General features: G+C 41.4%; 1 protein-coding gene across 7 annotated transcripts; it reads left to right on the top strand.

Moving 5' to 3' along the window:
- The first annotated feature begins 37,815 nt into the window (after positions 1 to 37,815).
- Positions 37,816 to 67,194, top strand: LOC147455344 (putative pectate lyase 18). Of its 7 annotated transcripts, XM_086514148.1 has the most exons (7): positions 37,816 to 38,356; positions 38,431 to 38,798; positions 38,874 to 39,549; positions 40,171 to 40,274; positions 40,360 to 40,498; positions 43,927 to 44,138; positions 66,212 to 66,495. In XM_086514148.1, exons 2-7 carry the CDS (start codon positions 38,533 to 38,535, stop codon positions 66,420 to 66,422), a joined length of 1,608 nt encoding a protein of 535 aa, XP_086370274.1. In that variant the 5' UTR covers positions 37,816 to 38,356; positions 38,431 to 38,532; the 3' UTR covers positions 66,423 to 66,495. The 7 variants fall into 7 exon arrangements, with proteins under 7 accessions (XP_086370274.1, XP_086370273.1, XP_086370275.1 ...); XM_086514147.1 differs by having other exon boundaries at positions 37,816 to 38,798; XM_086514149.1 differs by lacking the exon at positions 66,212 to 66,495 and adding an exon at positions 64,383 to 64,644 and having other exon boundaries at positions 37,817 to 38,798.
- Positions 67,195 to 72,089: the final 4,895 nt, after the last annotated feature.

Here is a 72,089-nt window from a genome sequence, read left to right as displayed (position 1 = left end):
AAAATTCTAAAAAGCTTTATTTGAATCCTTAGGTACTCAGCTATGTTTCAGTACATCCTATCACCCTCAGACAGACGGCCAGACAGAAAGAGTGAATCAAGTTATTGGAGACATCCTTAGAGCCTATTGTAGTAGAGAACCTTGGAAATGGATCCAATTTCTTCCTCTGGTGGAATTCGCCTACAACTCATCCTTTCAGATGTCACCATTTAATGCTCTTTATGGGCATGAATGTATATTACCCCTAAACTTTTATGACCCTACTACAAGAGTAGAAGCTTCAAAGCAAATGTTGGAGGAGATGGATGCCCAAACCAAAGCCATAAGACAAAACATTCAAGCAGCCAAGGACCACCAAAAACAATATGCTGATCAAAAACGGTCTGATCAGGTTTTCAAACAAGGGGATAAAGTATTCCTAAGGGTACGGCCAAAGAGGAGCACTTTATCCTTGGGAAAATACAAAAAACTAAGCCCTAGATATTGTGGACCTTATGAAGTGATTAAAGTAATCAGTGATCAAGCTTACAAACTAAAATTGCCTGAGCATCTCAATGTTCATAATGTATTCCATATCAGTCTTCTAAAACCCTACATCCCAAATCCAAATCACACTCTAGATGACGAACAGATTGTGATGCAAAAGCAGGGAATTCTTGAACTCCAACCAGATTGTATTCTCGACACTAGGGAAAGGAGTCTAAGAAACAGAGTTATCAGAGAACATTTAGTAAAATGGAAGGACTACCCCACTGAAGACGCCACCTGGGAGGATGAAGTATCACTTCGCAAAGATTTTTCCCAATTTCGGTTGAGATGAGGACATCAATTCCTTAAGTTGGGGTGATTGTAAGATTTCCAGTTTCCGAAACCTTAAAAATTGTACAAAGCTTGTAAAATTAACTTGAAAATCACTGTTGAAGGATTCAATCATGGCTGATATTGGTATTTTTGGAATCATAAGCAAAGCTTTACTATGGTTAGTAATTTTCAGAATCAGAATCCGATAAAAACTAAAAAAGTTACAGGCCATGGAAGGTTACATTAGGAATTCAATTAGTTAATAAAAATTGGATGGTTTCAGTAATAATTATTAATAAAGACTTTCTTATCCTAAGGTTCTAGAATTAGCTGATATTCCAATTTTCATCATTAGAAATCAATAAAATCAACAAAAATCGATTCTGGAATATATGGGGGCAGTGTGGAGCTGGGTGGAACTTACCACAGATTGATATAGTAGCAATTGGCGCCATCTTTAAGCCGGGGGCTTGCTTGGGGTGTCAAAACCTGCAAGGAACAGCCCGGGGCCCAAAAAAACTATAAAAAGATCCCCTTTCTTTCATAAAAATTTAGACTCGAAGCCTTGACACACTCTCTCTCATCTAGAGAGACCGCTACGTAGAAATCACTAGAGATTAAGCTCTAGTTGATTAAATTAAATGGTAATTATTCTAATCCTTCTTAATTAGCAAGACTAGATTAATCTATTTTCTGAATAAATTAAATATTAGACTTATGTATACTCATAAATCCTCTCTTAATTAAATATTCTCTGCTGATTACTATAATTAAGATTGGGAACATTAAGCTAATTAATTATTATATCATATTAGGATTGAAATTATCCAAATTAACCATAAATTAATGAGAAATATATTAATTAAGTTTATATTAAGTTGAGATAATTATCACAGCTGCATTAGATAGTCATTAAGATAGGAAAATTATCTTATAATTTTTTGAGTAATTTTCATAATTAATTAGAGAGAATTACACTATTTTCTAGAGAAAATTAAAGGGGAAAAATAATCAAATTGATTCAAAATGTTTTTAGTTATTTATCAAAGGTTAATTACATGTTAGGAAACCCGTGATAATTATGTCAAGCTCAGATAATTAATTTACCTAATTACTTTAGCAGAATTACTCTGTATTTAGGACAAATTAAAAGACGGAAATTAGTAAATTGATTCAAAATGCTTTGAGTTATTTATCAAAGTTTAATTACATGTTAGGGAACTTATGATAATTATGTCAAGCTCAGATAATTAATTTACCTAATTACTTTAGCAGAATTACTTTAGCAGAATTACTCTGCTTTTAGGACAGATAAAAAGGGAGAAACTAGCAAATTACCTCAGCATAAATGGTTGGTATAACAAATTACTATCAATAAAATTCTGCCTGAATTAGACCATAAGTATAGGAGGGAAAGGTTATAAATCAGATTTATGAAAATTCCTAAAGATAGAAAATATTCAATTGCAATTTAGGGTAAGTAATCCATTAGCCGATAGAAATTTATAATTTACTAAGGATAAAAATGAATATAGATTAAGGATAAACCTAGTTAAAGGGCTTCCCAAATTAAATGGTAATTATGGGAAATTACTTATAGCATAAAGAAGTTACAGGAGGAATATCTCATCAAATTAACTATCAAGGATACCTACTTACTCCAAAAATCCTTATTTTTGGGTTAAAAAAAGGAAAAAATAAGATTATTCAATTAAACTTCTAATCGATTAAGTCTTTTTATAAGGCTGTCGACATGGCTCCAAAGAGAACCAGGGGAAATCCTCTTACCGAGGAAGAGGATGTTAGCAAAAAAGAAACAAAGCCACTAATGACCATGAGGCTAGGCCTAGCCATAGGTCAATGGAGGAAAGTCTACGGGCTCCCGCCCAACAGCACATGGACGAGCAGTCCCACGCGGATTTCTATTTTGTTCACTTCAAATCTTTTAAAGTTCATTTTTAAGTTAGCATTGCATATGTAAGGTTAGGAAGGATAAACTGGCTGTAAACGGAAGGTAACTTCCACGAAACCAATGAGCAATGATTGTAAGTAGGAAAGAAATGATTGGGTTATGACTGATTGACCTAGAAAAGAAATGTTTGACCATCCTTAAGACAGCTTGTCTCAAGACACCTCTGATTCCTTGGAAATATTTTACTCCAGGTAATGAGTAATGATGGCGATACCATCATGGATGAGTCGATTTCCTCAGCACGCGTAGAGTCTTTACCCCGTGCTTGTTTGTGTTTGTAGATATTACTTTCAAGTTTATCCTACAGGAACCGCCCGGTTGTATGGGCAGCCGGTTGGCGTATGGGCGCCCGCACTTTGGGTGATGGCTTTTTCCACCCCGGTTTTTATAAATAAGGAATGGGTGTCATTTTTTCACCCCTGTATAGGTGGTCTTGAGACAAGCCAGTACTCGTCAGAGATACTTCAAAATGATAGTACCTTGTTTTAAGTCTAAAGATGTTTGTTTGCTGAAAGAATGTCTTCAATACTCTTTTCAAAGGTTGTCTTAATGAAATGCATTTGTGAAAGTTAAAAGGAATCATTGTTTTAGTTGTGAAAAGCATGTGGTAGTAATTAAACAACACAGAAATCATGTGTGAGTGCGGGGTGGTAAGTGAGGATTGACTAAGGTTGTCAATCATGGACGGGCGGACCTGATTAGTTAGGTAACTATCCATTTCCGCGCACTAAAATGTTTAGAAACTTCGTCACTTGGAAGACGAATCCACCAACGGCTGTGCCCTCACATATGTTAGGGGGAAAAAAGCGTTGTCTAAGGAGACCATAATCTGAATGATGAAGCTATAGGGCCGGAAATGTTTTTTTGTAGTTCCGTTTCCACTGCGAGACAGGACTAGGTCTCTTTCTAGGGCTATAAACCTAAACCATTGTCAATGGTAAGGGTGAATTCCCTGGAATTTTTCTTGTTTAAAGACTCTCACTTAGTAGGCCATAGACCTGTCAATGGTACCATCCCGTTTTTGGTGTCGGCGGGATTGGGGACCTTACATACAATGATTATGAATGTTATTTCAATATATATACTCCTCACAATGTAAACTACCTCTCATTCTCTAGCCTTGCCTGATCTCCGCACACCTCGGTCCAGAGGTGTACGTAGATCAGGATCACTGGGTCAAAATCTCGTCTTTATCGGTCAAATCCTATATGGGTAGACAATGCATGTAGCGGGAAAAACCCCTTTACCTCTTTTAGTTCCATAGTTTCTTCTAAAGGGAGAGAGAGAGATACAGAGAGTTTCTGTCCTTTTCACACAATTGGTCAGCCAAGCTAACTCTTTCACGTCGACTTTCTCCATCTACTCTCTCTCTCTCTCTCTCTCTCTCTCTCTATCCATCTCCGTAGCTATCTCTCACTACAACATAACCCAAAGTTATCGACGCCCGTGCCTTTCGACGCTCATATCGATGTACTTACCGTCCGTCGATATACGCGTCGATACCTGCGTCGATATGACTGTGGATATTCGTGTCGAAAGACTAATTTTCCCACGCGTATATCGACGCAGGTATCGACGCATATATCGACACAGGTATCGACGGAAGTAATTTGGGGGAAAAAAAGCCGAACTCGCTCGAAGGGGCCATTTTCACCCTCAACGCACGCATTCTCAAATCTTGGCCGAAACCTGCTGCGAGGTATTATAGCACTCTTCCCCCCGCTAACCTCTCTCTCTCTCTCTCTCTCTCTCTCCCCACATCGTGTGTGTGTGTGTGTGTGTGTGTAGGAAAGAGATAGAGAGAGAGAGAGTGGTGTGTGTGTGTGTGTGTATATGTAGGAAAGAGAGAGAGAGTGGTGTGTGTGTGTGTGTTTGTGTAGGAGAGAGAGAGAGAGAGAGAGAGAGAGAGAGAAAGAGAGAAGTGTGTGTGCGTGTAGGAAATTAAAGAGAGAGATAGAGAGCAGTGTGTGTGTGTGTGTGTGTGTAGGAAAGAGAGAGAGAGAAGTGAGAGATAGAGAGCGGTGTGTGTGTGTGTGTAGGAAAGAGAGAGAAAGAGAGAAGTGTGTGTGTGTGTAAGAAATTAAAGAGAGAGAGAGAGAGAGAGAGAGAGAGAGAGAGAGAGAGAGAGAGAGAGAAGTGTGTGTACGTGTAGGAAATTAAAGAGAGAGAAAAATGTGCGTAGGAAATTAAAACGAGAGAGAGAGAGATAGAGAGAGAGAGAGAGAGAGTTATGGTTTGCGTAAAAAATTAAAATAAAGAAAGAAATGAAATGAAATGTTATGTTAACTCTTCAAAAGGCCAAAGTGACCTATGAGACCAGAAAGTTACAATGTGGTAGACTGATACTAGGTTAGAATAACAAAATGACAAAATAACATATTATGGAATCCTAAACTGTTGGGTGTGGACTAAGCAGCTAAAATAGCTAGCTGAAACCATCCGTAGTTCATTAGGTAGTCTTAAACCAATGTCAATAGCGTGTATGGCAAGCCATAGGTCAATGGGTTTGAATTAACGTCAAATACACAAGCCGTAGGTCAAATCCGGTTGCATTTTTTTACGAAAAAACCCAAACGGACTTCGGAAATGGCTTCTATGCCTACTAAAACCATCCGTAGATGATTAGGTAGTCTTTAGGCAATGTCAAGAGCGCGTATAGCAAGCCGTAGGTCAAACGGATAGAAGAAACGCCAAATACACAAGCTACAGAAAAGCGCAAACGGACTTCAAAATAGGCTTCTATGCCTTCTGAAACCATCCGTAGACAATTAGTTAGTCTTTAGGAAATATCAAGAGCACGTATGGCAAGCCGTAGGTCAAACGGATAAAAGAAAAGCCAAATACACAAGCCGTAAGTCAAATCTGGTTGCGTTTTTCTACGAAAAAACGCAAACGGACTTCGAAAATGGCTTCTATGCCTACTGAAACCATCCGTAGACGATTAGGTAGTCTTTAGGCAATGTCAAGAGCGCGTATGGAAAGCCATAGGTCAAACGGATAGAAAAAACACCAAATACACAAGCAATAGGTCAAATTCGATTGCGTTTTTCTACGGAAAAACGAAAACGGACTTCGAAAATGGCTTCTATGTCTTTTGAAACCATCCGTAGATGATTAGGTAGTCTTTAGCCAATGTCAAGAGCACGTATGAAAACCCGTAGGTCAAACGGATAGAAGAAACGTCAAATACACAAGCCGTAAGTCAAATCCGGTTGCGTTTTTCTACGAAAAAATGCAAACGGACTTCGAAAATGGCTTCTATGCCTACTAAAACCATCCGTAGACGATTAGGTAGTCTTTAGCCAATGTCAAGAGTGCGTACGACAAGCCGTAGGTCAAACGGATAGAAGAAACGCCAAATACACAAGCCGTAGGTCAAATCTGGTTGCGTTTTTCTACGTAAAAATGCAAATGGACTTCGGAAATGGCTTCTATGTCTTCTGAAACCATCCGTAGATGATTAGGTAGTCTTTAGGTAATGTCAAGAGCGCGTATGGCAAGCCGTAGGTCAAACGGATAGAAGAAACGCCAAATACACAAGCCGTAGGTCAAATCCGGTTGTGTTTTTCTACGGAAAAACGCAAACGGACTTCGAAAATGGCTTCTATCCATACCGAAACCATCCGTAGTTCATTAAGTAGTCTTAAATCAATGTCAAGAGCATGTATGGAAAGCCGTAGGTCAATGGGTTTGAATTAATGTTAACTACACAGGCCGTAGGTCAAATCCGGTTGCGTTTTTCTACGAAAAAATGCAAACGGACTTCGGAAATGGCTTCTTTGCCTACTGAAATCATCCATAGACGATTAGGTAGTCTTTAGGCAATGTCAAGAGCACGTATGGCAAGCCGTAGGTCAAACGGATAGAAGAAACACCAAATACACAAGTCGTAGGTCAAATCCGATTGCGTTTCTCTACGAAAAAACGCAAACGGACTTCGGAAATGGCTTCTATGCCTCATGAAACCATCCGTAGATGATTAGGTAGTCTTTAGGCAATGTCAAGAGCGCATATGGAAAGCCTTAGGTCAAACGGATAGAAGAAACGCCAAATACACAAGCCGTAGATCAAATCCGGTTGCGTTTTTCTACGGAAAAACACAAACGAACTTCGGAAATGGCTTCTATCCATACCAAAACCATCCGTAGTTCATTAAGTAGTTTTAAATCAATTTCAAGAGCATTTATGGCAAGCCGTAAGTCAATGGGTTTGAATTAACGTCAGCTACACAAGCCGTAGGTCAAATCCGGTTGCGTTTTTCTACGAAAAAACGCAAACGGACTTCACAAATGGCTTCTATGCCTACTGAAACCATCCGTAGACAATTAGGTAGTCTTTAGGAAATTTCAAGAGCGCGTATGGCAAGCCGTACGTCAAACGGGTAGAAGAAACGCCAAATACACAAGCCATAAGTCAAATCCGGTTGCGTTTTTCTACGGAAAAACGCAAACGGACTTCGGAAATGGCTTCTATGCCTTCTGAAACCATCCGTAGACGATTAGGTAGTCTTTAAGCAAAGTCAAGAGCATGTATAGCAAGCCGTAGGTCAAACAAATAGAAGAAACGCCAAATACACAAGCCGTAGGTCAAATCCGGTTGCGTTTTTCTACGGAAAAACGCAAACAGACTTCGGAAATGGCTTCTATCCATACCGAAACCATCCGTAGTTCATTAAGTAGTCTTAAAGCAATGTCAAGAGCATGTATGGCAAGCCGTAGGTCAATGGGTTTGAATTACTTTCAACTACACAAGCCGTAGGTCAAATCCGGTTGAGTTTTTCTACAAAAAAACACAAACGGACTTCAGAAATGGCTTCTATGCATACTGAAACCATCCATAGACGATTAGGTAGTCCTTAGACAAACGGATAGAAGAAACGCCAAATACACAAGCCGTACACTACAAGAGGTTGTGTGCTCTTGTGACGCTGTTAGCGACGGAAATACACTGGGTTTTTATAACCCCCGGTGTCGCTAAAACCGTCGCTAATAGCGTCGCTACGAGAGCGTCGCTATATGCGTCGCTATATAGCGACGGTCATAGCGACGGTTATAGCGACGTTTACACAGAAGTCTATAGCGACACTCATAGCGACGCTACAGAGCCATAAATATCGACGGTTATAGCGATGCCCGAGAGAAATTTTTTTTGGTGACAGGGCATTGAATGCCCTGCCACCCATCAACCATATTGTACTTGATTCACTTTTAAAAAAAAGTGCAAGGGTAGATAATAGACCTAAAATAGTCACCCACAAGACGCATTGTTTGCAAAATTGACAATTGTACACATCATAGGCAAAATGAATTGATTCGCAAATGTAATAATGACAATTGTACAACATCATAGGCATAAAGAATTGATTGGCAAAAGGAACTGCGGTGACAAATGTAATAATATACATGGTTCAAAAAAACGTATAAAATCCATCTCATGATACATAAGCTATGAGAAACCCTAAACTAATGCTATCTAGCTACGGCTAAACTGACGTCGTCTAGTCAGACGTCTCATCGCGTCCAAGCGGCGTATCTGTCGGATTCTACAAAAAAAGACAATAAGACAGCTTTCAGTAAGTATAAACATATAACGACATTTATAAAACAATACAAAAAATAAAAAAGAGTAAACCTTAATACTAACCATGCCGCCGCGAGAACTGAGAATGTCCATCAGGGCGTTTAAGCCCTTCCTGCCTGCGTACTCGTGCTCGTACGGTGCGGGATCACGTCCTGTCATCGACCACTGTCAAAACATACAAAGAATTCATTATGTTAGAATTAAAAAACTCATAAACCCTAAACTATCGAACATAAAGAGCAATGCGAAAACACTTACAAAATCGGCCTCAAATGATGCCCATCCACCGCTCCCCAAGTGGTGCGAGCTCCCTGCCTCTACTCGCGCTCTGGCTGCATCCTTTTGTTGCTTCCACTTATCGGGATTCTCGCGCGCTGCTTTCTTCGCATTCTTCCAATCTTCTTTGGCCAGCCAATCTGGCCTGTTCCACCCATGCTTGATTGCTTTTTGCACTTCAGAACGCTTGTGTTTGCAGTATTCGCGCATTCGAATCTTCATCAGGTCTTCATTGAAGCGTTGATCCCGTGTTGGAACGGGAAACTCATCATGAAGTATGCTGATGACTCTGTTTTTTAAATCACTTGGTACTTCACTCCATTTGTTTAGTATGTAGTGTCTAAACAGCTGAGAGCAAAGACCACGCATGCGCGAGATCACCTTCTTGCCGTCATCATCCATGATGATGCCGCCGCTGAAGTCGACGGAGTAAGGCAAGCCCTCTAGCCGGTGACGCGTGAACCTGGGTGTCCCGGTAGGGGTCTCTAGCGGCATGTCGATGGGGGTACGGATGTCAGGTGTCTCCACCGGCGTCTGGGCCCCGAAGCGAGGAGTGTCGAGTGGGGTGGCTCCTGGCGGAGTAGGTAGAGGTGTGTAGCTGCTAGGAACAGTCAGCCGTGCAAAACCTGGCGTAGATGGCGATGTTGTGGCTGGTGTGGGGGCGGGCAAAGAAGGGGAGGGTAAAGAGCCTCGTTGAACACGAGGCAGTGTGGAGGCATCGGTGGCGGAATCCCCACAACAACCGCCACCGCCACCACTAGAGCGCCGGTGTCTAGACGAGTGTGAAGCTCGTCTCGTCGACGCCGAAGCTTCGGAGCGCGCTGAATGCTCCGAAATAGAGGGAGATGCGGATGGAGTAGGAACGCGCAATGATGCGCCAGAGCGAGGACGTTCCACGTACCACTGTCTCTGCTGCGGCGACAAAGAAGAAAGAAACTCCTCATCATCCATACCTGCATTAAACACACGAATATTTAAACTTAATATTGAATGAATAGAGTAGACAATGACGCAAAGACCATTAGATACAATGATGTAATGATGCATATAAATACAATGACGCAATGAATTGAGTGATAGAAGAGGCAGGTCGAAAACTCAGAATTTTCAATCAAAAGATGTGAGCGCGAGTAGAAAAGAGCGTTATACACCATGGAAGGTACTTAGAGAGCCAGAGCTTTTACAACACGGAGCAAAATTGTTCAAATACAATATTTGTGGCTTTAAGAGATCTCTCTCTCATCCTCGCATAACTCAGCATAACTTTCTATATCTATATAGAGCTCTCCGTTTAAACACATATCCTCTGTTTCATTTTGTAGCTCCTCTGCATGCACCCCATATAGAGTAGTAGCATCTTGATGCTCGTCTGGCACCACCGCAGCGGCTTCTGATTGAGCATCTTCTCTGATCTCCTCCATTGATGCCGTTGTGATTGGCACATGGTAGCCTTCATACGTCCTTGCACTACGAGGGGCTACCTCTATGACGTACCACCAGTTTGATGTAGACTTTGTAGGATGAAATATTACCTGCCAGAGCCACATAACTTACATGAGAGCTTTCAAGCACATAACTTGTAAAAGGGGGATGTTAACTATTTACATACTTACTTGTTCACAATGCTCGGGTAGTACGAAAGTGTCTCTTAGGTCAGTCCATTTCTTGGTAGAATCCACCTCAAGAAAACCAGACTCTCCTCTATGCACAGTAGCGTTGCGACCCTCCATGATTATCTTGAACCATTGCACGTCGAACAAGTCGACAAAAAATCTTCTGTAATCGACAAAAAATCCTCTGTAATCGATCCTCAAAATCAATTTTTGTCCCGTGGAGATCTACTCAATATCTTTCAGAATCACATTTCGAACACTTCTCCATGTCTATGTATTCCCCTCTGAAAAGAATGCAGCCATTAGGACAAGCGTGGATAGAATTGTAATCCATCCCCAAGTTTCGCAAATTCTTTCTTGCTTCATCTCGGGAATCTGGCATCACATTGTCAGCTGGATGTATGTGCTCTTTAAGCAATCTACACAACATAAAAATACGATACAGTCGTGTAAAAATCTATCAGATCATTATACATTTAGAGTTTTATTAAAGTAAACTAATTGTAATAGATCACCTGAAAAGCGTTGTGACGCTAGTGTCACTCCATCCAAACTTTGCCTGCATGTTGAGAAGAACAAGGAGTGCTTTCAATATAGACATACGTGCTCCATTATACAATGGCGTATCGGCTTCACTTTTCATATCATCATAGATAAGCCTTTCTGAATCCATGATCGTCTCGATCATTTCATCAATCTCGGGCTCTAACATTGCCTCGTTGGGAATGTGCTCTGCATGATCATCCCCCGAGCTGTCAGAGGCTACATCTTGTGGCCTCACATATGCTGCTTGACCAAAGCGCCTGCGAACACGTCTATTGGGTTGCAAGATTGCTGCTTGTTGGCCAGTGTCAGAGTCCGACGAGTTATAATTGGCAACAACTCGATCTATAATAGATGGATCGAACTCGCCAAATTCGCGAACGTGCTGCAAAGAAACACGTCTTGTCCGTCGCACAGCATGCTTGCATTGATTACAAGGACATAAGACCCTCGTTGAGAGATAGGTGTTTCGGTTGGACGGTCCCACATCCTCGTCACTACTCATAATGAGGATAAAAATCTTATAACCTGGACAACAAATTTAATATTCTATTGGAATTCTTCGTCTTATCTCTCTCTCTCTCTCTCTCTCTCTCTCTCTCTCTCTCTCTCTCTCTCTCTCTTTACCTCACATTCTCTAGTCATGTCCAATCCCCGCACACCTCGGTCTAGAGGTGCACGGAGATCAGAACCACCGGGTTATAATCTCGTCTTTATTGGTCAATACCTATATTTGTGGGTACAAGAAATCTACAGACCCACGTCTACATGATATTGCATGTAGTGGACAAAACCCCTTTGCCTCTTCTCTAGTTGTAGCACTTCACAGCATCTTAACATCTTTTCACAGTAGATCTTTTCACTGTTCGTCTAACTCTAAACCCCAAACCGTAAGTAATTCTTGCGTGGACTCGATCTAACGTAAATAAGCGTAAATCTAAATAAACGTAAATCTAACTAAAAATAAACCTAAATCTAATTTAACGTAAGTCTACATCTAACCTAATCTTTAACGTCTTTTGGGATAGTTTCCTACGACGTTAAAACTCTCTTCTTATTTTGTGTGTATGTGTGTGTGTGTGTGTGTGTGTGTGTGTGTGTGTGTGTGTGTGTGTGTGTGGGTAAACCTAAATAAACCTAAGTCTAATCTAATATAACATAAATCTAAATCTAACGTAAATTATGTTATATTAAAAACAAAGAACTAAACTAACAGGGATTATAAGAACCTTAAAACTGATTTAACACATAATTTTTCACATAACTCGGCAAGAGTTGGCATTCTCATCACTAAAGATGTGAGAGTTAACTTCCGGCGGTGACGCTGCCTCATCTCCATCCACATCTGACGACAGCAATTGGCCCTTTAGACCGTTCTTGCTCTTGTTACTAACTTTGAAGTTACTGTTGAATGACTAGAGGTTGTCTAGATGGTCATTGTGTCAGGGATGTAGTGACTCTTGCCGCCCTGAAGATCCACCTTCTTCCCTATCTTATGAAGACATTTCACCAGTACTTTTGGATCGACGGAGCCCACCATGAGTGAAGGCAGCAATACCCTATATTCCATTGAGGGCTTTCTTCACCCGCTTCATGCAGGCATCGCAGTCTATGGAGACCTAAATCTAATCTAATATAACGTAAATCTAAATCTAGCGTAAATAAACGTAAATCTAATTAAAAATAAACCTAAATCTAATCTAATTTAACTTAAATAAACCTAAATCTAATTTAATGTAAGTCTACATCTAACCTAATCTTTAACGTCTTTTAGGATAGTTTCCTACGACGTTATAACTCTCTTCTTCTTGTGTGTGTGCGCGTGTGTGGATGTGTGTGCCAATAAAAAGAGATAAATGGTATTACCTTTCTATCACCCATGCCAAGTATGATAGATTGATTATGCCATTTCCCTCTTGAATAATAGGTCTTGAGTTCAACTCCTCGGCGGCTAGATCTTTAGGTCTTTTAATTTTAATTAGTTTCCTACGACGTTAAATTATTTTCTCTCTCTTTCTCTCTCAATGTGTGTGTGTTTTTTTGTTTATGCATGTTTTCTCTCTCTTTTCCTCTCTCAATGTGTGCGTTTTTTGTTTATGCATGTTCTCTCTCTCTTTTCCTCTCTCAATGTGTGCGTTTTTTGTTTATGCATGCTCTCTCTCTCTTTTCCTCTTTCAATGTGTGTGTGCATTCTTTGTTTATGTATGTGTGTGTGCGTTTTTGTTTATGTTTGTACTCTCTCTCTCTCTCTCTCTCTCTCTCTTAAAAACACTATGTGTGTGTGAGAGAGAGAGAGAGAGAGAGGGAGAGAGAAAGAGGGGAAGGGAACATGAGAGTGAGGAGAGGGAAGGAGCATACCTGGCTCTCCTTCCTCTCCTCGTGTATGTGTGTGTGTGTGTGTGTGGAGAAGAAAGAGAGAGAGAGAGAGAGAGAGAGAGAGAGAGAGAGGGAGAGCGTTACCTGCTCCTTGCTTGAGGGCGCCGAAAAACTCAGATCTGAGATCTGAGTTTTTGGGCGCTCTCTGTTATTTTTTTAGCCCAGTCGGCGTCGCTATGAGCGTCGCAAATTTCTTTGTAAATTAGCGACGCTCATAGCGACGCCGGGAAAATTTTTTTTTAGCGTCGCTGTGTGAGCGTCGCTAATATGAATAGCCTCTTGTAGTGGTAGGTCAAATACGGTTGCGTTTCTCTACGAAAAAACGCAAACGGACTTCGGAAATCGCTTCTATACCTTCTGAAATCATCCGTAGATGATTAGGTAGTCTTAAAGCAATTTCAAGAGCGTGTATGGCAAGCCCTAGGTCAAGGGGTTTGAATTAACATCAACTACACAAGCCGTAGGTAGCCGTAGGATGTTGAAGAAACTATGGAACTAAAAAAGGCAAAGGGGTTTTGTCCGCTACATGCATTGCCATGTACACCTGGGAGTGCACGTATGTGTCTACCCATATAGGATTTGACCAATAAAGACGAGATTTTGACCCGGTGGTCCTGATCTCCGTATACCTTTGGACCGAGGTGTACGGAGATTGGGCAAGACTAGAGAATGCGAGATAGTTTACATTGTGAGGAGTATATATATTAAAACAACATTCATATTCATTGTAGATGGCAACGTCATCAACTAAAATGGAGAAAAAGATTGCATGCTCGTGCACGCTCTGCAAGTATCAAATCTTGCGCAAGCGTAGGATATGTAATGAGCATGTGCACAAGTATGGAGAGTTTGCTAAAGAAACCGTATAGAATCTACGATACGACTCTTACGGAACGGGCATTGATTTTCGCGATATAGCACCTACATCTGAGAGAGAGATAAAAAGGATTATGGGTGAAGGTCCGACCAATATAGAGCCAAGGATGGAAGCAGAAAAGGACTTACAGACAGAAGACGACGGCATGGAGGAGATGTTGGATGCCTTCTTCCAGACAAGCGAGGAGAAAGCTAACAAAGCATCACCGAAAGCCGTGCGCCTATCTCCTGAAGACATGTTGAGGAAGTTGGCACGTCAACCAATTTATGAAGGCACCAAAATATCGACGCTTCGTACTTGTCTAGCGTTTTTGAATCTTCAGTCAGTGTATGGGTGGTCAGATGCAAGCGTCACTGCTTTGTTTAGGTACGTAATTTATAAAAGGCATTTTTCTATTGCAACAGTGACGTGCTTGGAGAGCTTTTTAATTTAATGTGGCTTAAACAGGTTGTTGCAGGAGCAACTTCTCCCGGCTGGCAATGAAATGCTCCCCTCCAGGCCAGACGCAAAGCAACTATTGACCTCAGTTGGCTTGGACTACAACAAGATTCATGCATGTCCAAATGATTGCATTCTTTTTCGCAATGAATTCGCAGATTGTTTGTCGTGTCCTAAGTGCGGAGAAATGCGCTATAAACAAGATACAATTGGCGAGACAGTGTCAGCTAAAGTGTTGCGGCATTTCCCTATTATTCCTAGGATAAAAAGCATGTTTTGTTGTGGTTCCATTGCAAAGTTGATGCGGTGGAATTCTACGAATAGATCCACTTACGCAACATTTAGGGTGTGTGCTAATTCAAAGGCCTGGAGGCACATTGAAGATACCTGGCCACATTTTAACAGTGAACCATGCAATTTGTGTTTGGGCATGGCAATGGATGGAATCAATCCATTTGGCTTGAGAAGCTCGTCATGGAGCACTTGGCCTGTGTGCCTTATCAATTACAACCTCCCGCCGTGGCTTGCCATCAAGAAGGGTCATTTGATATTAAGCTTGATTGTACCTAGTAAGTTCAAGGCAAAAAACATGGATGTTTATCTAGCTCCACTAGTTGACGAGCTCTAGGAGTTATTGCATGGGATCGACATAGCAGATGCGGTTGAACCACTAGGAGAACAGCATGCAAGGATCCATGGACTTCTTATGTGGACTATGTATGATTGGCCAAGATACGGAGAAGCTTCTGGTAATGTTCTTGATTTACAAAATTTTCGCTATTCGCAAGCACTTTGCCTTGGCCTGATTCATGCTTTAATATATGCAGGGCTAACAACTTCGGGATACAATGCATGTCCAATTTGCGGGCAGTCCTTGGATGTGCGCTATTCTACCTCTCTTCGAAAGACAATTTATCAAGGCAACCACCGTTATCTTCCAGATGGCCATCACTTGCGCGAAGGTCAGCTTGGTCGCATCGAATGTCGTCCTATGCATGTACAAGAGTGGCGTCGACGATGGGAGCAACATGAGGGGCAACTTGTTCCAAGAATGAAACGTTTGTCCATTCTCCATACGTTGCCGTACTGGGGTGATCTACTAATTAACCATTTGTTGGATCCAATGCATATATTCAAGAATGTGGGAGAGCTCCTCTAGAAGACAATCATGGGAATGAAAGACAATCAAGCTTCACGATGTCGTGCAACTCCGCTGCCATGATGAGAAAAGAGCAGATAAATTCAATCTTAGCTTCTTTTAAGACTACACATTTAATGGTCAGTGATCAGGGCTTGTTAACAGGCCAAGTTTAATGATTAATGTATGCCAGATGTGGCTTAAAAGGGCCAACTGATGCCTTAATGATGCCAAAAATGATTATGCTTGATGTTAGCACAGATGGAAGATTATGATGTAAAACTGTAGTGCTTGAAGTGCTCTACCGTCCTGTCTTTACGGCTCGTCGATTGAAGCTACGGTGAAGAAGTTATGGCACTTTGACGTTTAAGTCGATTGCAGATCTATACCGGATTGGGCAACTGCAGCTGACAGAATTGAAATGAATGCGCAGGCCTGAAGAGCTCACTTTGTGGAGCACATCGGTCTTTTCAGATCAGCAATCGGAGTTACAGTTGCCAAGATATCGGCAGTTAAAGATTCACCGAAGGCCGGTTCTGTTACCATATACATGTGGTAGTGATGTGTGTAAACACATTAGGACCGCCGGGGCATTTTTTCCCTCTTTAGAAGGTTTTTTCCCTCGTGCATTGTATATATGCCCATCACTCTAGGGCTATCTATCTTTTTATTGCACACTAAGTAACACACTCTCTATTGTGTGCCTTGAGCTTCCTTCGTCTTCTCCAAGCTGTGTGTCTTTCTCTGCAACCCTAATTCCAACAATTGGTATCAGAGCAGGTCACGTCCTCCTGGGCTTAGTCGCCAGCTGCTCCAGCACACACCTGCTAACTTTCTCCGATTTCAGTGATCTTTGGCGAGCGTTCGTAGGTCGACAAAAATTTTGGGAGAGGTCGAAGAGCTTGGTCTGCTCAAAATTTTGATTTGGGCTCATTTCGGCCTTCGTTTCCACTACAGGCAGTACTGCACAGGCTATTTCGTCATTTTGTGCAAAATTTCTGTCAGTGTCGTTTTCTGCATAACAGGTGCCTTATAGTCTTCTACGGTTTGTGCTACATAGCACAGGTTGTTCCCGCTCCGTTTCTCCTATTTTTGGGCAGTTTTCACATCAGGTGCAGCATTTACCATGGCTGATAACAACAACACAGATGTGTTCAAGATGTTTGCTGCTGAGGACAGGTTGGATGGGGACAACTACCCTATGTGGGCTTATATGATGCAACATGTTCTTGTGTCAAAGGGTGTCTGGAACATTGTGCAGGGCATTGATGTACGTCCTGGTTCTGAGGATGTAGGCGATGTTGAGGATGTTGCAGGTCTTGTTGCAAGGATTGCAGCTGTTAGAGTTGTTTTGCCTACGGCAGAACAAGCTCATTGGGATGTTAAGGATGCGCAGGCTCATGCATTGATTGCGTTGTCTGTGAAGCGCACCATTGTTCCTCACATCCGTTCAGCAAAATCTACAAAACAGGCTTGGGATATTTTAGCAGGTCTTTATGCAAGCCGCAATGAGGCTAAAATTGTTTTGTTGCGTAAAGAGGTGGAGTCGAAGATTATGCATGAGGAAGATGATATGGACACTTTCCTTGCTAGTGTCAAGGATATCAATGAGCAGCTTATTTCTGCAGGTGAAGTCATTTCAGACAGTTCCCTTGTGCAGACTGTTCTTGATGCCTTACCAAATTCATACCAGACTTTTGCTAGTACTTGGAGACTGATGACCCAAGGAAATCCTGAAGTTGTCAAGTTTGATGCATTATGCACATTGTTGTTGCAAGAGTCACTTTCCAGAAAAAACAGGACTAGGCAGCGTGCAGTTGAACAGGCTTTTATTGCTTCTCAAAGAAAGGGTGGTAACAGCAATGCAGCCACTTCTTATGGTTCTGCTGCGAGTGGCAAAAATTATGTTCCTAATGCTTCTGCTGGTAGTACTTCGTTTGGCAATTCTGGTGATAAGGGCAAAAAGAAGATGCGTTGCCATTATTGTTAAGCAATGCATTTCTGGCTAGTCGTGGGATAAAACACCAATGTACAGTGCCTTATACACCTCAGTAAAATGGTGTTGCTGAGAGGAAAAATAGGTCATTGACGGAAATGGCACGATGTATGGTCAAAAGTCAAGCTTTGCCGCATTCTTTTTGGCTTGAGGCCATCATGTGTGCCAGTTATGTACTTAACAGGTGTCCTACGAAAGCTTTGCATTCTATTACTCCATATGAAGCATGGCATGATAGAAAGCCTTCTATTCAGCACATGCGTGTTTTTGGCTATTTGGCATATGCTTTGGTGCCACAAGTGCAGAGCAGAAAATTGGATGATAAGGCTGTCAAATGTATTTTTGTTGGTTATAGTGTTGAAAGCAAAGGTTACAGGTTGTATCATCCACAAACAAAACGTATTCTGGTTTGTCAAGATGTAGTGTTTGTGGAAGATTCTGTTCAGCCCTATTTGTCATGTACTAGAGACAGTAATGTAAGCTCACAGGACATTTATGACCATGATCACTTGATCAAGTCGTGTCCTAAGTTGAAGGCCAAAGAGGCTAAGAAGAAAGAGGGTGGTTCCACTACAAATGCAACAATTGTTGAGTCTTCTGTGAAAGGAGACTGTGTTACTGATGTTGATGCAGAATGGGCTTTTAGCGCAGAGTGCACTTACAATCCTGCTGTCCATGATGCATGCTTGTCAGTTGCTGCAGATTCACATGTGTGGTATTTCGACAGTGATGCTACAAAGCACATTACCTTACATCGTGAATTGTTTACCTCTCTTGAGTCTGTCCCTCATGGGAATTCAGTCACTTGTGCCAACAACGCCTCTTATCCAGTTCAGAGAGTTGGAAAGATTGTGCTCACTACTACTAATGGCAGTTCCTTCACACTTGTTGATGCACTTTATGTACCTGGGATCAAGAACAATCTCTTATCTGTATCCGCACTTGCTAGACTTGGACTTGTAGTCAAATTTGTGGATGACAGATGTACAGTTCATGATCTCAGTTTTGGTGATGAAATTGTTGCATCTGGGCTTCTGTGCCGTGGGCTGTATAAGCTCACTTTGTATGACAAGTGTGGACAAAATTTTGCAAATGCTGTTGCAGATTCAAGGGCTATTTCAGATGCAAAACTTTGGCATGCACGTTTTGGTTATCTAAATTTTGCTAGTTTGCTGCGTTTGCAGAAATCTGATATGGTTGCTTCTTTGCTGCCTCTTGAAGCACCTGTCAAACATGTTTGTGAAGGCTGTATTTTGGGTAAGATGCAGCGTTCTAAATTTCCAAAGGATGGTTCAGTTCGGGCCACATGCAGGTTGCAGCTTGTGCATAGTGATGTTTGTGGGCCCATGCAAACTCCGTCCTTGGGCAATTACCTGTACTTCGTGACTTTCATTGATGATTACTCCAGGCATGCATGGGTATTTCCGCTTAAAGCGAAGTCCGAACTTTTTATGTGCTTCAAACAATTTCTGGCTATGGCTGAAAATGTCTCAAAATGTACTATGGGCACCCTCCGTTACGATCGAGGGGGGGAGTATATGTCTCATGAATTTATTGCATTTCTGGCTAGTCATGGGATAAAACACCAATGTACAGTGCCTTATACACCTCAGCAAAATGGTGTTGCTGAGAGGAAAAACAGGTCACTGACAGAAATGGCACGATGTATGGTCAAAAGTCAAGCTTTACGGCATTCTTTTTGTCTTGAGGCCATCATGTGTGCCACTTATGTACTTAACAGGTGTCCTACGAAAGCTTTGCAGTCTATTACTCCATATGACGCATGGCATGATAGAAAACCTTCTATTGAGCACATGCGTGTTTTTGGTTGTTTGGCATATGCTTTGGTGCCACAAGTGCTGTGCAGAAAATTGGATGATAAGGCTGTCAAATGTATTTTTTTGGTTATAGTGTTGAAAGCAAAGGTTACAGGTTGTATCATCCGCAAACAAAACGTATTCTGGTTTCTCGGGATGTAGTGTTTGTGGAAGATTCTGTTCAGCCCTTGATGTCATGTACTAGAGACAGTAATGTAAGCTCACAGGACATTTATGACACTTTGTTGCCTCTTTTCAGTGGTGGAAATACGAATGTAAGTTCCAATGAGGCAAATGTACAGCCTATGGGGGTTTCTGAAAATGTTTTAGATCAGCCTATTACTGATGCAGATGTACATGATGTACTTGATGAGGAAAGGACTGAAAATGAGCAGGCTAGAGGTATGCCAAAATGGCTGGTGCACACTTTGCGTGACAGTAAATTGGATGCACCTTTGTCAAGTCGTACTCGTTCAGGCTCTCGCCATGCATCTTATGCATCAAATTGTTATGCTTTGGCTGTGTCTAGTTTACATGATGTTGAGGAGCCTCTTTCTTTTGATGAAGCACAAAATTGAGAAAATTGGATGGCTGCCATGCAATCAGAATATGATGCACTTATAGAAAATGACACATGGACTTTATGTGATTTTCCTCCTAGCAAAAAGGCCATTGGTACAAAGTGGGTTTACAAGTTGAAATGCAAACCGGATGGTGAGATCGATCGGCATAAGGCTCGACTTGTTGCAAAGGGTTATGCACAGCAAAAAGGCATAGATTATGAAGAGACTTTTGCTCCCACTTGTCGTATGACTACTGTGCGTTTTCTATGTGCATTGGTAGCTCATTTTGGTTGGGATAAACATCAATCAGACATTGTTACTGCTTTCTTGAATGGTGACATATTTGAGGAAGTTTATGTAACGCAGCCTCGCAGTTTTGTCATAAAAGGATAAGAGGACAAAGTGTGCAAATGTAAAAAGGCTTTGTATGGGTTGAAGCAATCTCCTCGTGCTTGGTATGAGAAAGCTGACACTCATTTGGTGAAACGAGGCTTTCGTAACAGTCCAACAGAAAGCACATTGTATGTAAAGCGTGAGGGTGATGTATTTCTCATCGTGGTTCTTTATGTTGATGATTTGCTGATCACTGGACCAAATGAGAGACATATTGCTGAATTTAAGGCTGATTTGAATGCTACTTTCAAGATGAAAGATTTGGGGCTGTTGCATCATTACTTGGGTATACAGTTTAAGCAGTGTGATGGTGGCATTACCTTGTGTCAAAAAAGTTAAATAGAGACATTGCTATGTAAGTTTGGACTTGAGGATTGCAAACCTATTGCCACTCCCATGGAAATAGGTTTGAAGTTGAGTCTACATGATGCTGGCGATCCTGCTGATGTCACTGTTTACCAAACTGTTGTTGGCTGCCTCATTTATGTATGCAACAGGAGGCCGGATATTCAGTTTGCAGTCTCACAGGTCATCAGATTTATGCATAGCCCAGGGTCTAAGCATTGGCAGGCTGTCAAGAGGATTTTTCGCTACCTTAGTGGCACTTTACATCTTGGCTTGTTTTATCCCAAGGGGGGATCATTGCCGCCAGACTTACATGCTTTTTCGGACTCAGATTGGGCTGGTTGTTTTGACACGCGAGTGTCCACAAGTGGTTTTTGTTTCATGCTTGGCAGTTTATGTATATCATGGTTGAGCAAGAAGCAACCTACTGTGGCCACTTCGAGTTGTGAGGCTGAGTACAGGGCAGTCTTCACAGCTACAGTTGAGTGTGTATGGCTCAGACACCTTATGGCTGATTTGGGTGTTGGACAGGACAATGCCAACACTATCTACACTGACAGTGACAGCGCATTGGCAGTCGCGAGGAACCCAGTTTTTCATGCTCGCACAAAGCACATTGAGGTGCATTACCACTATGTCAGGGAGAGGCTCTCAGCAGGAGAGATCAGCTTGGCTTATGTGCCAACACAGAACAACCTTGCAGATATTTTCACAAAGGCATTGTATCGTGAGAAGCTTGAAGCTTTCCGCAAAGCTTTGGGCTTACTCCCCTTTGTGGACTGATCCTGTCCTCAGGGCATGGCACTTCCCTTTACTCATGTGCCAGCTCTCGTTCACCGCATCACTCCAGGGGGGATTTGTTACCATATACATGTGGTAGTGATGTGTGTGAACACACTAGGACCGCCGGGGCATTTTTTCCCTCTTTAGGAGGTTTTTTCCCCCGTGCATTGTTTATACGCCCATCACTCTAGGGCTATCTATGTTTTCATTGCACACTAAGTAACACACTCTCTATTGTGTGCCTTGAGCTTCCTTCGTCTTCTCCAAGCTGTGTGTGTTTCTCTGCAACCCTAATTCCAACAGGTTCCGTGCCAATCCGGTCCGCTCGGTCGGAGTGCCATCTGAGAATTTTGGCTACCTCAGTAGGGTTCGTATGTGTTCTATGCAGTTTGAGAAGTGTAAAGGAATTAATGGCTTGCCAAACCGAGTCCGGGTTCATGAGATAATATGGATTGAGGCCGGTGTTAGCTGTCGGCACTGTGTTGAGCTGGATAATTTTGGCATTATGTGAGAAGCCGATACAAGTAATAAACAACCGAGTGCAAAGGAAATGTCTTTCACCAAATGCAATCACTTATATTTCCATCTTGGGAGCATGTGGCACTATTCTCAAGACTTTGTTAGCTGAGAGCTGCTGAGAGAAAACGTTGTGCTTAGCAGCACTGAGTTGGCCGAAATGTATACAAGATGTTGAGCTTCGCAGAGCTTTGGCCGGCATGTATGCAATGTGGTGCCCACTAGGGCCACCCACCCAATATATTCAATGGCGTCCAAAGATAACAAAAGCTATGGCAGCCCAACATAGCCATGGCATGGCCGCCCACTCAAACTTAAAGCAAGGCCGCCCATGGGATGCCGCCCACAAGGGCTTAAAATTAATTGAGTGTGAAAATAAAAAGAAAAAGGGAGGAGCATGGCGACGAGCAGGGCGCAAGGGAGGAGGAGATGCTCGCAGCGCTCGGTATAAGGTTCAGACGCTGACGAGCATGAAGAAACAAATGTTCAGCATCGAGAGGCGACCCTTTTCGGTAGTAGCTACGCGCGATTCCATGTCGGTCAAAATCTCGGCCTACCACGTCATAGCACCCCTTCCCATGCCACGTCAGTAGCGGAGGCGCTATTGATGGGAGGGGGCACGCTAATTATAGGAGATCTTTTACATGAGCCAAGGGGAAGCGAAGCAACGAGGGCAGGGGATAACGAGGGCAGGAGAAAAACGAAAGGGAAGAAAAACATGAAGGCGAGGAGAGCTCAAGGAGAGCTTAACGAAGGAAGAAGAGGAAGCGGGGAGGGGTCGGAGCAAGGAGCAAGCTCCCTCTCTCTCGCTCTCATGCTCGGCAAAGTAAAGGAGGCCTCTTGGCAAAGGGATTCGATGGCAACCAAAGCTTAGCAAGGCAAAGAAGAGGAAGGCGGAAAGGAGTCAAAGGGCAAGGAGGGAAGAGCTTGCTCTCATCCTCGAAGCAAGGTTGGAGGAGGCAAAGTCTCTCTCTCTCTCTCTCTCTCTCTCTCTCTCTCTCGGCTTGCACAAGGAGAGTTCTATCTCTCTCTCTCTCTCTCTCTCTCTCTCTCTCTCTCTCTCTCTCTCTCTCTCTCTCTCTCTCTCTCTCTCTCTCTCTCTCTCTCTCTCTCTCTCTCTCGACGAGCATAATTCAAGCATAAAGAAAAAGGTACCCAAAGACAAGGTTTTTCTCTCTCGCGTTCAACCTTGGTAAAGTAAGGAAGGCGGAGCGGGAGAAAGTGGTGAAGCAAGGAAGGCAGAGCAGGAGAAAAGTGAAGAAGCAAATAAGCTGATTCCATTGAACTCGTTCATCAAGGGCACATAGAACCTAAAGATAATTAAAGAAAATTTGCAGCTTATTGTTGGTAATTGAGGCAGTAGGCTAGAGAAAGCTCTTGAGTGCTATCGAAGCAGGGAAAGACCGACATAGAAAGATAAAACTTACAGAACCTAAGGTCAGTTGAAGCAGATAAAGCAGCAAGAGAAAATTTCCATCACCGTCATCAGCTAATGTTTGATTAATCATTATGTTAAACCCGGTGTCGTTAACGGCCCGGTCAATTCTGTAAAGCGGGAGCTTAAACTCCTAGTTAGCAGATGATCCAAGTGACGGTGCTGTTAACAGCCCGCCTTGGCTAAAGATTAAGTTGTACTCAAGCATATTAATCAATTAATTGATGATTACGACGATTGCCAGAGTTAGTTTCATCAACTGTTCTTTTTCTCTCTCTTTCACACCTCCCACAGCCAGAGGCCCGGCGCCTACCCGGCTCACGTAGCGAACCCATATCCCCCGACAATGAGATGATTTGCAGTCAGTTGGAAAGATGCCAGAGCTGTGGCCTTTCACGAATGCAGCTGGCCAAATAAAACTTTCAAGAGCGCCATGGGTATTGCTCTTCCCCAACATTGCGAGCAAGTGGTCTTTGTACCGGACCCTCAAGAGCGACAGTGGTGGTTTGTGGTTCAGGTTGCTCCAAGAAATAAACAAGTATTTGAAGGGCAAGATCTCCTAGAGGAAAGTCAGTCAAACGACGTCCATACTACTGTGACATTAGATGAGATGGACGAAGGTATGGCAGAGGAAGCTGACAGATATACGAGGGATGACGCAAACGAGCCAGAATTGACACTTGTAGATGAAGATGCAATGGATGAAGACAATCTGCCAGAACGAGTTGGGGCAGAGTTATGTTTGCAATTAGAGATAGACGATGAAACTGTGCAAGATCTTATCGATGATGCCTCACTCGTCGAGGCCTAGGCCTGTAAGTGTTTGTGTGAAGAAGTTGATTTAAAATTAAGCTTAAAGTTAATTTAAACAACTGTGTTATGACGCTTTATTTTACTTTCTTTGTGCAGGACTTTAGTATGGCAGACCAGTTTCCAGATCCCGCTTCTATGAGTGCAGATGCATTCATGGGCTTCGTTACACGGTTGACGCCTGCTCAGATGGCAGAGGCTTCTCAGTACTGGGTAGCCAGAGGCACGGGTACTACGCCTCCGGGCTTCACACCCGAGGGTCCGATGCCTAGTAGGGGGACACCTAGGGGGGGGGGGGGGGGGACGCCTATGGGTACGACGCCTACTTCTCTCATCACGGCCACTTCGACACCTAGGGGTGGGGTAGAGGCGGATACGTACTCATCTCTGTAGCACAGGCGCACTCGCCAATCTCGGCAATCGTCAGGTGGAGGTGGTGGTTGCTGTGGAGGAGGGTCCACAGATGCTTCAACCCCTCCTCGCTCACGACCCCCGTCCTACCCAGGCACACCTCTCGACACACCTCTTGGCACACCTTAGTGTTGAAATGTCGAGCTCTACACCTTGAGCTGGCATCCACTACGAGTCTTGGTCGCTTACGGCATTTACTCACTGGCGCGTTAGGTGACCGACACGGAGGATCTCTGCTAGTGATTCTACAGCTGGAGTACACTTATAGTGCCAGCCTAGTACGCCTCTAGCGAGTTCACACTTAGTGACCGCATGTACATATGTGCTACTTTTCAGCTTTAGCACTTAGTCATTTTGTACTCTCTTTTTTGTAAAGAAGAAGCTTTCCATCTCTGTGTGCTTTGTGCTTGTCTTGTGTAGCTCTCTTGCATCCTCATTCTTTCCATGGTATCAGAGCTTGGTGCAGGCAAGAGAGGCTAAGAGAGAAAGAGCATCACAATCCCTTCGTTCGCAATCCACGACCAGATGTAGTATACAGAGATTTACTGTACAAGTACAGTGGTTGTATGTACGCTTGATTGTGGACACTCATTGAGTGTAGAAAGTGTTACAGGTACCACGATAGCAGGTTCAACAGATTTGCAGGTTTTTGCAGATTGCAGCTATTTTGTCTTAGTGCTTCAAGATGTCTGACGGTTTCAGTCAGATTGTTACTGAGAAGCTTGAGAAAAATAACTACCCTCCATGGAAGTTCAGAATAACAAATTTCCTAAAAGGAAAAGGTTATTGGGACTATGTAGAAGGAGACAATGAAAAGGAACCAGAGATTCCCGAGGCAAATGCTACAGCAGAACAAAGGAAAGCTTTGAGGGACTGGCAACAAGGCCAGAGCAAAGTGATGTATTGGCTTTCTGTGAGCATCACAGATGGCATGATGGGCTATCTACAAGATGCTGAAACCCCCGCCATTGCATGGAGAAACTTAGGCAGAGTGTTCGAGGTGAGCACCAAGGCCAGGAAGCTTCAACTAAAGTCGGAGCTAAATCAGGTTAAGAGAAACAACCTCTCAATCAATGATTATGCTTTGAAGATCAAGAGTATCATTGAGGCTCTTGGATCTATTAAAGTCTCAGTGGAAGACGATGACATTGTCCGTGCATGCTTGGATGGTCTAGGAGATGAGTATGTACATTTTAGGTCTTCCATGAATACAAGAGACGACATCCCCGTGTTCCAAGATTTGATTTCTATGCTTATTCTTGAGGAGAAGAACCTTGACACATCTTCTTCTCATGGCAGAAATAATTCTGAACAGGCCTTCTATTCTAACTCCAACAGAGGTAGAGGTAGAGGTCGTGGTCGAGGCCCAAGGGGTTGCAGGGGCCAATTTCTGGAAGGTCAATCAAATCAAAACAATACAGGTGGCAGGGGAAACCAGTCTCAAGGTAGGGGGAGTCAAAGAGGTCGTGGTGCAGGATCAAGCAGGCAGCAACATACTCCAGATAGCAGAGAATGTTGGACTTGTGGTGAAAGAGGTCACATGTCACGTGACTGTCCAAAGGGAAAAGCAAGTAGAAAGAGAGAACAGGGCAACTATGCATCTACTAGCAGAGATGCAGATGACAGCAAAAACGAGCGCATGTTTGTTATGCAGCATGTAATGAATACAATGACTGCAGAGAATTCCACCCAAGATGATGTTTGGTATGTGGATTCAGGTGCCTCTAATCACATGACGTCTCGTGGAGAGTGGTTTAGAGATATGCGCAAACCAGATGTGTCAGGCTATGTGCAGACAGGAGATGACACAGCTCACCCCATTGCTCATGTAGGGGACATACCTCTAAATACAAAGAGTGGGAAATCAAAGTACTTAGCAGATGTACTTCATGTCCCAAACATTACAAAGAATCTTGTTTCTGTTGGACAAATGGTTGAGCAAGGTTTGCAGGTTCGCTTCAATCCAAATGGTTGTTATGTAGAAGATTTCCAGAATGGCTGTAAGCTGATCACAGAGGGCAAATGTGTGGGCAGAATGTTTACGTTGAATGTAGACATGCCTGAGGTAAAAGCTGCATTATTTGCACAGGGCACAGGTGTTGTGGCTGATGTTGACATTTGGCACAAACGCATTGGCCATGTCAATGAGCAGAGATTGTGCAGCATGCAATCAAAACAGATTGTAAAAGGTTTGCCCAAATTCAAGGTGGATGGTATGCATAAAGTGTGTGCAGCATGCCAGTTTGGAAAACAGTCAAAGGGCTCATTTCCACAAGAGCGCAATGTATGTAAAAAGCCACTTGAGGTGGTGCACACAGATGTTTGGGGTCCAACCGATACTGCAAGTATACATGGTTGCAGGTATTATGTCTCTTTCATTGATGACCATACAAGGAAAGTATGGGTCTACTTCATGCGTAACAAAAGTGAAGTGTTTGGTCACTTTCAAGACTTCAAAGTCATGATTGAGAAGGAGACAGATATGCAAATCAATACATTGAGGTCAGATGGAGGGGGAGAGTACTTCTCCAATGATTTTTCAGATTTTCTGCGAATGCATGGTATACGCAGGCAATTTACATGTAGATATACTCCACAACAGAATGGGGTCGCAGAAAGGAAAAACAGGCACATTGCAGAGGTTGCACGTGCATTGATGAATGAGAAGAACATGCCTCATCATTTCTGGGCTGAAGCCGTAAATACAGCTGTGTACATTATGAACAGGACACCTACAGCTGCGGTGCATGATGTAACACCTGAGGAAAAGTTCACAGGTACAAAGCCTGATTTGGCACACTTGAAAGTGTTTGGCTGCATAGCTTACGTGCATGTACCAGATGAGTTGCGTAGGAAATTGGATCCTAAAGCAGAGAAATGTATTCTTGCGGGATATTCCCTTGAACAAAAGGGGTACAGGTGCTACAATCCTACTACACGAGAATTACGAGTGAGCAGAGATGTAGTCTTTGATGAGATGAGCAGCTGGTCCAGTAATGCACATGGCACTATTGGGGCTGATGTAAAAGATGATGTGGTTGTACAAAATGTGAGGCCACAGTCACAGGTTTTGAGTGGACCACAAGAGTCCTCTTCTCGTGGCTCTGTTGAGAAACCATGGAATGGTAGACTACGTACGCAGGTTACTCCACCAACATGTACAGGGAATGTATCACGAAAAGGAAAGGAAAAGTTTGATGAACCTCCCTTTATGGCTGGTGCATCATCAGGTTTTTCACATGTAGACATGGATTCAGATGGTTTTGAACAAAGTCTTGATGAGGAATTTGGAATTCCGGCTGTCAGGACACCTGGTGTAAGGAAAGTACAAGAAGATGCTAGAGGGCAAAGGAGTGACCCAGGACCGCGCAGATCTAATAGAGTTAGAAATCCAGTTCAGAAATTGACTTATGATGGGTATCTAGCGCATCACCAAGCCTACATGGCTAAGGTGATACAGGATGTGGAGCCCACATGTTTTGAGGATGCAGTTGGAAATGTGCATTGGGATGATGCAATGAATGAAGAGATGGCTGCATTGGAAGCAAACAACACATGGGAGTTAGTGCCATTGCCAAGTGGCAAGAAAGCTATTGGCTGTAAATGGGTGTATAAAACCAAGCATAAGGCTGATGGTAACATTGAGCGTCACAAGGCAAGGCTGGTCGCAAAGGGTTATGCACAGACATATGGCATAGACTATGAGGAGACCTTTGCTCCAGTGGCAAAGATGACGACTGTGAGAGCTGTCATAGCAGTGGCTGCATCTAGAGGATGGATTATGCATCAAATGGATGTAAAGAATGCCTTCTTGAATGGTGAGTTGCAAGAGGAAGTGTATATGGATCAGCCACCTGGTTATGTCGATCCAGGTTACCCAGATTATGTATGCAGACTTCTCAAAGCTTTGTATGGTTTGAAGCAGGGCTCTAGAGCATGGTATGACAGGATTGCCAAGTATCTTGTCAGTATTGGTTTTAGGAGAGCTCATGCTGATCATTCACTCTATGTACGTGAGAGTGATGTGGGGATTGTGGTCATTACCATATATGTAGATGACCTTATTTTTGTTGGTGACAATGCTATGGAGATTGACCATGTGAAGGGTCTTCTCAAACAGGAGTTTGAAATGAAAGATTTAGGCGAGTTGCGCTACTTTCTTGGCATTGAGGTGATCAGGACTCTAGAGGGTGTATGGCTATCACAGAGACAGTATGCTTTGGACATGTTGTCAAAGTATGGTATGGCTGATTGTAAGCCAATTTCTATTCCCTTGGATGTGAATGCAAAGCTGAGTGCAGAGAAGGGTGATGTTGTTGAGGATGTCAACATGTACAGGAAGATTGTTGGTAGTCTAATCTACTTGACTATCACAAGGCCAGACTTGAGCTACACAGTAGGCTTGGAGAGTCAGTTCATGCAGCTTCCGAGGAAGCCACATTTGGATGGAGTACGACGCACACTTAGGTATGTGCAAGGGACTCTTGACTACGCATTGTTCTATGCAGCAGATGTGCCATTAGCATTGTATGGGTATACAGATGCAGATTGGGTAGGTAGCATTGTTGATAGGAGATCTACGAGTGGCTTCATGTTCTCTTTTGGGAGTGCTGCTGTTACTTGGAGCAGCAAAAAGCAGCCTACGGTTGCTTTATCGAGCACAGAGGCCGAGTATAGAGGTGCAGCAGTTGCGGCATGCGAGGTAGCTTGGCTACACACATTACTTGAGGACTTGGGAGTGCAAGTGGACCAGCAGATTGTCATTCATTGTGACAACCTCAGCAGCATGCAGTTGGCTAGGAACCCAGTGTTCCATGCTAGGACCAAACACATAGAGGTCCATTACCACGTCTTTTTATTCTCTTGCTTTTTATCATCCCTATTTGAATTATGGTGTGGATAAGCGTGCGATGGTCTTCTCCATTTTGGAGGTGATGGAGAGCGTTTAGCCCGCCGTCTTTGTGGAGCCATCTTCGTCCAGGTGGTAGGAGACTCACTTCTTTCTCGTTCCTTCGGATGAGGCTCTTGAGTTCTCCTTTGAGAAGCAGATGCATCATCAAGAACTGTGAGCCCTTCGTATGGATCCTCTTCTTCTTCTTGAACCGGAGAGAGACCTCTTTTGGAAGTCTCGCAAGGAGGCTTCCTAGGTGCTCTCTCGTCATGGTGGGGAGCTTGAAGAATCCCATGAGCACGAAGCTGTCGTTGCACTTCACTTTGGAGGGATGGATTACCCATGGTTTGTTGAAGCCTAGAAACAAGATAGTTAACAAGTATCGAGGCATCATTAGTAGCTTGCTCATTAGCAAAATCAAAGTTATCAACATTAATTTCACTCTCTTTACTATTGTCATCCATTCTAACAACTTTTAGGTGTACTTTGGCACTTCAAGCCCTAGTTGCTACTCCTCTTTACCCCTTTAGAAAAAGCACTCAAGCTACTTTACCTGTAGCTCAAATATCATTAATTGCAAGGAATAGAAGAGAGGTTCATTCAACAACAAAACAGCACCGGCTCCTGTCAAGCTTCTAATAGCTCAATAGTGGTTAAGCCGTAGGCAAGCCCTGTAGGACTCCACTATTAATACCATAGTTCTCGATGGTGATGCCGCATTATCTGCACGAAGGCAGGTGCACTACAAGGCTGAAAAATCCTTACTCTACTTACTCACATGCAATTAATAATACCAACCATTTATAGCTAGCTTAAGGACCTCCCTTCTTGAGCAAGAAAAGAGAAAGCTTGTGCTCCGATACCAATGTAACATTTAATGGTCTAGTAACTTGTTTGTAGCGGAAAATAGCATGAACATAGTGAGCATTTCATTAGAATAGATTCCTAATGAGAATAACAAGAGTGTTTGGGTGGAGAGAGAGCAACAAAAAGTATAACACCTAGTTAGATAGCATGAACAATACTTCAAAAGAGAGATAAATTAAGCTATTGACAACAGTTGAGGACCAGATTTTCATGGAGCCAGTCCCCCCTCCAAAAGACTTTGTATTATGGTTTTCTCCCATCAAGAGAGACATTTTACAATACAATTCTTTGTGTTCCTTCAATACTAGATAGTGCAATGAAGATGGAAACTTCAAGCACTAAGAAAAAAACTTATAAAACACAACATCAATTCCCTCACGGTCTCACACCCAAGACCTCACACACCTTTGAAAATGGTGAGTGCTAGCGGGGTATGAGAGTAGATTGAGAGGAAGAAGGAGTAGTCTTACGAGAAAGATGTACATCTCCTCACATAATCACACATATTAGCATAGCTTAGCTTAGTAATTAGCATGGTAGAGGAGATGAGCATGCATTGAAGCTTGGCTCTTGGTTAGATTTGCATCACAAAGCCAAGACTTGTTGGTGTAGGCCTCCCTTCTCACAAGCTTGGAGTAGGTGATAAGATTTCCATTAAAGCTTGAGAAGGAGAGAGAGAGAGAGAGAGAGAGAGAGAGAGAGAGAGAGAGAGAGAGAGAGAGAGAATCTTCTTCCTCCACACATGGACTAGTGTGAGTGTGTATAAAATAATGCCTTTGAAAAATCAGTCTCCCTCTACCCCTCTTGCTAATTGCTCATGCTCACACCCTATCGACCCATGCCAGGCTTAGCCGATGACATTTAAGAAGCATAAGTGATAGCCTTCTGACATGTGTCCCCCTTTCCTTTTTCATGAGAGCTTTAGGTAATTAATTAATGCAACTTAACTCTCATTGGACCCCTTTACCTCCTGGACAATAGGAATCAGGCAATCCATTGGGCTGTCCAATGCTCATTGGACCCCTTGGGAGACTGTCCAATAGTCTTCTAGAGAGCTTAATTCTTATTGATTCTATTATTAAGTGTTTTTAAATTAATTAAACTAGATTTACTCTAGCCTAATTCTCATTGGTCCACCTCCATGGCCATCCAATAGGATTTGAGTACACCTTGTGGGCATCTGTGCTAGGGAGCTGACATGTGTCCCTCTTTCCCCTTATGTAAAGGAATCTTGTGAGTGTGTGTGTGTGTGTGTGTGTGTGTGTGTGTGTGTGTGTGTGTGTGTGTGTGTGTGTGTGTGTGTGTGTGTGTGTGTGTGTGTGTGTGTGTGTGTGTGTGTTTCCCTCTCATCTCCTACTTCTATGGCTCGCCCCCTCCTATGTAGGGATGCATGAAGACTTTTTGGGACACACACAAAGCATCCAATTTCCCTAGTGTTTGACCTTTGGACATAACCTTTGAATTTTGGAACCTTAGCATTTTGGAAGTTTTAATGGGCTGAACCTCAGGGTCTTTTAAGCCCATTGTTGCACACTGATCTTTTGCAAATGCCCCCCCCCCCCCCCCCCCCCCCCCCCCCCCCTTTGGATCCCTATTTTCCCTTCTTTGGATCCCTACTATGGCCTATCTGCCAGCTTAACCAATATTCTAGCTTTTTCTCCCCTGGTACTTCCCCATATTAAATGATCAGTTTAACATGAGAAAATCATTTAGGAGAATTAGATATCAGTTATTATGACACTTGTAAAGTTGATTACCAATCAACTTATAAGTGCATGCTTCAGTTTGGATAACTTTTATTCTACCATATTTTGAGGAAAAGGAACCTGGCTCAAGCAGTTTATCATGTACATGCTCCAGTTAGGTGCTATGGTCACTTAAAACAATGTATCATGATCCATAGGGGGTCTAGCTAAACATGAACTGCAATTCTTAACGTACATGTGTGCATCAAATCTCATACTATGCCAGATAAATCCCTTTCTCATCAAATTATGGTAGGTTGGAGTCTTCCCATGGTGTACACCGCCCACAGTGGCATGTGCTTCCCTTAAGTATAAAGGAATATAATAGACTTTGATACATAACCTCAATATACCATCAAAGCCTCTATGATACAATCTCTCACTCAGTAATTGGAAATGACTTGCTTTTCTCAACTAACATTTTGTCAGTTAATCTTTCCTTATCTATTGTCAATTGTCCTCTACTTAGATTGGAATCATAGTCTCCCTCAATCAATGTATCATCTCAATGTTATAAAGACATGTTAAATCATCTTCAACTCCCTCTGGAAAGTCATCTTCAACTCCTGCAGGATTCTCTCAGTTTACAGGCCTAGAAAGGTGATATGCCCTTTGATGGGTAGTATCCTTCTTTACCACCATCATTATGAAATAAAATTCTAGTAAGATGATGATGAACCACCTTACTATTCTACCTGTGTTGCATGGCTTGTTAACAGGATATAACAATGCTTCATGACCTACAAAGAAAATGAAATGATTGGCAAGGAGGTAATGCCTAAATTTCTTCACATCATAGACCATTCCCAATACTTTTCTTTCAGTGATTGTGTAATTACATCCAACACTATTTAGTTGGCTACTAGCATAGCAAATTGGGAAATTTGCATTGCTTTCTCTAGGTTGTTCCAGTATACAACCAATGGAAAAACCATAGTTATCAACATGCACATGGAATATTTTACTCCAAGATGTTGCCGTATAGGAGTTGACACCATTGCCTACTTCAACATTTGAAATGACTCCTCACAGTCTTTTGTCCAATCAAAGGCCACTATCAAGCCATAAAGAGGTTTGGAAATATTGCAATGTAGATAATTTTTTTGTAATATCCACAATGTCCCATAAAGATTAGACCTCTCTAATAGATTTTGGATGTGGAATTTTCACAATCACCTTGTTGATTTTGCCTATTTCACTATGAAATGACAAAAACCTGCAAGCTTTCACACCTCTGAGTGAAGGTTTTATTGGAACTTCATGTGATGTTGTTGAAAGCTTTTGACAAGCAATTATCTTTACTTTACCTCCGAGAAGCTCCTCAATCTTAGCTTTTCCCTTGCTATCATTGTCAGATTTTTTCTTTTCTTTTCATTTTTCCATATGAAGAAATCTTTCTTTACATGTCCCTTTTTAAGGCAATGGTAGCACTCCACATTGCACAAAGAACCTCTAGATTTTTTGCAAGATTTCCCTTGATCCTTACTTTTGGCACGGTATTGAGTGAGACGCTTATGACTCTTACTGGCGGGTGAAAGCATGTTATTGTGACGTGCTTTTTGCTATCATGAACAGTGCTAGTGAGCACAATTTATAGTTGGGATTAATTTTGTACCTTTGTAGCTTTACTGGTCTCACATTTGGTTCGAGCGGTATCCAATGCTGGCATAATTCTGGGTCAACACCCTTCATATCAGTGTGCTCCCATGCAAATACATCTTTATACTTTTGAAATGAAACCTTGGCTTTCTCTTTAATCTTTGGTTTCAGATGCTTGTTAATCTTGACCATTTTGGGGTTTTCCTCTAAGCCGAGATTCCATTCATCCATCTCTTGATCATCTCAAAGTACCAATTGGGACCATCTTTTTTTCTCTTGGCTAGTGATTCAGCTTCGTTTTCAGTTCAAATATTGGCAGCATACTCATCAAATGGATCTCCTAACTCTATGAGTCTTGGTTTCATCTCTACCCTCTTAGATCTGGATTTTCCATATTAGTCTTTCGATATCCTGCCTTTCCTGCTTCTCCTAGTTTGATTGGTCTGGTGGTCACCCGTCAAGCTGAACTGCCCTCTCACCACGATTAGATTCAGTGAACTGGTGAGAATATTGTCGTCTTTGTCTTTCAACATACTCTTTTTCCATCAAGATAGCATTCAAATCAATTTTCTCAATTGGAAAAATATTCTTGGATACAAGCATACACTCAATCTTCTTTGTTCTATATTTCCTACAAGATTTTTCAAGCCTCAATCTCTGCAATTGAAAAAATATTCATGGATGCAAGCATACACTCAATCTTCTTTGTTCTCTATTTCCTACAGAGTTATTCTAGCCTCATTGTCTTCTTTCAACTTCTAGTATTATCACTCTTCACCTAAATCTGTATAATGAGCCCTTAAATAGTCAGTGTCTAACTTGCATAATCATGTACAACTCTAGCAGTTCATAGTCAAGGTCCTACACAATAGCATTTTATGCACCCCTTCTACACCCATTTTATGCACCCCTTCTACACCCATTTTTCATGCTCGCACAAAGCACATTGAGGTGCATTACCACTATGTCAGGGAGAGGCTCTCAGCAGGAGAGATCAGCTTGGCTTATGTGCCAACACAGAACAACCTTGCAGATATTTTCACAAAGGCATTGTCTCGTGAGAAGCTTGAAGCTTTCCGCAAAGCTTTGGGCTTACTCCCCTTTGTGGACTGATCCTGTCCTCAGGGCATGGCACTTCCCTTTACTCATGTGCCAGCTCTCGTTCACCGCATCACTCCAGGGGGGGATTTTTTACCATATACATGTGGTAGTGATGTGTGTGAACACATTAGGACCGCCGGGGCATTTTTTCCCTCTTTAGGAGGTTTTTTCCCCCGTGCATTGTATATACGCCCATCACTCTAGGGCTATCAATCGTTCAATTGCATACTAAGAAACACACTCTCTATTGTGTGCCTTGAGCTTCCTTCGTCTTCTCCAAGCTGTGTGTGTTTCTTTGCAACCCTAATTCCAACACTTTTCAACATAACTTCAAACTGAGAGTTTCCCTTGCTTGATTCTATGATCTATCCAATTCGCAAATGATGTCCTCATCGCTCCTATTATTAGAATATACGAGGCAAAAAGTTTTGATCTACTTGCTATAAGTTTTGAGCTGGCATGATGGGTAATGATAATACCATTTTCTTATTGTCTCTTTCAATGTATGTGGAAAGTATTTTCCCCACTCATCTTCATCAATACCCTTTAACTCAGTATATGCTCAAATGCCTGAATAGGCAAATCCTTATCATCCTTTTTGCCCCTTTTGAACATTAAAATGCTATTTTCAAATCAATGGACCGTTGATGATATTTGAATTTATCCTTTGAAGTTGATTTCTTATCTTTGGTCCGGCCTTTACTATAATGATTTGTGTCAGCATCATTTGTCTCAGTGAGACAGTATCGGGCTCATGTGCTAATCTGCGACTTTTCCTGCTACCTTCATTGTCCTTGGTATGCTTTCAACACAGCCCTAGCCCTTATCCTTCTTTTGAGATCCACTCGAGCGAGAGCACCTCTTTGCTTGTTCCAAATGCCTTCCCATGAACTTAGTGGAATGTTGGGAATCCTCCATCTCCTCAATATCCCTCTAGTCCAAGTGTACATCCATCTCATACCCAGATTCAATGTTAGAGCCTCCCTCTGACTCCTCTTGTATGGTACTAACACAATTATTTCTCCATGAATCTCATTGTGGACGTTCTTCCTTGTCCGACTCTTTCTCACGTTGGATTTCAACTAACCCCAAATCCCAATTGGGAGATAGATTCTTAGTCAAGAGCTATTCAGCTCACCACCGTGAGATCGCCAAAATAGAATGACCTAGACATTTCTGATAGCTATTCCATGTTGGAGTGTTAGAGTTAGTCAAATCAAATCAGACAAGCAGACTTCAGATAATGACTTCAAATATACGATCAAATATATGTATCAGATTGGGCCTCTTACTGACTTTGCAATGCACAGTTGTCATGATAATTGGGCTCGGTAATTACCAATTCCTACTACTATTCTGATTCTTGACTACATTCTGTTCCCACCATCTACAAAAGTTCTTTAAAGCTCGTCTATGTCCAATATTGTGTTTCTTTTAAGGCCAAAGTTAGAGTATCATATATTCAAGCTACATTGAAGTAGCCAATTTAAGATTTCTCTTTTTCAAAATCAATGTAATGATTCTTTTTAGCAAATCTATACGTTGAAAAAAAGGATCACGGAGGTAGATTGATCATTTTTTTCTTAACCCTGCAAGAACTTGGAATATTGTACACACAACCAAATGAAACAAAACACAACTTATTGTATGTGCATAGGTGTTATGTCCATTTTCTACTTTTGTTAGCATTTCTCTTATTTCTTGCACTTCAATAAGACACAATAATGTAAAGCACGAGCATACTAATATGATAAAAGAGCACTTTTTTAGCTTCTTAAAAGAAGCCTGAGAAGAAGAGAGTTAGGCGTACATTTGAAATTTTATTATTTCCTGTAGTGATTGAAGCCTTGAAATCTTCTTTGTTTTCAGTTTGTCGTTCCTTCATTTAAGAGCCTTACATGACTACGCTTTCTTTTCATTTTATTGCTTTAGAATGCCAACGTGAGCCTTTTACCTTGTTTACTGAAGAAGCTACAAAACACCTTTTGCAGACAAAGATTAAGGTGGTCTCTACAAACACACTCTTTTGAGAATTATTGCACAGTACGAGCATTAGGTAGAAAGCAATGCCCTATGGTGGGCATGGGAAGGCAACAATCACTCAATGACTTGTTGCTTTTGAACGTGTGAAGATGGAACGAGTTTGAGTATGGTATAGAGTGAGTGAGTGAGTGATGCTTTCTTTTCTTAGGGGGGTGGCAAAAAGGATGGGTGGAGTGGAGGTCGGGATGATGGAATCTTGGCATGATAAGCAAACAAGGGTGAATGAGAGATGGAAGCTTGCACGAGGAGATAGTAGATATGGCTTATGAAGATAAGGGGCACGAGAGGGGGATCTAGTATGGAAGAAACACATGAATGATGTTGTCTTTCTTTTGGGGTGAGAGAGAGAGAGAGAGAGAGAGAGAGAGAGAGAGTGTGTGTGTGTGTGTGTGTGTGTGTGTGTGTGTGTGTGTGTGTGAGAGAGAGAGAGAGAGAGTGAATCTAAGATTGTTTGGCAAGAAAATTATTAGTATCAAGAAAAGGCAGATTGCCCGCCCTAACCGCTTAACTGATCTCGGGTGAACGGTGAGCGGCGGAGTGGTGTGCTGCCCATACTCACACAAAGACTCTCTCTCTCTCTCTCTCTCTCTCTCTAAGCACCCATACTCACACACAGACACTCTCTCTCTCTCTCTCTCTTCCCCCGCGCCGCTGAAGTTGGCCGGCCGAACCCAACTGTTGAATTTTTTGCTTTTCTTCTATGTTCAAACTTCAGCGCCCCCCGTCCACTCAACCGAATTTTGAAAATTCAGAGGGGTGGGACTCGGGAGGGTGCCAAAGCATCCTTCTCTCCGTGTGTGTGTGTGTGTGTGTGTGTGTGTGTGTGTTGTGGAGGGGGCGGGGGGGGGGGGGGGGGGGGGGGGGATTGATGATTGGAGCAGACATTAGATCTGCGTGATGAGCTCATCGGTTCCATCATAGCTCGCAAGCCCAGGCCGCCATTCCCTCTCCCTGTCCTCCTTTTGAGAGAGAGAGAATTATAATATTAGGCTACTACCTTGTTGACTCCCTCGCTCAAGAGACTTGCATTCCTGCTTATCTCAGCAACTATAATTTGGTTTGCCCTTCCCTCCTCCTCTTCAAACTCACGCTCTTGTTGCTTCCATCCCCTCCCCCTCTTCCTGCATTTGTGAAACAACTGGCAAATCCCACTTACATAAACAACACAACCACCCATCCACAGCAGCAGCCCAAGCTTCATGAAGGGCAGGTGGGCAATGCCGAGTTGATGTCCTGTTAACAATTGCTTTGCTTGGCAAGACACCAATTGAAAAAGCAAGAGACGGTGAGCTTATAAGATTCTAAATGAATTGTGTACTCCATCTGCCGTTACGCATAGAGATGCAATGCAACAAGCAATGGGGCCGGACTTGCATAAGAATCAAAGAAAGATTACCTTGTTACTTCAACCTGAAGCCAATTGAGAGGTGGGCAAGCTCAAGCATCTTATGTTGAATGCATCTGTACTTAATGTTATAGCTGCAAATAATTATCTTTGCAGCGTACGCTCACACCCAACCCCTCAATTCAAGCAAAGAGCCAGCCAGACAAGAGGTCCACCATCTTAGCCTGTCAAAAGTTTCACCTCAAAAACAAACCAAGCATGGCTTTCTGGACCCTTCTTATACGCCAAACTTCTCTTTCTAATGGTGGCTTCCTCTTCAGGGCATCCTTGCTTGTCCTTTTTCCTCTCCACGCCTCCTTCCTGCCTTCCGCATTTTTGGTGTCCTGTAGGACCCTCCAATCTACCTCCCAACCCTCTACCAATGGAACACAGCATTTCTTCACCATGCATGCTGCAAACATGTCCGCATTGCAACTCCATCGAGACGCCCCACTTGCAACATCTCAAGCACAACTCAAAACAAGGTAAACTCTCTCTCTCTCTCTCTCTCTCTCTCTCTCTCTCTCTCTCTCATGCTCATGGCAACATATCTCTTGCAGAAGTCACAAACCAAACAACCACTCTTACAGCAAGAGACAACAGAGAGCACACAAGCCGACACATTACTTGGCAACATCTTGTGCAACAGGCAATACCATCGACGACTGTTGGAGATGTGACCCTTACTGGCAAGCCAACAGAAAAAGGCTTGCAGATTGTGCAATTGGCTTTGGTCGGGACGCTATAGGAGGCAAGCATGGGCAATTCTATGTGGTCACCGATGCAGATGATGACAACCCCGTGACACCTAGGCAGGGGACCCTCCGCCACGCAGTTATCCAAAGTGAACCCCTCTGGATTGTCTTCGCATCGGACATGACCATCCGCCTAAAGGAGGAACTCATCATGAATAGCTACAAGACCATAGATGGCAGAGGCCATGATGTGCACATTGCTGGGGGCCCATGCATCACCATACAATACGTATCGAACATTATCATACATGGGATTCATGTGCATGATTGCAAGCAAGGTGGGAATGCTCTCGTACGCAGCTCCCCTACACATTACGGGTGGAGAACCATTTCAGATGGCGATGGCATTTCACTATTTGGAGCCAGCCATGTATGGATTGACCATTGCTCCCTTTCTCGATGCACAGACGGTCTTATCGATGCCATTATGGGCTCAACAGCCATCACCATCTCCAACAGTTATTTCTCAAACCATGACAAGGTACAACACGGTGTCATCTCATATGTCTAAAATATAACTGAATTTTTCCTGCACAAAGATTGTTTGCTGTGGTGAATCAATATGCTACCAAAAGAATTTGACAACTTTGAGCACTACTTTACCACTATGTTACGTTCATTGAGCCTAAAAACACTAGCTTTGAGTCAAATTCTTGCCATAATAAGAAGACACAAATGCTAAGAAGACAGACAGCAAAATAGCTGCTGGTCTGTCTGTATGACCACCAACATGATAGCTTCTGCCAGCTCTTGACAACATTAACAATCAACCCCGTTTGACAAGAACAAATTTTGCATCCCTCAGTATTACATGCTTCTAAGGATAAACTTTTTGTCATAACTTGCACATCTCCGTATGTCACAAGACCATCCAAATGCTTGTGTACATTTCAATAAACGTCAGCTTCGGGCACATCCAGGTCATTAGCATCGCCCTCAGAAATTGCCATAAGGAGAATACATTGCATGTGGCTTGAAAGGGCATTTTAATCTTTAATACTTGGATGGAATTCCTCATTCTGCGCATGAGAAGGCTAGTTAAAACCTGTGGTTTTACATATTCAAGTTCTCTGCTATTTCTTCATACCATGCAATTCTGCAGGTAATGCTATTAGGACACAGCGACGCGTATGTAGCAGACAAAACAATGCAAGTGACAATAGCCTTCAATCACTTCGGAGAGGGACTAGTTCAACGTATGCCAAGGTAAAAAGAGTTTTTTTTCTGTGCAGTTATACCATTACTTGATGCGCCAAGCAGAATGACAAGGGGAAGAGGATGTTACACGCAGGTGTCGCCATGGTTTCTTTGAAGTGGTGAACAACGATTACACGCACTGGGAGATGTATGCGATCGGGGGGAGCGCAGCGCCCACCATCAACAGCAAAGGCAATCGATACACTGCTCCTGCTAACCGCTTCGCCAAGTCTGTGAGTATCTATCTCTACTCATAGCGTTGAATTTCAAACCCCAAGGTCTCAAAAGGTGTCCAAGCAAGCATAACAAGCACGAAGGTTTGCTGATGGGGGGGAATCACTAGATGCATAACTCTGTCAGATTTTCAAAAAGTAAACCAGGACAAAATTTGTAAATTAGGGCAAGCAAAGTTGAATGTTCGAGTTTATATATAATCCTTATGTTTGCCACTAAGACCACATGATGCGTGTGGGTGAGGTGGTTACGTCATTAAGATAAGGTATCGGATTCAAAAGACGTGGGTGTAAGGGGGGGTCGTATTTTTCTTGGATCGCAAAGATTTTTGCGGGGGATCAACAGCCATCGATCCCACCGTGAGGGGTCTTAAGGACCCCGTGTTACTTAGTGTTTTGTTTTGTTTTTTTTTTGGGGGGGGGGGTCTCACACTTTATGCCATAGGGTCTAAATGACAGCCTTGGCCGGGCGACGATTTAGGATTTGAATGCACCACCTAACAAACATAAGCTCTATAAGTTGCCCAGGTAGACGTGTGTGGTTTGTTGAAACCATTGTGAGTTCACAATATTATAAAGTTAGTTCATATTTACTCCTCCCCATGTCTTTGTTTGCTTTTCGTGTTCTTGTTTACTTTCAACATTTGACGTCTTTTTCGTCCCCACCACTCTAGCTTCATTTACTACCTTGCGGTGTATAATGCGTCAATGAGAGAGAGGGGGTGGGGGGGAAACAGGTTTAATCTAGTCTTCCCCAAACTCACACCCATGTAAGGCTGCTTTTTCTTTTGCAAAACCCACAATGACGAATCTGAAAGGATGCTCGATAGAGAGATTTCCCTTTCAATTTAAAAAAACTGAAGAAACTTGATAGGTTAGAAAACTTTCTACCTTTTAAAATAGAAAATCCCCCAATCTTACTCTCTCTTTCTCTCCCCCCAATGTAATTGCAAATCAATGGCACAAGGAGTTGCAGTGTCCCGTCCTTGTCTCTATGGTTGGCTATGGTGGGTAGCCCAAGGACTTGTGTGTGTGTGTGTGTGTGTGTGTGTGTGTGTGAGAGAGAGTGAGTGAGTGAGAGAGAGAGAGAGAGAGAGAGAGAGAGAGAGAGAGAGATGGTGCTGCCATACACAAATTATGGTGGAAGAGGCATGGGTGAGTAGCACCCATGACAGCACCATCTCTCTCTCTCTCTCTCTCTCTCTCTCTCTCTCTCTCTTATTACTTGAAAAGCCTTTCAAAATGGCATTCTTGAAGGGTTAATAATTCCACTACGGATTGTATATATATGTAACCTACCCACACCTATTGGCTCGTCTTTGTTTTTATTAGATGGAATCTACATGGATTTCATGCCCCGTTCCCTCATTTGCCAAAGAAAAAAAGACGACGAAGAAGATTCCCCCCAGGCCCCTTCCATTGTTATGCTCATGGATGAGCTTCACTGGCAAGGCTGCTTGCGAAAACTACATCCGGCTCCATCCATTGCTCATGAGAGCGTGAGAGGGACATGCAGCCCGAGGACTCTCCCTATCCTCATTCATGCAGCGAGGCTCCATCCTTTGCTTGTGAAAGTCCCACAGTGGGTGTGTGTAAGATATGCGATGGAGATACTGCGTATGTGAGACAGATACAGAGAGGCACGAAGGTTCTCCCCAGTGTAGTGCATCCCCTCCATCGCTTTGCATCCCCTTCCCCATCCTTGATTTGTCCACTGCATATTGCTTCTTGCGCCTATGGATTCATTGCTCCTCTTGTCATCAACCATGCAACGATTAATATTTGCTTCCTCCATGGATAGAGAGAGAGAGAGAGAGAGAGAGAGAGAGAGAGTGAGTGAGAGAGCACCTCCCTTGCCACCTTGAAACCAATGTGTGTGCTTGTCCCCCTCTGATGACGCGCCATAGGACCTCCTGCACCCATCTAACTCCTTGCACCTCCTACGGCCCTCGATGCCACCTGTCCCACCACCCCCACTTCTAGGGTCTCTTGCTTGAGTCGCCTCCATGTACGCCTCGCAAATCGTGCATTCCTCAATACATTCTTAGCTTTTATCTTTTGATCAAAGAAAGCATCTCCGTGAGATTCCAGTTAAACAAATGCTTTCAAAATTAGCCACACATATTTTGGTGATTATGTAGTCTCTCCTCACACATAGACTAAGACGTAGATAAAGTCTCGCCTTTAGACCTTTAGGAAAAGAACCCTAAGTGGATAAGTATATTTTAAAAATTCAACCTTTTTTTTCAAACTCACAAATTGTGAGAAGTAAATGTATTAAAAACCAAAAAAGTTACATAGTAAGCCATGCTCCATGCAAGCCATGGCATCTGTCAGCATCCTAACCACACACCACCAGATATATCAACTAATAAAGGGCGCCACCCTGTGACCGTGAATAGCAAAGGGGAACTAAGGATGACTTGGGGTTGCCACCAAGGAGATAGCCCTATCACGACACACCCCTTGACCACCAAGCCATTGCATAAGGAACATAGCGTCGAGAGGAGGGACAAAATCACTTTTTTTTTCTTTTATTTAAGAAAACTTTCAATGCGTTGGTCGGAATACCTAAAACATGAGCAACATGGCTGATGAAATCAAGCTTAAGGTCCTGAGTTCCACTTGTATTAAAGTCACGCTGACTATCTTCGTTTGACATCTTGCAAGCCCATTAGGTAATTGGTTCACTAACGAACATGTCTCTAAACTGTCTCTACAGCTTTTATTTGCATGTGGCTGATATAAGCTTTGCTAAAAGAGAAATCTCTAAAGAATACCCATCCTAGCGTCTTTTCTTTGCCCAGATTTTTGAGTGTCATCCAACACTTATCTAGGGTAAAGGGAACTAGCAAGCTTATTTGTTGACAAGCAATCATCATCCCATATTTGATTTATCACCTATGGTTGACAAGTTTTATAATAGATATATTCACTTCTTTTAAGCAAGATTTTGATCCACCACCAATAATTGATAATCTCGTTATAAGCATCATTCACTTGTTGACAATCTTACACTCTAGTTTTAGAGTACAGGTTCATCTCGTTTTCTTGTAATGCTGAGAACATTTTTCTTGAGGAGGGTGTTAAGATGATGTTATGGTATAGAAATCAAAAGAGAAACAGAGCCTTCCTAAGAAAAAAAATACACGGAATCCCCTTCAAGAAATTTTTTGATGTGAGCAATTAAAACAAGAATCAAGTCACTAATTAGGATTTCTTTGGATTGTATACATGTAAGATTTATTTGGGTAGCATGTGTGCAAGTGTATGATGCATAGGTAGTCATTGGTTGTGCTCATCATGTTATTTGCATATATATTTTGGAGAAAGAGGGACTGTGTGTGTGTGTGTGTGAGAGAGAGAGAGAGAGAGAGATCTTCTTTTGATATGTGTGACTAAGTAAAACAATTGTTGGTTGGTAACAGGTGACGATGCGAATAGGAGCGCCAGAGGGGGAGTGGGAGCGATGGGATTGGCGTTCAGAAGGTGACATGTTTGTGAATGGTGCCTACTTCACACCTTCAGGAGCAGGGGGCATGTCAACTAATTATGAGAAGGCGGCCTCTATTGGGCCCAAGTCCTCTTCCCTCGTTTCCATTCTCACTGCCAACGCCGGTGTTCTCTCCTGCAAGGGCGGGTCTGCTTGCTAACCTTCTCTCTATTTTTCCCTCCCCTTCTCTCTTTCTGCTAACTTTCTTCTCTTTTCCCCTCCCCTTCTCTCTTTCTCAAAAATACATACTTCACTAGCCTAGCTAATTTGGTTCACCCTTTGCTAAATACTCTCTCTCTCTCTCTTTTTTTATGTCCCTTTGGATGCTCCTATCATATTTCATAAGTCTTTCTTCTTCTTCTTCTTCTTCTTCTTCTATCCCTCCCTCTCTCTCACTCATTTGTAATAGGTTGACAAATTGTGTTCTCTCTTTCTACGCTCATGTAGAGAATACCTAGAATAATCCCTTTGTTATATAATCTTAGTGTGAAGTGTAGAGAGTAAACTACTTCTATTGGATAGCTAGCACCATATATCCTCGTAGACACCTTCTATTCCTAATCAAGAAGTATGTTAGCTTTGCTCATGGCCACTTACGAATAAGACAGGCTTAGGAGGTGCTTGAAAACCTCCTAAGCGTGTCTTACAACTGTGAGTTTGGCACACAGAAAAAGACAGGCTTAAGAGGTGCTTCTTTGAACTCTAGGATAGAGCATCCAAGATGCCAAGAAAGCATGAGCCTCATGTGTTTCATTAACTCTACTTTCACCATTATAAGGATCCAAATTTTGCATTTTGTGTTGAAGTTGTTCTTCTTATTATGAGCTACTAGAGAAGAGTATTTAGTGACAAGGGAGTGACATTATAGGTGGCCATTCAAAATATAGTCACCTTTGAGCCTACACTTGCCATTTCATGTAGTAAGATATGTAGAGTTTTTTCCCTTGGCGTTGACATGGTGTTATCTTGATTAGCTGAGTTTTTCGTTTAACCATGCGGTGATAACAACATAATCTCATCAAGGAAGTGATCATAGAGAATTTGGCAGTATTATGAAATAAGGAGAGGACTTATAGCATGGAGCATCACAACTATGAAGTCTCCTCTATGCTAAAAGCTGGAAGCTAAACATGTATTCCAAAAAGCAAATGAAATTACAAGGATCACAAACTTGGTTTTCTCAATCATATGGCTCACTCTCTCCTCATGCCAGAAGAAAACTCTCTCTCTCTCTCTCTCTCTCTCTCTCTCTCTCTCTCTCTCTCGCGCGCGGAAAAATTGGAAATTACATCATGTTTCTTTTCGTATTGAAGGCTCAAAGTAAATTTTTGTTCTAGATACTTAGAAGTTAGATCACCAACAAAGAGGTTGTAGTATGTACTGGATCTACTTTAAATTCATCTACTACTTTTTTAAACTCTTACCTCGTTACATTGAAATTGTAAGGACATCGAGTTTAGGTTGTCTAAGAAACTCTATCAAGCACCTTACAATTCTTGCTAATACAGAACCTCTACAGGTTAGATTCAAAGTCAAGCTCATATAAATAAGAAGGCCAAGCCTATTTTAGAGTTAAACCCCTTTTGAGCACTTTAACTTCCACCTACAGTGGACCTTTACGAGGATCCACTATCCCGTAGCTCCAAATCAGGTCACCCTTTATCGTTTGGATATGCATGTTGGATGTCATTTTGTACCAATCTTCAGCTTCGTGGTGTTTGGGCAAAAGCTCACTCAAAAAGGCTCTCTCTCTCTCTCTCTCTCTCTCTCTCTCACACACACACACACACACACACAATGCACTCACATTACCTATGACATGTTTTCTCTAATGCTAAAACTAATTTTACTTCCACTTGAAATATCCTCACAATGAACTCTCAAAGAATGTGACTCTTCTTTCCCCATACGGATAAAAAATAAAAGTAATGTGCGCCCACTCGCACACACACCACATGCACACTCAAAGACCTTAGAGAACAAAGCATTAGGGAGTGTATTCATAGAAGTTTGATCCCATGATATGAGATATTGCAATATTTTAATGTGCGAAAGAATTTTTCCATTTAAAAACATCTTAAAAAGTTTATTTCATTAAATTCTTTATTATTTTTTACGCCTACTAAAACTATCTTTTTTTATGAAAGTATTGAAAAATTATTATTTTCTAGTTTTTCAATGAGTTTTTTTGTTTTATTGTTTTTATTTTACTTTTTTTTATAGAATGTGAATGTGATCCTTTCACCTTGCTGTGTAAGTGGGTCCATTGTGATTATGTGTATATTTAAACAATATCGTTTTATATTTAAACACAACAAAAATAACATGTAATTGCTGTTTGAGTGGGTCCATCATCGACATATCAAACATATGTGATTATGTGTGTATTTAAGCAATATCATTTTATATTTAAACACAACAAAAATGATAGGTAATTGTAAACACTCACTAAGACTTGCTTCCCATAATTTTCTTCCCTTCTTCTTAACTTCAGCATACCTTCGTGACTCCTCCCTTGTTTTCTTTGTTTTTGGCTTTCTAAAAGAAGGCTTAGAGGAGAATTAGGTTAGGAATACTTTTAATGTTTTCAATGATTATGTAAACTTATCTTGAATGTTATTTCAATTTATAGTAAGTAGATCTTTTTATTTCACCTTTCATTTCACATCTAACATATCTTGCATTCTATTGTTTTAGAATGTTAAAGTTAAGCTTCACCTTACATACATACACATACATATATATGTGTGTGTATGTGTATGTATATATATATATATATATATATATATATATGTGTGTGTGTGTGTGTGTGTGTGTGTGTCTTTAGATACATACAACACATACATATATATATGTGTGTTATATGTGTGTGTATATATTATTATTATTATTATTTTGACGAGTTCTTTTTATTTAACATTTCAATTCTCCTTGAAGAGATAAATAAGGCCAGATTATTATCTAGAGAGATCTTCCTTCAATATGAGGCTACCAACTAGACATATTTATTTAGGGTCCTAAAAGTTAGGAGGAGTCGGGGAACCATCCTTGAAGCAAAAGAAAACTTGGCTGACTAACAACTTGAAGAGGTACAAAAGGCTAGATTATTATCTAGAAAGAACTTCCTTCAACTTGAGGATACATATTTCTTCAGGGCCCTCAAACTTAAGAACACTTAGGGAACCATCCTCTATCTGACGGTAGATGACAAGGTGCAAGTTTTGAAAGACCCCGATGATATGGTTAAGGTGATGTTGGATCACTTTAAGTCATATCATAGAAAAACCGGAATCTTGGTCCATTGAAGTATATGAATCCCGAGCATCTCTTCTTAGAAGTGTCAAAAGAAAGATCTCTCAAATTGAAACGAATCTGTTGGAGAGGGATTTTATTGGGGATGAATTCTCCCATTGTTGGGGTAAAGGCGCTCCACCTTTTACCCGAGCCGGACGTTCGATGTTCAGCCGCCCGCCCACATGTATACATGCCCTTATTCATTATACATATATGAATAAGGAGCACCTCACTCACTACTTCCAGAGGTTGCTCCACCCACACATGGTCTCATGCTCTTCCGCTTCCTTGCACGCACCACACCGTGCATGCGCGCACGTATCTACATACATGTGCACTCACAATTGGTATCTGGCTACTCTATATGGTCTGCAAAACTCCACTATGCATCATGCTAGTATCAGCCATCGCACGACTGACAACCCCTGCTTCAAATGCTCCCACTGCGGCGGCTGCTAAATCGGGCCTCGACACTAGCAAGTCGAACATGAGACACGCGAACGCTGACAAAATCTACGCAAACCTGGCTGTACTTGCCTCCGCTTTGCTATTTATAATCAATGCATCATCAAGACTACCCATCGCGTATGGATGTGTCAACACCGACACTGAGAAACCTACATCCCTGTCACCCATAGACAAAACTATGCGTCCTAGCACCAACTTATCAGCCTTTACCATGAGCATATCAAAGAACTCCATATCTATCATCTCTGTCTGTGTCTCTAGGAAGTAGACCTACTCTACCTCCGCCTGCACAAAGTCGAAAACACCTGTTGTGTCTCACTAGAGCATTGTTGCTCTATCTATGTCTCTACAGAGTCTATTCGCACGTCTTGCACAACTAAATGCTCTGTCTCATGAGCATGGTGGAGCTCACCCGCAAAAGAGACACATCTCGTCTCTTACTCAAAGCATGTCATCAACAAAACCAAGACTACACCGTCTCGAACCTTAGACACATGTATAGGATATATAAGCCGTTGCGGGCTCCTCTGGCAATCACTAATGAACCGCAATGCATCTGGAAATACTACTCTATAAGAAGTGCCTGACAATCAAAATGTGCTAACTCTCGCATTGAAATCAAGCTCTGTCTCAGCTGAGGAACGTAGCACACATGTCATAGCATATATGATGCACCACTAGGCAAAGACAAACAAATGTCTCATGCACCCTCTATGTCAAATGCCGAACCATCAGCCAAGTGCACACAACCAAGTCTCCCACTAGAAAATGTGTTAAACCACTCACATCATGGCGTGACGTGGAAAATTGCATCGCTATCAAGTAACCATTGTGGAGAAAGTGCTATCCATAGACATGTCTGCAAGAGGTACACTTGAGGCAAGGATGACATCACAGCTACTGGCATAGACTGCCATTGGAACTACCTAACATGTATCAAAGCCGTGTGTGCACTACGCATACATCTTTGTTGCGCCCTCATACGTCTGAAACAACGGCGTCTAATATGTCCTGTTTGACCGCAATGCCAACAATGCAACTATCGGCAAGAACGAGACCGCGTCTCTCAAAAGTCATCGTAGTGGACTCTCCATTGTCACACATATCTGCAACCATAAGTGTATGGCAAAAAACTATGGCGAGAAAACTTGGGAGAAATCTGGAAGAATCTCCCTTATAAACTGAGCAAAACCTCAAGTACAATTTCACCCATAAACCATGCCAAACTAAAAACAAAGTGGGAGATAACTCGATCACTACACAATCATGAAACCATGATCAAACTGTATCAAAATTGATGGTCCCATATGCATAAAACCAGCTCCACAATCTGCTATTTGCAAGCATAAACTGGGACAAACTGCTCAATCGAGCATAAAGCGCATAGCCGTATACGCAAGCAGAGAGAAAACTAGCTCAAAACGCATCCAACAAACTGCCTGCAAAAACCTATGAAACGTGTGACTATCTGACTATAGCCACACAAGAAAACGTAATCCTCACTCCTGCGAGAGTGGGTACAAGAACATCAAACCGTGTCTAAACTAAGAAAACCTGTCAAAAGTGAGAGTAAACACTCGATCATTGTCAAAAGTGGAAATATATCGACCACTGTACCATCAGAGAGAAAACTGCAAATACGCATAAACCATGGCAAGAATCCGGGAAAAATCCGACAGAGTTTCCCATGGAAACTGAGCAAAAACTCAAAAATCTCACCAAATACGCATGAAGATAGACACTCAGTGTCTCAGTAAACAGATCCACAAATGGCATGTATATGCACTGCCAAAACCCTGGCAAAACAGCTCACTCTGACCTAGTGGCTCTATGGACGTATACCTATCCAAAAACACCTGTAAACCTACAAACCTACTACCGGCTAGCTATAACTAGCTCAAGTTGTATCCACATAAGCATACATAGCATGAAATTGCACAAGACCGTGCAAAAATTGCTCTCTAGGCTCCACACAAGCTGCATTGCAGTTACTCCTCATCAATCGGTAAACACGTCGATCAAAAAAACCTGCTAAGAGCTGAGTGCGCTCTAAGAAAAACACGCTCCGGAATGGGCGTCGGAGCCGAAAATGTTGGCATGTGCTGTCAAAACCGGAAAACTGGAAAATGTTGGTATGTGATGTCTTTCGTCGTTGGGTAGAAGTGCGCTACTCGAATAGCCGCAAATCAATGTCGAAACCGATGCGCCGAGCCCTCAGTAGTGTTGAGCTATTGATGTCGAGGTAGGAGAAGAAAATCGCCGAGACGTCGAGAAAACTCCAAAATTTGTTTGGAAACCGATGCCAAGAAGTAGGAGAAAAATCCACCCGTACCTGCACATGGCTGTGCATGTGTGCGTGAACGCACGCCAAAAGCGCTCTCTCTCTACTTCTCACTCGCTTGCTATCTCTCTCTCAGCTCTCTCTCAAGCTCTCGCTCTCTCAAACGCTCTATCGCGGTGTGGGTGAGTCAAGACAGAGAGTCAAAGGGCCGGGTTTAACCCTTGCACACGAGGAGTCTAGGAGGGGCGGGGGGTTTTGGGTGGGAGCCGAATCAAAACTTAAATAAAGAAAAATCATGCACAGTGTCGGAAGTCTGACGAGCGTGCAATCGGCTGCTCACGGCACCCTTCTCCCACGCTGCCCCGATTGCACTCGATGTTTGTCTGCTCGATTGATTCACCAAGCTTGCATAAGCTCCTGCTGCAACCTTCTGCTCACATTTGCTCTCACCCAGCTTCTGCCCGTGAGCCCTTCAATTGAGTGCCTTTTAACTGTACTCGTGACCGTCGCTGCCCGACCACTGAGCAAAAAAAAAAGGCTTTGCTTTTACTCTGCTAGGCTCTGTACTGCTCGACTACCTTGCATTTCAAGGTTTCAATATGCTCCAAGCCGAGCTTGTCAAAATCAACTCTCCCCCCTTTGCTTGCTTGCACCTGCTTGCTTCTATGCTCTCGACTCTCTCGCTCCCTGTTGTCGCTTGGTTCTCAGCCACACTCAAAGCTCCAATTGCAAGCAAATTGCCAAGTTCAAACATAGTGTGTTTGTGTGTGTCTGTAACCACACATAGTCTTTGACTCCCAAGCTTCTTCTTATGCTCCCCTGCTCGAACCCTGCAGAGCTCCAAGCTCTACCTTCCTTGCTCTGATTCCTCAGAATCTTCAAGATCTCCCTTACTCCCGAGAGGGGCTTCACGTGCCGAGAAGCTGTGATCTCACCAACCTCGCCCGATCGCCTCCAATCCGTGCCGGATCCGGTGCCGTGAAGCACAGATCTCCGATTGAGCTTCGTCGCTGTCGAGAGAACGCCGCCACCGTCGAGCTGTAGATCTGATACCAATTGTGAGTGCGCACGTGCACGGATGCACGTGTGCATGCATGGTGCAATGCTCCTCCCCTTCCCTGTACACATGCATCCGCGCACACGTGCACTCACACCCATGATCTTTAATCACTTGGTAGGGAGAAGTCCCCCCCGGATGGGATGGTTTGATGATTGAGTTCTTCATTGAGTTGTGCAAGGATCTGAAGATTCCTATTATGCATATGGCCAACATGGCCCTTATGGAAGAGGTGCTCGATACTAGCATTAAAAGGAGGCTAATCAAACCTATCCCTAAGCAAGTTTTTTGCTCCCAATTGAAGCACTCATGGTCCATCACCATGATGATCGTGGCTTAGAAAATAATTGCCAATTGCTATTGCCCTTAGTCTCGTCCCCCTCTCGGAAAAAGTTGTCACTCCTCACCGACACGGATATATCAAGGAAATGTCAATTTATGACAATATATTGTCGGCATCAAATATGAAAACATCACAAACCAAGAATGTACCCACCTGCAACTCGACCTTGACAGAGCATAAGACCAAATCGCGTGGTCTTTCATAGAAGCCATCATGGAAGCACTAGGGTTTGGACCATAGCTCTGTCAGTTGGGTCAAACCTTGGGGCAGGAATCCACTCAGAGTTTTTGTTTGGTAGTAGAATTTTTGGTGTCAATGAAGTCAAAAGATCAATCAAACAAGGTTGTCCTCTCACCTTGCTTGTAATCTCCATTCGGTCTCACCCCCTTGTCACTATGCTGGAAGCCAGTGCTACAAGAGGGGAGATTCAAGGATTGTCCTTATCTGACAACAAACAGCTCTTGGTCAAGCTGTTCGTTGATGACTCCTTGCTATTCGTGAAAGGTAGTATGAGATGGAAAGAAGCAAACCAATTGACAACTCATTTTCTCCTCAATGGAATTGAAAATTCACTCAAAAGAGCCGTCAAAGATCTGAATCACGTTTTGATGCCTATTTGTGAATCTGAATTTGAGTGGAAACCATGGCAGTGGCTTGTGAACATAATTTTCTTTAAACCACAAACCAAAAAATTTTATTGTAACCTGATAAAATAGATTGGTTCTCTCCTATCAATAAACATAGGCACAAGCAATGGCCAAAATCAAAGTGGGGAATGATAATCAGTAACATTTGGGACCACCATTGGCCCCAGATGATGAAGATATTCCTACAGAAGGTACTTTGAGGGGCTATTCTAACAGGCAATAAGATTTTTGTCATAGGCATTAGATCAAATAGATGCTTAGGATGAAAAGCAACAAGTGAAAATCTTTCAGATTTGTTCAAAGAATGCCCAACTATAAGTGGCTTTGCAGGCAAAGTCTGCAAATGGATACAGAAGACATGGAGGATTACTTTCTACAAGAATATTTTAATCTCGGAGGGAATTTTATAAAGAACCAAGATCTTCTTACATGCACATAAGTTTTCCACTTTTGCTACTTGAAACAAGTCTAGAGAACTAGGAACATACACATTTTCAAAAATGACTACTCAATTGTCGACTTCAACGAGATAATCCATGAAAGCAAGGAAGTGATAGTCTCTATTGGAAAAAGTTGGAGCTCTTGTAAGTACAAGCAGTACAAGCCATCCCACTCCATTCTAGTTGACACCGCAAAAAATGATTGTGGTTCTACACAACTCAGGGGTGCCACCCTCCATTGTATCTCTCTCAAGTAGCTCTCTTATGTCCTTAACCAAAAAGCCCCTCTATAGTAATGTTGATACCTCAAGGCACAAGCTATGCTTGAGGCCTTTTGTACATTCTTCTACTGATTCAATATAGCATCTTCACTTACAATTGTGAGTATGGCAAAAAAAAAAGATACATATGTCTTCACATGGTCTACACATGGGTTATTTGCACACTAATCAACGAATGCAATAGAGGCATAAACTTGATGCAAACATTAGATAATTGAGAAGTGCATACAAAAGTCAATTTATAGATTTGGCATAGATCACATCTTTCATATACAATGGGTGCCATCACCAGAGGTAAGCCAACTAGGACTGCTAACTAGGCTTGCCACATAAAACATAACCATAGTTTTTACATGTTCCACACATGGGCTACATATGACTAGGATTCCACATAAGAAGAGGATGCTCTCACAGATACACAAGGTGTAGCAAATCTCACACCTTAAAAACCTCCCCTTTGTGGGTTTTTTTCATATCACTCACACAATCCTCCCCTCAAAACAGACTATGGGTATGCCACATAGTACACAAGTCTCCCCTTGAAAAAAAATAGGTGGAGGGACTTGTAATCCTTCCCTACATGTAAAGAGGGTAATGAAGTACACAAGAGCCTAATACCCACAATATGTCATAAACTAAGCCAACCGCGTTGCCATCATCGTCACTATCATGAGTAAGATTTATTTTGACTCTCCCTTGATCTTTGAAATGTTCTTCATGATTTGTTATATGTGGAGGTTGATTTGTACATCAATGTACAATACTTTGTAGCATGCTTGCACTTTCCACAAATGCGATATGGGTTGACTTCATAGCAATCCTATGAAAGTTTATTGGTCATGCCATAGTTTGTGCACTTGAAAATTCTATGGCTGCTTGTGTTATAGTGGTTGGATGTGACCACTAGAGATCCTCCTGTCTATTGTCAATGGCCTCTACGATTTTTCTCATGCTCTCAAAGAGAGGTGATGCTGCCTTTCATTTGCAGAGTCTTTCTCTTTGAGCACTATCACAATTTTTCCAAAGTCTACATTAGAAACAACCTTCAATAATTGGGGTCACCCTCAAAATGTAAGTATATCATGTGAGTTCCAAATAAGGGGGGTTTTATTGGAAAAAGTTCCGAAAATTTTACAGACTTACACTTACAAAGGGGATTATAATTGCATTTTAGAGAAATCTCTATAAGTTTATTAAGAAAAAGGGGTTCGTTTATTAACTTATACCATATAAACATAGGTTATTTTTTAGTATCCTTTGAACACACGTGATATAGGTGATTTATTGTAAGTGGCCCCTTGAGCTTCAATAGCATATAAATATAGGGTATTCTTTGATACCATTGAATGCATGTGATATAGGTGATTTCTTGTAAGTGACCCCTTGAGCTTCAATAGCACAACAACTTGATCTTTATTATCTATAGGGATTTTGATATATGGTAGCTACATGAAGATGCTTTTAAGAGTGTTGATGAGAGATGATACATCTTCCTTGGGCTCCATGACCAATCCATAGAGTTGTATTTTTAATGCTAGCTTGGAGTGTTTAACAATAGCGCCAAAGTGCTACTCTAAGGTGATCCATGCCTCGTGTATAGTGGTACAAGTCCTTTCTTGCTTAAAGTCCACAACGAAACTGGCAAGCCTTGGTTGTTTGAATCAGACATAATGAGAAAAGATATTCATACTTGATTCCACCAAACTCAACTTTTTTCTAGAGATACAATCCCATACCACAATATATTGGATTGCTTGATCTCGCCCTTTAACCAGAATAAATATGCTTGCAAAGCACCATGTTGGTAGACACATCAAAAACCCTCTCTTTTTCCTACCGTCCATTGTCTAACCAAATCAGGCAATTTGTTCAATTCAAATCTATCAACTCCTTGCAAAAAGTAAAAAAATACATAAAAATAAGGGAAAATTACCAAAATACCCCTCTAATTTGTGGAAATTCCCAATATACCCCTCAAATTTCAAAAAATCCCAAAAAACCCCTGTATCTATTTTCGTTGGATCTTCAAGATTTTCTGATCTTTATTCTTGTTTGACAATTGAGATCGGTTTTTGAGTGCTTAGCATGTAATTTTTTGCAGATTACCTCGCCAAAAAAAGGCACTTATGTCTAAAAATAATGAAGGAATTCATCTCCAAAGCCTACATAACCAACTCAAATTTTAGTTTTAGCATCCTGTATGGTAGACAATTGCTCTTCTTATGAAAAGCTACAAATTTTTTTGGTTTTGGAGAAATTTGCTCTCACAACCAGGGGTATTTTGGGAATTTTGGAAAATTTGAAGAGCATTTTGGGAATTTATGACAAATTTTTTTTTTATGGGGATACTTTGGGAATTTTTGAAATTTAAAGGGTATTTTGGGAATTTTCACAAATTAGAGAGGTATTTTGGTAATTTTCCCTAAAAATAATTATGAATTTACAAGATTTTATGTAACCGTATTCAATCACTTCCTTTGTCAATTTATGAGAAGCTTTGCAAAGCCTTTCATGCCAACCGTGACGAGGGATGAAGCCCTTTGTGTGAATATCTCTTCCATAAGGATGTATCAAATAAGATTTTCTCTTGTCAAATGGAAAACTTGAACTTGAAATGAATACATTCCATGTATGCTTTGTTGAAGAATTATTGTATGCTCATGAATATGGCATAAAACTATTGTATGCCTTTTTTTTCAACCTTTCAACTTCCAAAAAAAACACTTTTGAGTGTGCCTCGAAAGGGCAAGTGGATGACTTTAACTACAGCTCCACACACACACACATCCTAAAAAAGAACACCTTGAAGACCAAATTATTGATAGTACACACACCTCTATATAAGGTTTGATTAAGGGTGATAATTAAAGCTAAAAAGGTGATTGAAGAGTCAATTAAGAGCTTTTGTAGAGAGCTTAGTTGCACAGACTCTTAAAATATCAAAAAACAAACTTGTAGAAATAAAAAAGATTACACCAAAATTACATTGAATGCTATGCCAATGACTCTCAATTAGCACTCAACCGTCTTGATGAGGGTAGAGGCCCATGGATATGCTCACAATCAAAGAATCAAGAGCTAATTAGAGGCTTATTCTAAGAGAAGGGGGTGAAACTAAATGACAACCAGTGTGAGAGTATATACACACAAGGTCGAGCATAATAGGGGATAGATTAGGACCAAGAAGAGTGATTTGTTAAGTATGGAGCTTGATTTACCCTTGTAATTTTCTGTGGTAAAAGCGTACATTTGTAAGGCCCCCATTATGAGGAGAAGCCATCGTGCGTGAAGGAAAATCACTCACCGGAAACCAAAATTTTCACGGACAAGAATCAGGGGCAACTTTAAAGGCCTCGGGGGCGGAGGCTCCCGAGACTTTTTTTTTCGCCGGAATATTCTTTTTCGCCAGAATATTATGGTCGGTCGGCGGCCGGAAAGTGGTCGGAAAACAACCGGTCAATTGGCCGGTGGCCGGTAGTCAATGGCCGATGGTCGGTGGTCGGAAGTCGATGGCCGGTGGCCCGTGGTCGGAAGTCAATGGCCGGTGGCCGAATTCAAAAGCAGACTTGTCTTCTCAAGGGCGGCCACACATGGGCGGATTGGAGGGTCCGATTTGGACTTATTCGCACAAGGGTGGCTACACATGGCTGTCTCTCATAAGAGAGGGCAGCCCTTTTGGCCTATAAAAGGAGGCCATTTCTATACACATTTCATAGTGTGAAGTTGATGCAACAAGGTGAGTGTGAGGTGGTGAGAGTGAAGCAAGGCGGGAGCTCCATTAAGGGTATAATCCCTTTGTAAAATACTTCTTGTTTTGAAGTACTAAAGCCATTGAGTGGCTGCTTTCCCGTGGACATAGCCCACATTGGGTGAACCACGTATATCGTGTGTACTCTCTCTCTCTCTCTCTCTCTCTCTCTCTACTCTATAATCTTGTGTATATAAACCTGTCTCTCTCCATTAAGTAATCTACTCAATTATCTATTTAGCTACGTCTTATTTCCTAACAACTGGTATCAGAGCAAGGTTTTCTCGTAGCTAAATTATCTCAAGGAAAGGATTCCTTGAATTGAGTGGGAGTTATGGCGGAGGAAGGGAAGCTCAAGATTGAGAAGTTCAACGGCAAAAACTACCAACATTGGAAGATGCAGATTGAAAACTATCTCTACCAGAAGGACCTCTATTTGCCACTAGGCGGTCTTGCGAAGAAGCCCGCAACAATGGCAGATGAAGCATGGATTGTCTTTGATCGAAAGGCACTGGGAACAATCCGGTTAAGCTTGGCGTCAACGGTGGCCTTCAATGTTTCGGAGATGAAGACCACGGAGGACTTGATGAAGTCACTTGATGACTTCTACGAGAAACCATTGGCATCCAATAAGGTATTTATTATGAAGCGCTTGTTCAATCTAAAGATGACAGAGAATGGTTCAGTTGCAGAACACCTAAATGACTTTAACACAAACATAAGTCAACTTCGATCAGTGAAAATCAATTTCGATGACGAAGTGCGAGCTCTCCTTATACTATCATCTCTACCGGATAGTTGGGACAGCCTTGTGATGGCTGTAAGTAATTCTATCTCTGGCACAAATACTCTTAAGTTTGATGATGTTGTGGGCGTTCTCCTAAGCGAGGAAAGGCGAAGGAGAAGCACAGGAGAATCATCAAGTGCTCCACTATCAGTGGAAACAAGAGGAAGGCTTAAGGAGAGGTTCAAAAACCAAAAGGGTCGTGATCGCTCAAGGCGGAGCAAGTCACGCACAAAGTCAGTTCTTGAATGTTGGAACTGCGGTAAGAAGGGCCACGTCAAGAAGGATTGCTGGTCCAAGAAGAAGAAGGAGACAGAGTCTCAAGACAACAAGCCAACATCGAAGGCCAATGTGGCAGGTAAAGTAGAGCAAGATGCTCTAATTCTCTCATTAGACAATGTTTCTAATTCCTGGATAGTAGATTCCGGGGCTTCATTCCATGCGACACCACACAAGCAAAATTTCCAAGACTACACCAAAGGTAATTTTGGGTATGTATACTTGGGAGATGATGAAGCTTGTGAGATTGTCGGCAAAGGTACAGTTTCTGTCAAAACTGCTAACGGAAATGAATGGAAGCTTAAAGATGTTAGGCATGTTCCTTCTCTTCGCAAAAATTTGATCTCTACAGGACAATTGGACGATGAAGGTCACAACATTGCATTCGGAAACAAACGGTGGAAGATCTCAAAGGGATCTTTGGTGGTTGCCAAGGGTGAAAAAGTCGGTACACTTTACTTGTGTACTGTTAGCACGCAACCTTCAGCTTGTGCAGCAACTACAGAAGTTGACAGTGCGGTGTGGCACTACCGACTTGGGCATATGAGTGCCAAAGGAATGCAAATCCTTCAAGCAAAGAAGCTTCTACCAGGTTTAAAAGAAGTGGACTTAGAGTTCTGTGAAGATTGTGTTTATGGCAAACAAAAGAGGGTAAAATTTCAAAAATCAGGAAATGAAAGAAAAAATAAAAAACTTGAGTTGGTTCATTCTGATGTTTGGGGTCCTGCAAGTACACCATCACTTGGTGGCTCATTGTACTATATAACATTCATAGACGATGCGACTAGAAAAACATGGGTTTATGTCATGAAGAATAAATCCGATGTATTTTCCATATTTCAAAGGTGGAAAGCCTTTGTGGAGAATGAAACAGGTACCAAGGTTAAATACCTCAGATCCGACAATGGAGGCGAATATTGCAGCCAAGCTTTTGAAAGCTTTTGTGCTAACAATGGCATTCGGAGGCAAAGGACAACCCCAAGGACACCTCAACAAAATGGGATTTCGGAAAGGATGAATAGGACAATCATGGAACGAGCACGAAGCATGCGGCTACATGCAGGCCTACCGCTTGAGCTTTGGGCGGAAGCTGTAAGTACGTCTGTGTACTTAATCAATCGGTCACCCTCAACGGCATTGGATGGGGGAGTTCCAGAAGAGGCATGGACAGGTAAACCGGTGAATTATGCATTTCTCAAAGTGTTTGGGTGTGAGGCTTTCATGCACATAGATAGAAGCCTAAGATCAAAGTTAGATGCAAAGTCCAAAAAGTGTTTCTTCATTGGCTATGGAGAAGGAGACTTTGGGTATCGCCTATGGAATCATGAAGATGGTCAAATCTTAAGGAGTAGGGATGTAATTTTTAACGAACAAAATATGTACAAAGATTACTTGGAAAGAAAACAAACAAAAGAAACAGGTGATAAGTACATGGAGCTTGAGGACGGTGAAGACTCAAGGACTACAAACGGTGACAATGTGCAACAACGTCAACCAAATGAAGAGCCTCAATCTATTCCCCGAAGATCTACAAGAGCAAGTAGACCTCCAGAAAGGTTTGTTCCTTCCTTCAACCATCTCTTGATCTTAGATTCTGGAGAGCCGGAATCATATGAAGAAGCTATGCAACATGAATCCAAAGAAGAATGGACGAAGAGCATGCAAGTGGATATGGACTCACTACATCGCAACCAAACATGGGAGTTGGTTGAGTTGCCTAAAGGTAAGCGGGCACTTCAAAACAAATGGGTGTACAAGCTAAAGAAAGAAGAAGGTGGGAAGAAAAGGTACAAGTTTAGGCTTGTGGTAAAAGGTTTTTCTCAAAAGAAAGGTATTGACTTCAATGAAATATTTTCTCCTGTTGTAAAAATGAACTCAATTAGGCTTGTCTTAAGCCTTGTGGCTGCTCGTGATCTAAATCTCGAGCAAATGGATGTAAATACGGCATTCCCTCACGGTGACTTAGAGGAGGAAATCTACATGCTTCAACCAAAGGGGTATGAAGTAAAAGGTAAGGAGAAATTGGTTTGCAGATTAAAGAAGAGCTTGTATGGTTTAAAGCAAGCATCAAGACAATGGTACTTGAAGTTTGATCGATGGATGTTGGATCATGGATTCACAAGATGCAACTCGGATCACTGCGTCTACACGGAGAATTTGGGAGATGCGAAATTCATCATCCTAATGTTGTATGTTGATGACATGTTGATTGCAAGTTCTAACATGCAGGACATCAAAGACCTAAAAGAGGAGCTTTCCAAATCTTTTTCAATGAAAGATTTAGGTGCTGCAAAGAGGATACTTGGTATGAAAATATCAAGGGACAGGATGAAGAAGACAATAAATCTATCTCAAGAAGATTACATCAAGAAGGTACTAGAAAGGTTTGCAATGCAAAATGCAAAACCAGTTTCTACACCTTTGGCTGGTCATTTTAAAGTAGCGAAGGATATGTGTCCGAAGACACAAGAGGAGATAGCCTATATGTCTAAAGTTCCATATGCTGCAGCGGTAGGTTCTCTAATGTATGCTATGGTCTGGACAAGGCCAGACATTGCACATGCAGTGGGAGTTGTGAGTAGGTTCATGGACAACCCAGGTAAAGAGCATTGGCAAGCTGTGAAGTGGATACTTAGGTATCTAAAAGGGACAACAACAAATGCTTTGTATTTTGGAGGAACTAATATTTTTCTAGAAGGGTATGCTGATGCAGATATGGCAGGTGACAAAGATACTCGAAGGAGCACTATTGGCTATGTGTTCACGGTTGGAGGCACAGCAGTAAGCTGGGCTTCAAAGCTGCAGAAAGTGGTTTCACTTTCTACCACGTAAGCAGAGTATGTAGCAATGACGGAGGCAAGCAAAGAAATTCTGTGGCTTCACAGATTCTTAGAAGAGCTTGGATTAAAACAAGACAATTGTGTCTTGTACAGTGATAGCCAAAGCGCTATCCATCTTGCGAAGAACTCAGCCTTTCATTCAAGGACAAAGCACATTGAGGTGAGATATCACTTCATACGCACTCTTTTGGAAGAGGGACAACTAAAGCTAGGAAAGGTGCATACAAGTGAAAATCCTGCAGACATGTTTACAAAGGTGCTCAACAAGGAGAAGTTGAGCTTTTGCTCATCTTCAATCCGCATTCAAGGATAAGAAGCCAGAATGGAAAGCAGTCACAGGTTTGGTTTGGAGATCAGTCTCCAAGTGGGAAATTGTTAAGTATGGAGCCTGATTTACCCTTGTAATTTTCTGTGGTAAAAGTGCACATTTGTAAGGCCCCCATTATGAGGAGAAGCCATCGTGCGTGAAGGAAAATCACTCACCGGAAACCAAAATTTTCACGGACAAGAATCATGGGCAACATTAAAGGCCTCGGGGGCGGAGGCCCCCGAGACTTTTTTTTTCGCCGGAATATTCTTTTTCGCCAGAATATTATGGCCGGCCGGCGGCCGGAAAGTGATCGGAAAACAACCGGTCGATTGGCCGGTGGCCGGTAGTCAATGGCCGATGGCCGGTGGCCCGTGGTCGGAAGTCAATGGCCGGTGGCCGGTGACCGAATTCAAAAGCAGACTTGTCTTCTCAAGGGCGGCCACACATGGGCGGATTGGAGGGTTCGATTTGGACTTATTCGCACAAGGGCGGCTACACATGGCTGTCTGTCATAAGAGATGGCAGCCCTTTTGGCCTATAAAAGGAGGCCATTTCTACACACATTTCATAGTGTGTAGTTGATGCAACAAGGTGAGTGTGAGGTGGTGAGAGTGAAGCAAGGCGGGAGCTCCATTAAGGGTATAATCATTTTGTAAACTACTTCTTGTTTTGAAGTACTAAAGTCATTGAGTGGCCGCTTTCCCGTGGACGCAGCCCACATTGAATGAACCACGTATATCATGTGTACTCTCTCTCTCTCTCTCTCTCTCTCTACTCTATAATCTCGTGTATATAAATCTGTCTCTCTCCATTAAGTAATCTACTCAATTATCTATTTAGCTACGTTTTATTTCCTAACATGATTAGGAGATGATAAATAACATCAAGAGTTTGATAGCAATTGATGATGCAATCAGCTATGGTGGATAAGCCAATGTATCATCCACAATAGAATCATAATTAAAGAGATTAGAGAGATACTAATTACACACTAATGATTTAAGGCAATAGAGCTTGGGGACGCACTTATAAGAAACCATCTATATCACATATGTTCAACTAGTATTAAAAAACCTTTGTAATAGTGAGGCAATAAAATGACCCTTTTTGTATGTTAAACTGTTGATTTTTTCTCATTTTGAATTTAAATAATCCCTTATGTGAGTTAAATAATTTAATTTAAATAAATATTATAAATTAAAATACCCCTCTTTCTGAATGCATGTTATACACTAAATTTTTTTGAAGCAATTCCCCCCCCCCCCCTCCCCCCAAAAAAAACACAAAACCCCAACACACAAAAACAAGCAATAGAAGCATACACTCGACATAAAGACTAGATTATTAGATTGTTCAAAAGTATATACACAAACCTGAATATATAGCCTTGAGCTAAGCATCTTGCACACACATTGGTTGACTAACTAGGATTGTCTACTGGGCTTGCCACATAAGACATACATATGGACTACATATGTCTAGGCTTCCATATAAGAAGCATGTTCTCACAGACACAAGGTGAAGCAAAGTTCACACCTACCAAGCACTTTGTTCTCCCTTCGTGGCTGTGAAAATGTGCACTATTTTGATGGGTTTTTCTATAGTTAAGAAAGTCACATAATTCTTTGGAAGTTTAAGGAGAGTTTGATATTGATCTTTTTGGGCATATTAAGAGTGCTCTTGTCACCATCAATATAGAATTAGTTACATACCTACCATGTATGGCATTCCTTTGAATGTTCACCGTCGCTAGATTCTACTACTTGAAATAGGTCTAGAAGTTTAGGAACCTTCGGGTATTTTAGGCCAAACTGGTTGTAGATCATTTTGATGATATTGTGCGTCTGAGCAATGAGCTCATCCTTGGTGTAAGAACAAGAAGCGGGTCGGCTGACAAGGATGAAGAATGTATTCATGCATTGAATTACTTAGAACGCTCAAGAGGGTAGGTTTAACACCTCTAATTTGGTATCCTCTTTGTTTGTGTACAAGCCTTTGTTGGAACCTAGTCCCCCTCAAGGCACATGTAGTGCTTGAGGGCGATTGTATTCTTTTCGAGTTAATATAGATTCTCTCAACTCACAATGGCCGAAAAAAGAAAGAAAGACATCACCACAATAGAAAATAGTGACACAAAGGGACATCAATGTTTGATGAATCTCTTTAGCTTCAACTATTCAGAAGCACCCATTCGCTAAGCAAAACACACTATCATTTTCACATGTAGACCAACTATTAAGATTGTTGACTAAGGTTGCCAGATAATACATGGCACACGGTCTTCACATGGGCTACATATGACTAGGCTTCCACATAAGAAGTATGTTCTCACATACACAAGGTGCAACAAAGCTCAAACCTAACCAACACATAGCCTCCCTTTGTGGCTTTCAAAATGAGCACTATACTCTTGGTTTTTCTACAGTGAAAAAAACTCACATAATTCTTTACAAGTTTACGTAGAGTTTTGATATTGACCTTTTTGGCCGTAGTTACGTGCTCTTGTCATTGATAAAAAAATTAGTAACATATCTGCAATTTATATGGTGATGGAATTCCCTTGAGTGTTCACTGTTAGATTGCAAAGTTTACATTTTTAACATCGGTAACTCACCATAATAGACAACATTGACAGGAGGGGATCACTATTTGATGAATCTCTTTAGCTTCAACCATTGAGGAGCACTCATTCAATAAGAAAAACACAGTATCCTTTGCAGTTGCAATACCCTAAAATGCAAGAGCACACCCATACTCTCTCTCTCTCTCTCTCTCTCTCTCTCTCTCTCTCTCTCTCTCTCTCTCTCTCTCTCTCTCTCACACACACACACACACACACACACACACACACTTTTTTTTTTTTGCAAAACTCACAATTGTGAGTGATTGTATTAGAATCCCATCAAGAAATGTACAAATCCACCTCAAGCTCATGCATGATATCGAACAAACTCGATCGGATGGCCCTAATCCAGTCATTAAAAAATATAGGGATTCTTTGTTAGCCACTTATAACAACCGTACCAAAAAGTGCTAGATTGTTAGACCCTCTTCTTCCAAAATGCTAGATTGTTTGTGAGTCACGCATGGTAGTGTCCCAATACATGGCCTTCCACTCAATTTCAAAATCCATTCTGACTCAATTACACCAATAGTTGGTGGCACCTGCTATCATCTAAAAGGACTTGACGAAGTGGATGGATGCCTTTTTGCATTTAAGAGTATACTTAGTATGCGTAAGTTCGACAAAAGATAACTTGGCATTGCGTGTAACGAATGTTTTTTTTGTTTTTGTTTTTTGCATTCATTGCCATAATTCTTTGTTGCAATGAACTAAGCAATTTTCCTCAAAAGAAATAATATAAGAGGGAAGAAATGGAAGATAATGAGCCCATAAATATATATGATTTTTATATAGACGTTAGTCTTGCTACCAGCTTTTATGTGAATAATATAAACATTTTTTCCAAAATGATTTGATTTTGGTATTTGAATTTCAAGTAATGCTATATTTCCATTGTTGATTAATTCTCCCAATTTTCCTCTCTATAAGTAAGTTATGAAACAGTAGTAACAGGATGGGTCGTCCTGTTCTTCTTGTGTGCACTCAAATAATCAGATACTACTGCTTTCACCATATTTGGCAAGCAAGGAACTGGTGCGTGTTTGAGGGGGATCTGGATGTGGCAAGCTTTTGTGAAATCATACAAGATAGCAAAGTGACGATCCACATGATCGGAGGCAAACAAACATCAGAGGATTGGTCTAGAACCATACATGTCATGACGACAACTTGTAATAAGTAAAGCCTAGGAGTAGTTGTGGTCTCTCTGTCAAGCAAAAAACTTGTAATCTTTTGACCCTCAAGGCTCAGTCTGAGCTTGAAGTTGGTGTATTTTTCTGATGTTCTTAATACTATCCACTCACAATTGTGAGTTTTGCACCAAAAAAAAAGTTATGACACCTTATTACACAATTGAAAATAAGAAATAAGACACAAGCAAAAAATCCAAGGGTAGAGGACAACGATTGGAAAATGTCTTGTTAAATTTGAAAACCCAATATAAGCATGGAAAAATCTATTGCATTATGTCGTAAAAAAAACAAATAATGAGATTATTCATCCAATTTGTCAAATGCCTTAGATAATGAACATGGCCTTAAGTTATTGTGTGCGATGCAGGTTGCTCTCAAACAATAATCTAGTGCATTGTTATAAAAAACATTCAGTAGCTAAATTGGGTCCCGATGGGTTTATGCACACCTAGTCAGGAACAGTGTTTGGGGGTGCTCAAACGATGATGCCTAACCCCATGTACAGTGTCATGGGTATGCAACCAGGGTTTCAAAGCACTCAGGGCCAATTTGGGATGCCACAGGAAAATTTTAGTATGGCTGGAATTACAAATCAGCAGCCAAATATGGCATTTCCAGATCAAGTTAATAGCGGTCAAGGAACACAGATGAACCCTAATAGTGTTCCCATGTTTCAGTCACTTCCATATAACAATTTAACGCCGCTGGAGAGGCCCCACGTTCTCAACTCCCTAAATAAAGAGAAATTGATGAACTTATGTCAATTTTAGCATATTTTGATGAGTCCTGTAACATACCTAATCATGCATAAAAGAAGAGCTACCAATAATAACAAAAAGAATTACTCCACTCACAGTTGTGAGTTTGGAAGAAAAGAAACAACGTAAATTCAGTAGGAAGGGTTTTTCATTTTTTTAAAAGTTAAGCAATTTTATAGAGATACATTAACAAGAGAGGTTTTTAAATTCATTTATAACAAAACCCATTAATTAAAGAGCGAGTCAATCGATTCATGTCAACATTTTAACACGGAGGTTTTTAAAGCACCCTATGAATGCATGGTATATAGAAGACTTCTTAATAGTAGACCCCTTGAAGATTTCACACATGCAACCATTCATTTATTTTATTTTGATCTCCTTTTTCAATGAAACGAATTAGTTAAGCTTATTTAGTTTGTAATTTTATAACTAAAAATTTTGTTAAATGCACATTATAAATTATTTTGTTGTTCTAAGCATCCCCCAAGAAAGAGTGAGGCGTTGCATAAAGAGAACATCAGGAAATTTTGATCTTAGTCTGAACGAATGTACGTGAAGGTGATCGTGAAATTATGGAGAAAATAAATTGAATTGAGGCTGATTCAAAAATCCCACAAGGGTTGAATAAAAGATATGTCTTAGTTGATATACATTATATAATATATATATATATATATATATTCTATATTTATATATATATTCTATATTTATATATATATATATATATATATATATATATATAGAGAGAGAGAGAGAGAGAGAGAGAGAGTTGTGAGAAGCTTCTTTAAAAAAATATGCAAAATACTCTTGATTCATCTTATTATGTGCCAAGCTCTTTATTTTACTTACACCAGATTTGTTCCATGTGTAGGGATGGGGAGCCATGTGGGGGCTCAGCACCATCCACCAGTTCAACATCATCATCATATGTTAATGGATCTCCAACTTCCTCATCGTCATCCTCTTTAGTTTCTCCATTTCATTTTACCATATTGAGATGGACAAAACCATTGCTAACAACAATTTTACATATCATCATCCTTTTTTGTTTTCTTCTTTTATTGATCCCAGGTCAATTTTAAGCACCAAATTTTAAGAACACTGTCAAAGGCTACACTAAGATTAAGGGAAAACAAGTTGATCCACCCTAAATTTCAACATTTTTCATCTTCTAACTGCCATTGTTGATGTTTGATGTATTTAGATCTTTGTCTCAGTGTATCATAGCTCAGTAAAAATTTGCATGTAGTCTTTTGAGCTACTTTTAGATCAAAGAACATGTTCTGTTTGAGTAGATAAGTTTTGTTGTTATGCTTATTTATGCATGAATTCTCATTAAAACACACCAAGAATCGATCTTTATTCAAGGATGTTTAGACTAATGTAATTGATTTGATTATTGGACTGCATATGGCCTTAGTGAAGGGTTGCATTTTCGGTGCAATTATGGACCATTCGATAAAACTTGCTGATTAGTGCCACATGGCAACAACCTTTCATTTTCACTATCTCTTGTTTCCCTTTGTGAGAGGGTGTTCACATTTATCTACCTCTCTCTTTAAATAGCGAAATAGAGTATTGGGTCACACACAATCTTTCTCATCCTCTTTGACCTTTCTTCCTCAATTTGCTACAGTGCTTCCAAGTGTTTTTTTTATCATTGTTTTTTATGCTTTTGAAATACATTTTAATCTAAATAGTTCATTGTTACACTTTTTCTCAAAAAAACTTAAAAAATTAGTGTCACTTTCTTGTTTTCTCTCTCACAAAGAAGCTTCTTATTTTGAAATTCCTCTCAATAGCCAAGCGGTGCATGACAAGCTACTCACCCCTCGATGAACCTACCTCAGACTTGGAGGCACAATGGGCGAGTTAGTACGAAAGTATAATAGAACATCTAAGACACTGGTGTGGAGAGAGCTTACAAGGTATTTCCAAAACTCCAACACTCATTTGTTTGTGTGACTCTCAAAAGTAGAAAACCTCCCTTTGAACCCCTTCTAGAGAGAAATAGCTAGAAAAATAAATAAGAAGGAACTTAGACAACTGGCCCTTTTTTGGGATAGCAACAGTGCTAAGTGAGCCGATGTCAATTAGTAGAAGTTGTTAAAGAACCAAGCCTTGCAAATGCACATCAAGGATGAATATGAAGAAGTAGTAAAGATTGGAGTTACACATTTTTACATCTTTCAAAAATGGCTATGTATTGTAATTTCCCGAGTTATTTCAATCCATTGTAATAATTGTAATGTGTGATGAGCTCAATGAGAGTTTCAAGCTGTAAAGAATAGGTCAGTTAGTGTGCCTAGGTTGCAAATTCAGTAAGTTGTGGAGCCTCAAAGGTCTTGGGCGCCCGGACATTGCACATTTTAAAACCCTATGGCTAAGGTATAACAACCAACTTTTGTAAGGGTTTTGTAAGCTTTGTATAATAGAAGTGAGTGTATAATGCAGTATTGTTATATGAGCTCCCTCCTATTTCATTTCTTCGTGTCTCCCTCGTGTGAAGTGACATTACTGTTCCAAGCATACCAATATGCTCGCATGTGAAAGCTCTTCCTTTCTATGTAAGTCTCTCACGATGAAGTTCTGGTTTTAGTCGTGTCTATCTATGAGTTTTTTTCATTCCTTACGCAACATAAATGCATCCAAACTGGTTTTTGACCATAATAGAGCACATCCAAGGAAGCTATAGAGTGATATGGAGGCCAAAACCAACCTGCCCAAAATAGGCTTTTTTATCTTCACGTGATTCTTCCCAAGTGTTAGAAATTACTTTTGAGCACATGAGGAATCAGGATGGTGAGGATACTCTGCACATTCTATCTAGCAAGTTTTGTCGCATTTGTTGTACGTAGTTATGCAAAATCATCATATTAGGTTTGCGGCGGTAAACATGTTGTTTATCTTTGGCATAATCCAATCCCAAGTGTCAAAAATGACTTATGAGCACATGAAATTAGTGAAGATACTCTGCACATTCTATGTAGCAAGTTTCACTGCATTTGTATCACTATAGTTATACAAATTCATCGTATTAGACATGCAATAAGGAGGTTAGTTTTTGGTGTTTGCTCACAAGGATCTATGTGAGAGCACACTAGACTAGATTAGCTATCTCTTACAACCTCCATTCACTAGTCGGGTTAGCTATGTCCCATGGATTGACATTTTATGTATGTGGTTCTCCCTTTGCTAGCATCGATATGGTGAGGCTTGGCAACCGGACTACATTTTGGCACCGTTCCACGGACGAGGCAACCTAAACTAGAGAAAAACCCAAAGCGCTCACCAAAAATTCCATTACTTCCTCTAGTTTCAATTAGAGTAACACACTTTTTGACTTTATTATTGTTGAGAGGTGCTTGAGAGTAGGGATACTTAGTGAGGACCTCGATAGTATAGATTAGCTAGTAGGATTGGGTGAAGGGCCCTTGAGACTAAGAATTAGTCCAGAAGGATAGCACCTAGATAGAATTAGAGATTTGGTTTTGAAAGTTGATTTTTTTCACATATGGAATTCTTTTCTATCTTCACTAGGAGTAGGGTAAGTAAAAAATAGTCAAGATTGCATCTAATTTGAAGCCAAAAAATTATCAACACCAAAGATTTACTAGAAACCTTCAAGATGGGACAAAAGGGGATGATAAACCACTCACATATAGTTCAAACTTTATGAAACTCAATGGAGAGACTTGAAACTACATGTAAAAACCCCGAAAAATCAACTTGGGCAAAAATCTCTTGGATTAGTAAAAATTTGTCTTTGGCGCTCCGAAGATAGAACTTTTACCCGAAGGGTGATTTTCGGCACATTGGGACAAAATTTGAGTAGGGCATCCACCGAAGAGAGCATAAACCAAGGGAAACCAACAAGAGTGAAAAATATTGGTTTTTTGACCCAGTAGATAATAATCGCAAATATTATCTCTTGCTAGTCACCAGTGTTAATAGACCTTCATATAGATAGCCTAGCAAATTTGGAGTCATTTGGACATTGTTTGCTACTAGAAATTGGGTTTTTAGAAGTTGAAGGTTGGAAATTGGTCCTTTGGCTACGTTTGCAAAAGTGATACGAAGAATTTTGACCTAAAATTAGGAAACCTTTAAGATCATGTCATAATCTCTTCAGTTGCAAGAATATCCTTGTTCTAAATCCCTAACTCCTTCCATGGGACACCTTGAGAGAAGATATTTACTTGTCAATCATGTATCTTGTCATAATGGCCAATGCTTGGTCTTGTTTAGTGATCAGTACCAAAAGTTTAGCACACTATGCCTCTAAGTGAACTTCAAGGTTGAGTATCCCAATACCACCTTCCTCATTGGGCCTAGCAACGTAGTCCCATTTGACCCATTTCTAGGGAAAACAAATCTTTGGTGTTGTTATTCCAAAGGAATTTTTTCACCAATTTCAAAAATTCCTTCCAGTTACATTTAGCTTTTTCAAAAGTGGACCAGTGAAAGATACGTACGAGATCATAAACAAATTAATCACCTTCACCTTACCGTGGAAGGGGAGAAGCCCATACTCCCACCAACACATCTTTCTCTCCACTTTTTCCAAAACTTGCAAAAACCTTTGCTTGTGAGTGATGTCGATCCCAAGTAGGGCCCCAAGGAGGCCCCAAGGTGGCAAAAGACCTCTCTTTTTAAGACAATCTCTCTTGACCATTCAGATGGATCGAACAAGTCATATTTTGAGAGTGAGATCAATCGTGATTTCTCGATATTGTGATTTGATCCTACGGTGGTGAAAAATGTTCTGAACAATCTCCATAGCCTTTTGTAGCATTCAAGGGTTGGCTTTCAAGAACAAAAAGGAGGACTGGATACATTCTTGATTGGTGAAGTTTTCATTCTTGATGCTGACTATAGCTTCCAAAATATTGTCGTATAATGATCTTCCTTTGATAAATTTGTGTTGGTGCAGGGTGATAGCTATATCAAAGAGGCGAGAGAGCCTAAGGAGGGAAACAGCTTTGGCAATAATCTTGTATGCTATCGTCATCATGGTGATGGGTCACCAGTGTTTCACTTGGGAGCAACATACTTGCTTTGGAATAGGTACACAAAGACTCCTTTTAAAGATTTTATCAAGCACCCCTTCCACCAAGGCTAGGTTAGCCATGCACATTATAGGGACCTTCAAATCGTCCTAGAACTCTATGAAGAATTAAGTCGTTAAACCATTCCAACTGGGGATATCTCTTGCCTAATGAATGAAGGGCAAGGGAGCAATCATACTTGTTAAAGACCCTCACCAATTTATACTTCTATTGGAAAGAACGTCCTTTTGACACTACTGAGAAGTGATGCTTTGGCTGCATTCTCTTCTTCACTATCGATTGTACATCATTTCTAACTATAGCATTAGTATCATCAGCAAACTGCTGGAGAAAGATCTGGTCAACAGAACCTGGAGTTTCAATAGCATTAAATTTCCCTTGATGCATTAAATCTTTTATAAGACATCCCAAAGCATCCTATGCAATAGCATACAGCAGAGGAGAAAGAGGGCAGCCTTGTCTGATAAACTTGTGCAGTGGGATGGGGTCAGTAAGTGAACCATTTATAGCAATCTTAGTTTTAGCATTTCCAAAAAGCATGTGCAAAAATTTATGATTAATTCTCCCAGTCCCATGTCATAAAGACTCTACAAAACAAATCCCCATTATATTCTATCATATGCCTTATCAAAATCAATCTTAAAGAAGACACAATTTTGGTTAGACTCTTCTGCATGCTCCATTCCTTCCCAGAGATCTATGATGGAATCCAAGATGGATCTACCTTTGATGAAGCCTTTTTTATCCTTTAAAATGAACTGATCCATAAGGGGACTGAGTCTCCTTGCTAAATCTAAAGCAATGATTTTACATACATAAGTCAAACAAGTTATAGGCCTCCAATTAGACAATCATCTCTTGAGCTTTTCTTATGTATAACTTTCACTACACCAGCATTAATGGAGGAGGAAAGAGCTCCAATGGCTAAGGCTTCTTGATAGAGAAGTAGCAGGGAGAAAACCAAAAGGTCCTGAAAAGCAATATAGAATTCATTTTTGGGAAGACCATCCAAGCCATGCGGTTTACCAGTTTTTAACTTTCCAATAGTTTCTGTAATCTCCCCTTCAAAGAGTGGTGAGTCCAACAACAGAGATAATTGTTTAGGCACTATTTTTTTCCTTTCTTGGGCAATCTTTTCCCTTGCATTGGTTATATTCTGGTTTCTTGAGGGGAGAGGAGAGAAAGTATTGGAAAAGTACTTCTTGGTAATCTCCACATTTTCCTAGTGAGAGACTGCATGAATTCCTTCATCATTTCTTAATAAGGGAATGAAATCCCTACATTTCCTTTTTTTGAAGAGAATTGACCTGGTGTCTGTGATGATAGATGGCGAAATGTAAACATATTTTCATGATAATGTATCTACTCTATTTCACTGTAGCTCACTATTGAGCTGTATATCTCACTTTTTTAAATTAAGAGCAACATGCACACCTTTGGACAATGTATAAGTCTTCTCCATTAAGTTTTTTTCAAGTATTGAGGAGAGTCCGCATAAACATAAGTATTGAGGACATGATGTGGCAACCAAATAAAATAACATTAACACATCCTAAACAAAGTGACATCTACAAACCAAGTTCTCAACAAAGTCATCAATTAGCAACTCCAAAACAAATTCATTGCCATAAACATAGAGAGAATACAATGCGTCTAAAAAAAAAAGACGGGGTAATTTGC

The sequence above is a fragment of the Adiantum capillus-veneris genome, chromosome 6, assembly GCF_014529385.1.
Source record: "Adiantum capillus-veneris isolate H3 chromosome 6, ASM1452938v2, whole genome shotgun sequence".
NCBI classification, from domain to species: domain Eukaryota; kingdom Viridiplantae; phylum Streptophyta; class Polypodiopsida; order Polypodiales; family Pteridaceae; genus Adiantum; species Adiantum capillus-veneris.
Note: the sequence above shows the minus strand (reverse complement) of the source record. Positions and strands in the feature narration are given on the sequence as shown.

Coding starts and splice junctions, on each gene's coding strand:
- LOC147455344 (XM_086514148.1), top strand. CDS start 38,533: ATGGCTTTCTGGACCCTTCTTATACGCCAAACTTCTCTTTCTAATGGT. Junction 38,799..38,873: donor CAAGCACAACTCAAAACAAG/GTAAACTCTCTC, acceptor TATCTCTTGCAG/AAGTCACAAACCAAACAACC. Junction 40,275..40,359: donor CTAGTTCAACGTATGCCAAG/GTAAAAAGAGTT, acceptor TGTTACACGCAG/GTGTCGCCATGGTTTCTTTG.